General features: G+C 44.2%; 6 protein-coding genes, 3 long non-coding RNA genes and 1 pseudogene across 16 annotated transcripts; 5 read left to right on the top strand and 5 right to left on the bottom strand.

Annotated features, from left to right (window-relative positions):
- Positions 1-16,131: 16,131 nt before the first annotated feature.
- On the top strand, positions 16,132-22,866 carry LOC120655338 (protein LIKE COV 1-like). The gene is made up of 7 exons (XM_039933091.1): positions 16,132-16,491; positions 16,655-16,707; positions 18,292-18,401; positions 19,141-19,308; positions 19,381-19,478; positions 22,168-22,294; positions 22,404-22,866. Exons 1-7 carry the CDS (start codon positions 16,294-16,296, stop codon positions 22,499-22,501), a joined length of 852 nt encoding a protein of 283 aa, XP_039789025.1. The 5' UTR covers positions 16,132-16,293; the 3' UTR covers positions 22,502-22,866.
- A 515-nt stretch (positions 22,867-23,381) lies between these two features.
- Positions 23,382-24,704, bottom strand: LOC120655339 (expansin-A23-like). The gene is made up of 3 exons (XM_039933092.1): positions 24,445-24,704; positions 24,008-24,332; positions 23,382-23,904 (listed from the first exon to the last, which is right to left on the bottom strand). The coding sequence occupies exons 1-3, from the start codon at positions 24,611-24,613 to the stop codon at positions 23,592-23,594; spliced, it is 807 nt and encodes a 268-aa protein (XP_039789026.1). The 5' UTR covers positions 24,614-24,704; the 3' UTR covers positions 23,382-23,591.
- A 3,007-nt stretch (positions 24,705-27,711) lies between these two features.
- LOC120655337 lies at positions 27,712-30,277 on the top strand (annotated as a pseudogene).
- Positions 30,278-30,769: 492 nt separating this feature from the next.
- LOC120653986 (expansin-A24-like) lies at positions 30,770-31,817 on the bottom strand. Its single transcript, XM_039931625.1, has 3 exons — positions 31,646-31,817; positions 31,213-31,519; positions 30,770-31,085 (listed from the first exon to the last, which is right to left on the bottom strand). The coding sequence occupies exons 1-3, from the start codon at positions 31,815-31,817 to the stop codon at positions 30,770-30,772; spliced, it is 795 nt and encodes a 264-aa protein (XP_039787559.1).
- Positions 31,818-35,754: 3,937 nt separating this feature from the next.
- LOC120653363 (expansin-A13-like) lies at positions 35,755-36,852 on the bottom strand. The gene is made up of 3 exons (XM_039931121.1): positions 36,711-36,852; positions 36,281-36,602; positions 35,755-36,199 (listed from the first exon to the last, which is right to left on the bottom strand). Exons 1-3 carry the CDS (start codon positions 36,850-36,852, stop codon positions 35,884-35,886), a joined length of 780 nt encoding a protein of 259 aa, XP_039787055.1. The 3' UTR covers positions 35,755-35,883.
- Positions 36,853-37,577: 725 nt separating this feature from the next.
- On the bottom strand, positions 37,578-42,582 carry LOC120655335 (chloroplast processing peptidase-like). Its single transcript, XM_039933090.1, has 6 exons — positions 41,983-42,582; positions 39,948-40,016; positions 39,797-39,865; positions 38,926-39,012; positions 38,314-38,381; positions 37,578-38,214 (listed from the first exon to the last, which is right to left on the bottom strand). Exons 1-6 carry the CDS (start codon positions 42,451-42,453, stop codon positions 38,061-38,063), a joined length of 918 nt encoding a protein of 305 aa, XP_039789024.1. The 5' UTR covers positions 42,454-42,582; the 3' UTR covers positions 37,578-38,060.
- Positions 42,583-44,654: 2,072 nt separating this feature from the next.
- Positions 44,655-46,248, top strand: LOC120653985. The gene is made up of 3 exons (XR_005666920.1): positions 44,655-44,707; positions 44,871-44,946; positions 46,180-46,248. It is a non-coding gene; the product is annotated as an uncharacterized LOC120653985 (long non-coding RNA).
- Positions 46,249-49,076: 2,828 nt separating this feature from the next.
- On the bottom strand, positions 49,077-50,409 carry LOC120655334. Its single transcript, XR_005667436.1, has 2 exons — positions 50,360-50,409; positions 49,077-49,493 (listed from the first exon to the last, which is right to left on the bottom strand). It is a non-coding gene; the product is annotated as an uncharacterized LOC120655334 (long non-coding RNA).
- A 7,850-nt stretch (positions 50,410-58,259) lies between these two features.
- On the top strand, positions 58,260-60,918 carry LOC120655333. 8 transcript variants are annotated; one of them, XR_005667434.1, is made up of 4 exons: positions 58,260-58,788; positions 58,932-59,005; positions 59,295-59,420; positions 59,522-60,918. It is a non-coding gene; the product is annotated as an uncharacterized LOC120655333 (long non-coding RNA). The 8 variants fall into 8 exon arrangements; XR_005667433.1 differs by having other exon boundaries at positions 59,515-60,918; XR_005667432.1 differs by having other exon boundaries at positions 59,295-60,918.
- Positions 60,919-65,768: 4,850 nt separating this feature from the next.
- Positions 65,769-69,255, top strand: LOC120655330 (protein CbxX, chromosomal-like). Its single transcript, XM_039933085.1, has 7 exons — positions 65,769-66,073; positions 66,924-67,034; positions 67,116-67,214; positions 67,297-67,407; positions 67,505-67,805; positions 68,124-68,263; positions 68,407-69,255. The coding sequence occupies exons 1-7, from the start codon at positions 65,930-65,932 to the stop codon at positions 68,956-68,958; spliced, it is 1,458 nt and encodes a 485-aa protein (XP_039789019.1). The 5' UTR covers positions 65,769-65,929; the 3' UTR covers positions 68,959-69,255.
- Positions 69,256-69,325: the final 70 nt, after the last annotated feature.

Genomic DNA, 69,325 nt, shown 5'->3' with positions numbered 1-69,325 from the left:
GTCATTAATCACCGAAACGTACCTTGAGGGCCTAGATGCTTACAATCTCCCCCTTTTTGGTGATTGATGACAACACAAACATAAATAACGAGAGAGCGAGAAAGATAAAGCAGGATAAACACAAGCAAACTCGAAAAGAAGGACCAAAGAGCTCAACGGCTCAAACGAAATTCATAGATATGTCTCAAAGCACGGCATACTCAAGCGACAAATGTACATATCCATGAACTAACACCAAAAGAGATACAAAGAATCAAAGTCCTGATAACTGCGAGCTCTCTCTAGCTCTACCCTCCCCCTAACTCTGGTGCTCACCCTAACACCTCTCCCCCTTTGGCATCAAAGCACCAAAAGGCGAGCTACGGGTCGTGCTGTCGTGGTACGGCGACGAAGCGGTCCGGGTCGTCGTCATCGGACGGAGAACTCTCACCCTCGGTGACAGACGGAAGCTGCTGGTCTGGGTCTGAGCTCACTGGGGGAGTAACTGTCGTGGAGGCTCTCGTGCTGGCACTGCCTGGTAGAGGATCCGTAGAAGTCGTAACCGGGTCAGCAGAAGAAGTATCAATATCTGAAGAGGTGACTGCTGAGGCTGCCGGCTGCGTCGACTGTGGAAGCAGGGACTCCTCTACTGCTCCTCCCCCTGAAGGTGCTGCCTAAAGTGAGGAAGGGAGGGCGACCGACTGAACCGCTGACGGTGAGTCCTGAAAGAGTGTGGTCGCCGGCAGTGGTGAAAAGAGCGGACGACCGGCAGACCCAAAGAGTGCTGACATCGAGAACGTGGCCTCCGGTGTCGCTGAAGTAGCTGGGGCTGCAGTAGGGGCTGGAGGAGGAGGAGCTGGTGTGACGGCAAGCTGAGGTGCTCCTACACCCTGAAGTCTGGGCTGCTGCTGCTGTGGGGCGAGTCCGGTGTGTGAGTAAAGCTGGGAGATCATCCCGAACATCGCCATCATGCCCTGCTGCATCTGCTGGAACTGAGCGTCTGTCCTCTGTGAAACTCTGTCAATGAGGCCGACAAAACGCTCCTCTGTCGCTGCACGCTCTCGGGCTGCCTCTCTCTGAATAGCAGCAATCTGAGCCTCATGGGCTCGCCTGGCCTCCTCCTGAGCAAGTCTGTCCTCCCTCTGCTGGGTCACGAGCTGCTGTAGTAGTGAAGTGAGCTCGGACGGCTGAGTCACCTGAGACTCAGAGACTGTAGCAGCTGCTGGTGACTCTGGAGCTGGCTCTCTAGACCCCCCTGCCTCGTGGTCGTGACTAGCTGGGGCTGCTGCAGGGAAGTACTCTACGTCCTCGGAGGAGTCTGACTCAAGCTCAGACCAGTGTATCTCATCCTCTCCTCCGGGAAGCTGTGCCTCGGCGGCAAGCAGTGCCTCGTCCTCCTGTGCTACACGGGCCTGTGCCTCTGGTGACAACTGTGCCATGGCAGCTCTCTCTGCCTGTCTGCCCCTCCTCCGGTCCTGTGGAGCTGTCGGTCGGTAAACTGGGAACCGGGGAGCCTCGTCGTGACGGTAGGGAGCGCTGATGGGTGACTCTGCTGGCACAATCATAGAACATATATAGCTGATCCAGTGTGCAAAGGGAAACTGTCGCACCACACCCATCCCGTCTGTGATCACATCCTCTATCTCAGCCAGAATAAAGTCAACTATGTCAAACGGCTCGTGAGTGAGGATGTGTAGAAGCAGAAGCTGCTGCAGTCCTGTAAACCCCTCTGGGTAGCCACTCCTCGGTAGCAAAGTCCTCCGGAGTGCCATGTGTACTGCGTATGCCTCTGGGGTCAGCAGGCTGGGAACTCTGGCGTAGGAGGCAGGGAACGGCTGGCGGAAACACTGAGAGATCGCCTCATGAGAGGGTGCAATCCCGCCAATCATCGCTCTGCGCGGTGGATCTGCATCTCCGTAAACCATCTCGTGCAGGGAGACGTCAACTAAGTCAACTCCGAGAATCCCTGCTATCGTCGCTCTCGACAAACCAAAGACCTGACCTCCATAAACAAAGTGTACTGCTCGACGCTCGGGAGCAATCCAGGCCGTGGCATAGAAGACTCTGACCCAGTCCTCAATATATCTGTTCTGCTCAATCTGGAGTAACCTGGGCAGGCCCCTGAAGTGAGCGAAGTGCTCTCTGACATCTGCTCCCCCTGCGGCTGTCCTCAGAGACACCCAGTCAAGCACTCTGTGCGGGAAGATCCTGTGACCCCGCCTCTGGTAGGTCTCGTAGAAACTGGCCTGAAGAAGCGTCCAGAACCTACGGTCGACCCGGCTGTCACGGGTCACGGGGAACCAGTCCTCCTCCTGAACACTCCACCTGAGCCTCTTGACCTTCGCCGCATTGGCCTTGGTCAAGTTCTGGAGCAGCACACCTGGCTCCAGACGCACAACAGTGTCCATACGGAACACTGCGCGCTCGGCCTCTAGGGCCTCGGCTCTACGAGCTGCTGCTGCTGCAGCTGTGGACCTGCGAGGCTCCTGTGGCTGGTGACCTCCTCGCGTCCTCGGTCCAGTGCGACGCTCGGTCGCTGGTGAAGTCTCTGCTGCTGGGGATGTCTGCCGAGTGCGGCCAGACCGTCGTAGAGTCGGTGACTCCTGTGTGCTCTGCCCCTGAGACTGCTCGGACTGCTCTGCCTCTGTATCTGAATCTGCAGCTGTATCTGACTGATCTGACTCTGCTGCTGCTGCCGTCGCGGCTCTGGTGGCCCTGGCACCTCTGACTCTACCCATGCCTCTGCCTCTGCCTCTGCCTCTGGGGTCCTCCCTGATCTGGAACGGATGAGCGCGGCCTGATGCCTGCTCCTCGGCGGCCTTGGCCACCATCTCGGCCCTCTCGGCCTCCTTCTCTGCACGAGTCCGCTTGCGAGCGGGCTTCTCGACCACAACTTCTTTTCCCTTTCTCTTTTCGCGACCCATCTCGAACAAGCAAATTGTCGAGCACCTGGTGAGCGCTGATCGGGTGCTGCTGCGGCGTGGGACTGCGGCTGCGGCGTGGGGCTGCGGCTGCGGCGTGGAGGCGTGGAGCACGGCGGCGCTTGGCAAGGCGTGATGGCGACGCGGGCGCGGGTGAGGAGCGGCGGCGTTGCGGAGTAGTAGTGGTGGCGGCTCACGGGCGGCGCGGACAGCGCTGACGGCGTTGGCGGAGGCGCACGAGCGGCACGGTTGCGGAGTAGTAGTGGGCTGCGCGCAGCGGCTGTGGGTGAACGCAGAGCGGCGGCGCGGATGGCGCACGGCGGCGCGTGGGCTGTGGCGGAGCGGCGACGGTGGTCTTGCAGGAGAGCAGCGGCGCGGGATCGTGTTAGGGCGCGGCGGCGGTTCGAGATGGAGGGACGCGGGTGAAACAGAGAAGGAAGAGAGGCGGCGGCTCGAGCAAGACTCATATATGACAGACGGGCCCCACGAATTTCCTTAACACCGGTTAATCCGATGACTAGGTTTAGAACACCGGTCGATTTCATCGGTGCAGTTCACCCGACACTCAGCACAAAATCCTTCTGAACGCCGGTTGATCCGACGATATGTAAATTGAACTCGCCGGTTGAACGCTGGTAACACCGGTTGATTGATAGGTTAGATCTGTGTTACGTTCACCGGTTGATCCGATGCTCGGAAATTTGTATACGCCGGTTGAACGCCTGGTTTGACTGAGCTGAGGCTGAAACTTAGTAACGCCGGTTAATCCGATGGGTAAAAATCCTTTGAACGTCGGTTTAACCGGTGAAGGCAAAAACCCCACTCTCAGCTCACTCTTCTATGCTAAGTCCAATAAACTTATAAGATTCAAATAAACTCAAGTCAATGGACTTGCATAGGCGACTTTACCCCTCAAAATAAATAGGATAGCACACTTGCTTAAATAAATTTTTTCAAACACAAGGAAAAGCCGCAAGAGAGACAAAGCGCCAAAAAAAAATGTATGAGCCATGTCATAGGAATATTGAAGATAGAAAGCTTCAAACTCATCATGACATTGCTCACTAGGCAATAACGCACCTAACACTTTGCTCTTTTCACTTTTCATGAATTAAGATCTTGTATATGAAAACAAGTCTCATTTTCATCAAGTGATCTCCTTTGTGACCCTTACGCATGCAATGATGATGCAAACTACAACCACATGCGAAAGTATAGTAAACATGAAGTGCACATCTAGATGACAAGAAATGCATAACAATAAATTAAGATCTACTTGTCAAGTTTGAACCCACGGGAAGCTTCTTCATGATGAGCCTTTCTACAAGCCTAGAGGAAAAACAAGTGGACCACCACCTCTAGCTAAACCCTTGCTCATCACTATCTTACCATGGTTAGACAAGTGTCCTATATGTATGCATTTTTCTATATGACATGGCAACTTACATGACGTTTGCCGCATCTAACACATTGAGCTCATTTCTTAGCCTAACAAAGGTACTCTCGTCTAAAGGTTTTGTGAATATATCCGCCAATTGCTCCTCGGATCTCACACCTTGAAGGGAAATGTCCCCCTTGGCTTCGTGATCATGTAAGAAGTGATGGCGAATATCAATGTGCTTAGTGCGAGAGTGTTGAACCGGATTCTTGGCAATTTTTACGGCACTTTCATTGTCACAAAGGAGTGGGATCCTATCTAGTTTCACACCAAAGTCCAAAAGGGTTTGCTTCATATATAGGATTTGGGCACAACATGCACCGGCCGCTATATATTCCGCTTCCGCGGTGGACAAAGCCACGAAATTTTGCTTCTTACTTGACCAAGAAACTAGAGAACGCCCAAGCAAGTGGCAACCCCCGGAGGTACTCTTGCGATCCACACGGCTTCCGGCAAAATCCGAATCCGAGTATCCCAAGAGATCTAAACTAGCGCCTTTGGGGTACCACAAGCCTATGCTAGGAGTGTGCTTGAGATACCGAAGGATCCTATTCACAGCCGAAAGGTGTGACTCCTTTGGGTTAGCTTGAAAGCGGGCACACAAGCACACACTAAACATTATATCGGGCCTAGATGCGGTAAGGTAAAGCAAAGACCCTATCATAGAACGATAGAGGGATTGATCAATTGGTTTACCATCCACATCCAAGTCGAGATGCCCATTTGTTGCCATGGGTGTCTTGATTGGCTTGCACTCATCCATCTTGAACTTCTTCAAGATATCTTTGGTATACTTTTCTTGATGGATGAATGTCCCTTCCTTCATTTGTTTGACTTGAAAACCAAGGAAGAAGGTCAATTCGCCAATCATGGACATCTCAAATTCCCTAGACATCATGGTAGCAAACTCATGGCTTAGCAAATCATTAGTTGAGCCAAAGATAATATCGTCAACATAAATTTGACAAATAAAAAGATCCCCGTTGACGTCTTTTGTGAACAACGTGGTGTCCACCCTCCCGATCTTGAAACCTTGCATGATTAGGAAGTCACGAAGCCTCTCATACCAAGCCCTTGGAGCTTGTTTGAGCCCATAGAGTGCCTTGTGCAACCTATAAACATGGTTAGGATTCCTCGGATCTTCAAACCCGGGAGGTTGCTCAACATAAACAAGTTCGTTAATAACGCCATTTAAGAATGCACTTTTCACATCCATTTGATACAACTTAATGTTATGATGTGAAGAGTAAGCAAGAAGGATACGGATAGCTTCAAGTCTTGCGACCGGAGCAAAAGTTTCACCAAAATCCAAACCTTCGACTTGAGAAAACCCTTTTGCCACAAGTCTTGCTTTGTTGCGTACCACCACCCCATGTTCATCTTGCTTGTTCCGGAAGACCCACTTGGTGCCGATGATGTTCTTGTCTTTCGGAGGAGCTTCGAGGACCCAAACTTCATTGCGGGTGAAGTTGTTCAACTCATCTTGCATGGCCATCACCCAATCCGAGTCCTCAAGCGCTTCCTCTATGCTAGTGGGTTCAATACAAGAAACAAACGAGTGATATTCGCAAAATGAAGCATGTTTAGAGCGAGTTCTTACTCCCTTGGAAGGACTACCAATGATTTGACCAATTGGATGATCCTTGGAGATCCGACCATGCTTCACTAGCGGTACTTGCGTTGATGCTTGTTGGGGTGGATCATGAGTGACTTGTGCTTGTGGTGGAACACTTTGCTCTTCTTGTTCTTGAACTTGGGGTGTTGGCGTTGGCACATCTTCTTGAGGTTGTGTATCATCTTTTTCTTGATCTTCATCCACTTGGGGCGCCGTGGAGGTGCTTGGTGTAGATGAGGAAGGTCCTCCCCCTTGATCATTGTCTTCATGCACCTCTTCCGGCTTGATATCCCCAATGGACATATTCTTCAAAGCTTCATCAATCTCCTCATCACCTACATTCTCATAGCCAACAACCTCCTCTTGGGAGCCATTAGATTCATCAAACTCCACATCACATGTTTCTTCAACTAACCCGGAGGTTTGATTGAATACTCTATATGCTTTGGAGTTTGATGCATAACCAAGAAAGAAACCTTCATCACATCTACTTTCAAACTTACCGAGCCTTTTCTTCTTATAGATGAAGCATTTGCAACCAAAGACTCGAAAGTATGATATATTTGGTTTCTTCCCGGTGATGAGCTCATATGGAGTTTTCTTGAGGAGTCGGTGAGGATATACTCGGTTGGATGCATGACACGCCGTGTTGATTGCTTCCGCCCAAAACTTCTCGGACGTGCCATAATCATCCAACATTGCTCTAGCTAGGGTGATGAGAGTCTTGTTCTTTCTTTCCACCACTCCATTTTGTTGAGGCGTGTAGGTGGCGGAAAACTCATGCTTGATGCCCTCTTCATCGCACCATTCTTCAATTTTCATGTTCTTGAACTCGGTGCCGTTGTCACTCCGGATCTTCACAATTGGGGAGTTGTACTCCCTTTGAGCTCTTCTTGCAAAGGTCTTGAAGATTTCCGGAGTTTCACCCTTATCGCCTAGAAACATAACCCAAGTGTAACGTGAAAAATCATCAACAATTACTAGGCAATAGAGGTTACCACCAATGCTCTTGTATGTAGTTGGACCAAAGAGGTCCATGTGTAGTAGCTCGAGCGGCTTGGAGGTAGACAACATCGTCTTGATGGGATGATGTGTTGCAACTTGCTTCCCGGCTTGACATGCTTTACATAGCTTGTTCTTGTCAAAGGTGACGTCCTTCAAGCCGGTGATCATCCCTCTCTTGTGGGCTTTCTTGAGGTTGCTCATGCCAATATGAGCAATTCTTCTATGCCAAAGCCACCCAAGAGAAGACTTGGTGAAGAGGCATGTCATGGTGCTTGTTTGCTTTGAAGAGAAATCCACCAAGTAAATGTTGCCATGCCTAAACCCCGTGAATACCAATGACTTGTCTTTTTCATGAGTTACTACAACACCATTCTTGTCAAAGGCACATGTTAGTCCAAGATCACACAATTGAGCAATTGAAATAAGATTAAAACTAAGTGCTTCTACAAACAAAACATTAGAAATAGATAAATCTTTAGAAATTGCTATTCTACCCAAACCTAAAACTTTTCCCCTTGAGTTATCACCATAGGTGACGTGTTCATGATCGCCGGGGTCTTCAAGGGAGGTGAACATGCTATCATTGCCGGTCATGTGTTGAGAGCAACCACTATCAAGTACCCAATGTTTTCCACCGGCTTTGTAGTTCACCTACACACATGAGAATTCACTTTTGAGTTTTAGGAACCCAAACAAGCTTTGGGCCTTGCACATGTGTGACAAGAGCTTTTGGGACCCAAAGTTGCTTGGGGAGCTTCTTCTTTGACTCCTTAGTGAGTTTGCCAATGAATTTGGCCTTCACCTTGCCCTTCACTTTACTCAAGAGAAAATGGTTATTTTCAAACATTGAAGAGTAATTCTTGGGTAATTTAGGAAGAGGACGTGATGGTAAAGTGCACTCCCTAGTGTGGTGCCCGGTGACTTGGCAATGTTGGCAATATGATCCAACTTCCTTGATGAAGCTAATCTTTATCTCCGGAGAAGGAGTAGTAGCTATGTTTGGCTCCGGAAATGAACCAAGACCTCTCTTGCCATAGTCACGGGCATTGTTGAAGAGAATCTCCTTGTGGATGTATTCTCCTCTTGAGAGCTTCTCCACACTACTCTTGAGGCTTGCAACTTGATCCATCAATTCCTTTTCCCTAGAAGGTGCAAGCTCGGACAAAGCATTAGTAGCATTTACATTAATGAGTAGGTCATCACATGAAGTAGAAGCATTGACCTTCTCAATAGTTTCATGAGCAAAGTTCTCAAGACTTGGGTCAATTGCTTCATAGGCAAATTCAAGTTCTTGATACTTGTGAGCCAACTCCCTATGCTCTTGTTTAAGCTTTTTGTGGCTCTCTTCAACTTGCTTAGCAAGTACAAGTGACTCATTGTGCTTTTTGAGCAAGTCATTGTACTTGCCAAGCAAATCGGAGTGGGCAAGCTCTAACTTGGCACGAGTGCTCTCAAGAACCTTGACTTTGCCCTTTTCCCTCTTGATGACGGATGTATACTCATTAATGAGATTAGCAAACTCATTAGGGTCAAGCTCATCATCACTATCATCTTCACTCTCACATACCTTAGAGTTACCTTTGGCCATGAGGCACATTGGAGGTGGAGGTAGTGATGGTTCTTCATTTGTGAGGGCGATGGTGACTATGTCTTCTTCATCACTTGAATCTTCGCTTGATGAGACATCCGTCACCCACTCTTGTTTTTCCACCAAGAAGCTTCTCTTGGTGTGCCCTTTCTTCTTTGGGAAGAGCTTGGTCTTCTTGTCATGGCTCTTTTTCTTCCCAAGTCTCTTGTTTTTGTTCTTCCTTTCTTCTTCTTCATCATCGCTTGAATCATGGCGATGCTTGCTCTTGTGATCCTTGTTTCTTTTGTCCGGCTTGGGGCAATTTGGACGGATGTGACCTTTTTCTCCACAATTGTAGCAAATTTTGTTCTTGACATCCATTGGCCGGAACATTCCCTTTTTAGAGTCAAAGTTGAACCCCTTCTTGTTGATCTTGTCATTCAAGCGGGTGAACTTTCTCATCATAAGAGCGAGCTCTCCATCATCTTCAACATCGGATGAGCTTTCATGATGATCATCTTCTTCATTGCTTGAGCTTGAATCTTGCTTGATCATCTTGAGCTTGCGGGCTTTGTTTGCCTTGGTCTTTAGAGCAATTGATTTGCTTGAAGTTGGCTCTTCGGACATACCAAGGATACTCATCTCATGAGCACGAATTTCGCCCACAAGTTCTCCTACTTCCATTGTGTCAAGATTCTCCTTTTGAAGCATAGCATTGATAATGTTATACTTGGGCTTCGGGAGGAGCATGAGAATCTTGCGATTGATGGAGGCACTGTCAATTTTGGATATTTCAAGTGCATTAATGTCCTTGACAATGACATTCAAGCGAGAGTACATATCATTGCAATTTTCATGAGCTAGCATTTTAAAAGAATCATACTTAGCTCTAAACAAGTGATATTTTTGCTCACGAACTTTAGTGGAGCCTTCATGAATTTCAATGAGCTCCTTCCAAATATCACTTGCTAAGTCCATGCCATTAACTCTAGCAAAGACTTCCTCACTAATGGCTTCGAAAATTGCATTTCTAGCCTTGGCATTCCATTTTAATTGTTCGGCGGTGGGAGTTCCGGTGAATCCGGTCTTAGTGGCCAACCACACTTCGGGGGCAATCGCATCAAGATATGCGGCCATGCGAACTTTCCAATAAGCAAAGTTCTTGCCCTCGAAGTGGGGCGGCGAACCACCCATCTTGGCCATAGCTCTAGGCGGTGAAGCCTAATGATCCAAATGAGCAACGAGGCTCTGATACCAATTGTAAGGATCGATGGACCAAGAGGGGGGGTGAATTGGGCCTTTTTCAAATTCTAAAACAAAGTAAAGCAACCTTAACCTATGCAATGCTAGTAGGGCACCAATTCACCAACCGGATAACTAAGCTTCTAACACAAGCTAAGAGAGCTAAAACAAAGTAAAGCCTATCAAGGTAGAGCTAAGTTATGATCTCTAAGTCAAGCACATGAGTAAATTGCATGAAAGAAAATGCTTGAATAAAAGGAATGGACAAGAGACAACCGGATTTTTTCCCGTGGTATCGATGTGTTGGCACACACCCCTAATCCACGTTGTGACACTCACAAAGAGTATTGTCACCTCCCAAGTCACCGAGACGAGGGCGCTCACTAAGAGTCTCCGTTCACCATCCCGGCGTGGTGGAGATCAAGCCACGTACAATCTTCTTCTCCGGGCTCCCACAATCCTTGGCAAGCTCCGCGAGAAACACCTCGATCACCAAGATCGCCTAGGTGATGCCAATCACCAAGAGTAACAAGCTAAGGCCTTCACTTGAGCAAGAACCGATCACCAAGAACGGATGCACACTAGCTTCTCTCTACTCAAGTCCTTAATCTTGCTTCTTGATTGATTGAATGCACAAGTATGTGAATGATGAAGCTCAAGGTGGCTCTTGACTATGGTATGAGTGTTGGGATGTTGCCTGGTGTCAAGAGTTGGCGAAATGACCCATTGGAGGGGTATATATAGGCAGCTCACACAAATAGAGCCGTTGGAGAAAAGCTGCCAGAAAACTGCGTAGCGCCGGTTAATCCGACGTTCCCCCCATTGTCATCGTCGGTTTAACCGGTGAATGTAAACTGCCTCTTCTGAAAACTAGCCGTTACAACTGGGGCAGATTAACCGACGTTCCATCGGTTTAACCGGTGAGTGTAGTTGTCCACTGAACCATTGAAAAACCAAGTCTCTGGACAACTGCACCGACGTTAACTCAAACCTATCGTCGGTTTAACCGGTGAGTACAACTTTTAAATTCCTCTGAAAAACCATCTCACTGGTCAATTGCACCGACGTCTTGATTCAAACAGCGTCGGTTAATCCGGTGAATAGAACTTGAATTTCCCTGGAAAAACCAACTCTGGACCAATGCACCGACGTTAAATTCAAACACGTCGGTTTAACCAGTGTATTGAATTTGTCCAGACTCTGCTGACTTCGTTTAACCGACGTATAGAAAATTGAGAGCGTCGGTTAAACCGGTGTATAGACTTTTTCTGATTTTGTCTTTTCTGATTTGAGTCTTGAGTGAAATCCAAATATTCTTGAGATATAGTTTGAGAACCACTTATTTGAACTTCTAGAAGCCTGAGTGACCATAGTGTGCATCCATTTTCAAATGACCATGTCCATGCTCAAGTTACTAAGCCTTAACCCCTCTTAATAGTGCGATCACTACAAAACTATAAAACCTATACTAACCTAAGTGTCCTTCTCAACCTTGTGACACTTAGGACTAGAAAGATCCTTAGCCTTGTCATATATATAAGTTGAAAACCGAGATCGCCTTTTAGAATAACCGAAATTGAGGGGCCTCTTTTGACATATGACCAAATGAGCGATAATGATCTATTAAGCTGCACAAACTCATTAGTCACAATAATGGTTGTCATTAATCACCGAAACGTACCTTGAGGGCCTAGATGCTTACAGAAGGGATTCATTATTTCCGAGACTGATATTTCCCTCCCCGATCAAAGGCTAAAATTATTCACAAGAGTAAGGACCGATTGGCGAGTTGAAAACATTGGAGCAAAGGTGAAGAAAACAAAAAGAGAAAAGTTGATTGAAGGAACATCGACATCGGCACGACAAGAAGATTTGGAGGTAAAGCTTCCACCACCAAGTTCCGCTTATTGGAGGAATGAATTTCAAGGTGCATCAAGTGGACAAGGACACCCGCAAGGATGGACGAGTTAATGGGAAGGAAACCAAGATCAAGCATGGGGGCATGGTGCGGCGGCACCCCCACCATTTAGCAACTACGGCTACCCACCCACATCATACCAAGGAGAGATGCCCAACCCGTCATTTGGAGCACAATTTTTTGACCTCCCTCAATCGGAACAAGGAATCAGAATCATGAGTGCCTATGCAAGAAGAAACATGGAAGACATAGACGCCATCCGGAGGCACACAAGCCAACTAGAAGATGGAACTGCGGGAATTGCATATCAAATGGGACTACTAGGCCTAGCGCCACCGGAACAATTTGATGGAGGAGCATTTCAACAATATTATGACCAAGGATACAATGCAAGAGGCAATCAAGGAGAGTGATCGACGACAAGACCATGAATAAAATGCTCGCACGTGTGGTTTGGATTTTTCTATTTCTTTTCATTTATTTTCAACATGTGTGCAAGCTTGTTTGTGCGTAGCAATTTTCTGTTTCATTTTTCAGCATGTGTGTACTTTGTTTTCTTTTGCTTTCATCACCATGATAAATAAATGCATCACCCACGCTTTAATGTTATGGTTAGTAATGATGATAGAAAGTTTGTGCCATGTTAAAATATGATGATCGTTACCGCCTTGTCTACTTTCTTGTGCTTGATTTATGCATGATTAAACTAATGCTCTGTCTAACATGATCTAAAAAATTAATTAATTGCCGGCTAATTCCTTTGTGGAGGTTATGATAAATTAAGACACATATCTTTTTATTCTTACTCTCTTACTTAAGCTTGTCAAGGAAAATTTAATTTGGATTTAATTTTGAACTAACCTTGTCAATAATACCTTTTGCAATTGCTCTACCCTTCTAAAAGCCTAAATGATATATCATGACAAACCATAGTGCAAGATTTATTTTCAGGTGAATTAATTCAAGATTTATCTTCTTTGGTACGTGACTAAGAAGCTGACCATTCCGTATTTTTGTGTACCTCTCTTTTGCTAGCCATTCTATCCATGCATTGTGAGTTTCTACACCAGGAATATCGCAAACCTCGCTGGATATCCACCCTTAACCAAAAACATTTTTTTGAAACACCTCCTTGACCACAACCTATATATTGAGTATGTATTATTATTTTGACGGCAAAACAGTGGAATCAAGAGCAAATTTCAGTAAAACATAAGCTTGGCAAGCATCAAAGAGTTCGCAGCAGAAAAATCCGAAGAAGTGGAGGCCTACAGGCAGTAGGCCGGCCGGCCTGGCCCTTCTCCTCCTCTGTTGGCTTCAATATTTTTACGAGGAGATGCCCCCTTGAATTCCAAAGTTGAGTCCAGAGAATTGATACGAGTTTTGTGCACTCACTCCATCAGGTTATCATCAATTCATTGCTTGAGGACAAGCAAACGTTCAAGCATGGGGGGAGGTGGAGTAAGTGCATTGTGTTGCCAACGGTTCTGAGGAGCAAAAAGAAAGAAAAAAAAATAAATGATGATGAAAAGCTCCTCGGTTCCTTTAGCTTCATTAAACTCCAGGTACTTTGAAGATTATTCTATACTCAATTATTCCAACCATGTACAATCTGATAACAAGGACTTCAGCTGTGCCTTGGGATCAACCGTTGCCATTTGCACATGTCCACCATCTAAAGTGTGTGTTCCATTGTCTCCCTCTCCACAAAGAATTTATTTTCCAATGGTCTTTTTGACGAGTCTCGATAAACCCATAAGAAGTATTTCTTGTTTTGATAATATCTTGATTATAATATCTTTTGTTAAGACTAATCTTTCCATAGCTCCAGATAAAGCCTCACACATACATATGAGAGAAAGAAAGGAGAAAGTTCTAGCAAGATTGAGAGACAAGATGACCTGAGAGTTTCCATGAGCAAATTGCAATGAGGTTTCAATTATTGATCTTGGTTTAGAATTACTTATGGAACTTACTTTCTTAATTCTAAGACTTGTTTAATTTTGAGAGCATGTGCTTAATAATTGTGGGGAAGCATTTAACTTGTATCTACCTTTCACATTGAAAAAGCTGGTTACAACTTGAACTATTAACTGCAAAATATTTTTGGGAGCATTGTGTTTTCTCGTGTATGATCAAGTGCAGGGATTGGACACCGAAAGGCAACACTGATTTTTTTATCAAAGACTTACTCGAGGACGAGAAAGGCTTAAGCATGGGGGGAATGTTGGCACTCCTTAAGTATCGATTTTATCCCCTGTTTAACTTTGATATTGGGATGAATTTAATATCAAAATCACTAACCATCCTAACCTCGGCCCAATTATTGGTCGTTTTCACATTTGCACATATATTTTGGAGGTACTTCATTTTTGCAGTTTTTGGCCAATTTTGGAGCATGAAATGACGAGACCCATGATCACGCAGTAACACGAAGAAAGACGAAGGCCAAAGCCCAAACAAAGGATCAAAGGCCATGATGACTAGAAGCTCGTTCATGCACATCCACCCTCCAATGAAGCCGAAAGGGCAAAGCCCACAAGATGAGATCAAGATAATTCGGAGCTAAGCAAAGCAAATAGAGATTTAAGGAAGGATTCTCCGTCCTATCCTTTCCCTCGAAGATATCTCGAAGATAACGACGTCTAACGGGGTGCAATCGTGAATGGGATAAACTCCATAAGACTCTAGAAAACTTGGGGAGAAAGGAGAATGCGAGGCAGCGAAAGAATGGGCCAGGCCGGCCGGCCTAGGGCCTTTCCAGGGCGCCTCGGCCTCCCCTTTGACCTAGGGTTTCTTGGGGCTATTTAAAGCCCCCTTCCCGAGGCTCATGCATCAAGTCATTCGGGAGACGACGCCAAGGAGCAGAGAAGATAGAGAAACACCTTTCGGAGAGCCAAGGGTCGTGCTAGTTGTCTAGGGGCTTCCCTAGCCGACGTGGGAACCTTGCAAGGAAGACCATGTCGGAGTTCTGTAGCTAGGATCATCAAGATCAAGGTAGGGCCCCGGTTGTGATCTTGTGATGTACAATCATTCATGGTGAAGTTACCTGTGATTCCGAATCTTTAGCGACCATGTTCTCTCTTTCGATTTCGTTCTTTTCTTTGGGTTTGCTTCATCCTAAATCTGTTATCGAAATAGATCGCTTAGCATGATCTTGTAGTCATGGTAGCTAGAGATTCATGGCGGAACTATCAAAGGGGGTTCGACTTGTTTATCATGCTTCGGGGTATCTTAGTCCAAAAGGGGGCGTCGTGACAGGGCGTTACTTTAGTAGACGGGTTATCGAAGGATTGGATTGGATATTTTGGTTTAAAGATGCTTTTCATTGAGATTCACATCTATCTTGCTTCACTACATCTAGCTTTGAACTACAACATGTGCATGATCTAGGTGATCTAGATTGGTTATCTCTAACTTTCTCTTGCTACCTTCGGTGTTTGTCGCTTTTAGTAGATTAGATTCGTTTTACACCATCTCAACACAAAGGATTCTCTATGTCAGTAGATTGTTTCTTGTATCTTTGGTTCCGTGGATTGATAAACCTTGGGGGAATACTCTAAGGGAAAAGCTACACGATCCGTGCGCTTGCGGTATACAAATTGGCGCGCTAAGGAGCATCAACAGCCGGATACTCTTGGCAGACCAGAAGTAAGCCGGTGCCCGAAGTAAGCCAGTGAGAGCTGGTTTATCTCTGTTAAGTATCTCTTCTCTTAGACAACCACACTACCCAAATGGCACATTTCTCTCTCTTCCTCCGGGTAAACTAGTTAGAAGACCGTTACACCTCCGTTCCTCATTGAAATTACGATACCCTGAATACTTCTGGGTGAAGTGCTATAACGGTATTTCCGTGCGCTTGCGGACTTCTCTGTGAGAGTTAAAGAAATACCAACAGGGAGGCACGGAAGAGGGAGGGAGAGAGGCGCTGCCGCTCGAGCTTGGGAGATGGAGGGGAGGTGCTATGCCCCACATGTCGCAGAGATGCAGGCCAGCATCCTACGTGGCAGTCAATGCCAGCGTAGCGTGATCAAAACCGTTCAACGTTGGTCAAAACAGTGTTACCCTATCCATATACTAAAAGTGAACAGTTTTGCTAGTTCGGGTACTACGGTTTTGTAGTTGAGGATTAAAATTAGACCAACGCAATAATTGAGGGGCTAAAAGTGAACTTTTTCCATCTATAAAAGTTATAAACTTTTTGTATATCATGTGGTTAAATGTTTATGTTTGAGCGAGTACAATGCTAAAAGAATTTGAGTTATTTTTTTTAGCAGAATTCATATGCTTAGTAATAAAATATGACGCCGCAGGAAATATAACCCATCTTTTGACGCCACCGAGTCTCGAACGGCCAACGCACGTCTTCTGTCTATGGCTGTATGCGGCCATGACTGTGCTAATCAATGGTCATGTGCCGCTGCTTTGCTGCGCCTCCTCGGATTAATCAGCCTGACAGCCTATTAGACTAATCAAATCCCGTCGGCCTCCTAAGCAAAACAACGAGGCTACCACACCACAATCACCAGGCACCCAGCTAGAAACCAGAGAGGGAAGCAGGAAGCGGCCGGTGCAGCTGGGAGCGAGGGGAAGAAGTGGGATACCCGAATGGCGATGGGCGAGGCGAAGCCGTCGGTGCTTATCCCGATGCCCAGCCGCGACCGTCTGCTCGTGCCGCCCGCCGCCGTCGCCACCCACGCGTCCCCGTCCACCCGCGCCGGCGCCGGCTCCGACGACGACGACGACGACGAGTCCAAGCCCTCGTCCGCCTCCGCCGCCGCCGCCGCCGCGCAGACCGGCCGCGAGGTCGCCGCCCTTCCCTTTCCCCCCTATTTCCCCCTTCCGGCTTGGCTCGCCTCGCATCGGCGGCGGCTTCTCCAGCCAGATTTGATCTGCCCGACAAGTGGCAATGCGCGAATTGCTCTGGGATATTAAATGTGGCTGCTTTTTCTGTGCTTCTTTGCTTCAGGCGTTCCACAAGGTTGTCCACAGCTGGGCGTCCAAGAAGTTCATGACCGGATGGTATGCTTGCTCCCTGGATTCTGAATCTCTCCTCTTCGATTCGCTAGCTTCTTTTGTTGCGCAATCCAATTTATTTGTAGGGATTTTATTTTTGCTACTTTGAACTCGATGGGCTGTCTAGCTGCATAGTGTGGAAGGGGGACAATACCGTTCAATCATGAAAATTGCAGCAGGTTTCGTGGTTCTTCTGTTGGATTTACATCCTTTTGACTGAATACAGATGGTTGCTGAAGCTTCTTTTTTTTGTGTGTGTGAATTGTGATGTCAATGTGTTTTCCTACTTCCAGTTAAAAAATGTTGCGATGAACTATAAACTGAGTGCAGGCTGCACCTGAACCTGCTAATGCAAGGGAATTGATCATTTGCTACTGAAAGATTGACGCTTGAGGATCTACCTATCGACATCTCACTGGCACTTGAGTCCTAGACCACAAGTCATTGAGATTATGGAGCAGTAAACCATCAAGTGTGCCTTAATTTTGACCACAAGCTTAGAGCCTAGTAAAACTTTTGAATATATGTGTCGTGGTTTTCCAATTATTTTACATGTGGACGCTGATTTAAAGTGATCTTCAAAATTCTAATATACAGCACCATATATGCAAACATCACCTATACTTATTTACCTTTACCTTTGCCCTTGTATGATTTTTAATGTGTAGTTGAACTGCTAGCTATGTTTTCCGATCATTTTGTTGAATAATATTGTCAGAAAATATCCTTTTGCTGGGTAAAAATTGATCGATTTAATAATTATATCTTCCTTGAGTGCTTTTGAAGAGACTTAATATCACCAGAGTGGATAGCTGCATTTCTGTATTCAGTATTCACATGTTTATGTTGAAGCTGGTCATATATGACGTGCATAAATTGAATATGATACAGAATCTAATGATTATTAGTTAAGCACAGAATGAACTATAACTTTTTGTATATGGATGGAGTAAGATATGAATGAAACAATTTTTCTTAAAGATGAGTCAAGAATCTTGTCACTGTATCTTCTTTTCTTTTTGTCAAAAACATCTTGTGCAATATACGCGGTTCGTGAACTTGCAGCATTTCTTTTTCAGTTTCATCATTATGTCTCTTGTTATTAATTGTTAGCATACGATTTATATGAATATCGTTGGCTTGGCTAAGGAAAGGACTGGCAGGGAAAGAAATGAAAAGTTGAGCTGTCTTTTGACTTCATTCAATTTTTGGAAAATGTACTAATTTTATTGTAAATGATGAAAAGCGGTACTGGGAAATTGATTCTGCACTAGGCATAGGTGTACATGGATTAGAGTCATACAGAATTATTCTTTTTTTAAAGATTTCTCTTCATCTAGTTGGGCTCAACCATGGTACCGTAGACTTCTTTGTTTCTCTACTTCTGTCAGTAAAGGGGCAGCATAGAATGAAATTTGAGATTGAATAATATTTGGATCATATTATCTTCACTATAGTTTGCCATATTAATAAGCTACTTTAGTGCTGCGTCCTTAAGTAGAGGAACTTAATATTAATATTTGGTTGCATTCTTTTGAGATTGTCCCTTTATTACTCGGTACTGATGGGGTTTCCCCAATTTTGTTGCAGTGTTATCCTCTTCCCAATCGCAGTTACATTCTATGTGACATGGTGGTTCTTTCGCTTTGTGGATGGGTTTTTCTCTCCAATATATGCTCATCTGGGAATCAATATATTTGGTATGTATGGGAGACCAACTGATTGTTGCTGCGGTTTACTTTCTAGATGACTCATCAGAGATCATCAGACTTGTATATATCATGAGATGCATATCCATTTTTTAAAAAAATAATAATTTTGCCTATGTAGCTCACTAAAATATTGCCTCAGTGGAGATTTGTAGATTCAGTAAGACTTACTAATTACATTTGTCTATTTTATGTACAATGAGCATTATTGAAAATATAGAATTGTACTTTGTATTGTAGTAATGATGTGCACTTATTTCCATCGACATGTTGGGCAATCTTGACTCTTGAGACCTAGTCATCCAACCACATTTTGGTATGTGGTAAAATGTAACATATACTGGAGTCTGTAAACACAGCATGTTCTTTAAGCTGTTTGTTTTACAATGTTAATACATGAAACAGTTAATTGACATGTTATCCCATGAGCCTACATTGTCCTATTTTACTTAAGATTCATGCACTGCTGTGCCAGTGCATTTGAGACAGTAGGATGCTGTTATTTTAATCTAGTGATTGTTTCAAGCTTTTTCTTCAATATGGTTCCCAAACTCCATCCTCTTGGTTTACTAGCAGTACCCCTTTCTAGTGTCTTGTTGATCAAATTTGTTGAAGTACATTTTAGCAAATTCATGGGCCTAGGTGGAATGTATACTAAGAAAAATTACCCTATTTTTCTATGAATTTACACTACATTATGAAATTTGATGTCTTTATCATCTTCTTGCAGGACTTGGTTTTGTAACTTCAATAGCTTTCATTTTTGTGGTTGGTGTGTTCATGTCATCTTGGGTTGGGGCGTCTATTCTTGGTCTCGGAGAGTGGTTCATAAAGCGAATGCCTTTTGTTCGCCATATCTACAATGCATCTAAGCAAATCAGTGCTGCCATTTCACCTGGTTAGGTTCATTGTCATTTTATGATTCTTAAACTGTAATTCAAATGGTGCTCACTCATACAATTTTATGCAGATCAAAACAAGCATGCATTCAAAGAAGTGGTCATCATTAGGCACCCAAGAATTGGTGAATATGCATTTGGATTTATCACTTCAGAAGTTCTGCTTCAGGTTTGTTTGGTTTCACTGTTAGATTCGGTTGATGGGCCTTTATTTCATATTATCATGATTATTTTTCATGTATTTATTTTTGCAGCCTCATTTTCTGGTAATATTATTAACATATATTGTTTAAAAATGATGCTACTGAAAAATATGGTGCAGCCAATTTCATCATATACTAATTCCTGTTGTCCTGCAGAATTTTTTGTTACGGATTTCCCCTGTTAAACAAGATAAGAAAACTATGAATTCCTCTAAACCACTTAAAGTGGTACAAGTCATTTTTTTTTTCTCGAACGTGCAGGAGAACTGCGCATCATTATATTAAGAAGAAAAGTGATGGGGCTGAAGCCCCTGGTGTTACAGATATAAAGGGGTTGTAACCCCCCTAGGTACAAAAAAACCGGCTACCTCTCAAACAAGAAAAAGAAAGACCGGACCAGGACCAACCACTAACTAACTGTCACTATTGTCACTAGGCACCAGGGCGAGGAGATATGAAACTCCTCTAGCCCCTGCCATAGACCAAAGATGCAGATCTTCAAGGGTGGTCACAATGACACTGGCGATACTGGGCGAAGTGCCGTCAAAAACGCAGCTATTGCAGTGATTCCACAAGTTCCAGGCTCCCAAAATGATGATGGAGTTCAGTCCCTTTTTAGCCTGACCAGCCACCCTTTCACATGCATTGGCCCACCAATCCTCAAAAAATTCATCATCAAGGCCTGGAGCCAGCACCTGTAGTCCAAATTTCTGCAGCAAGGTGAACCACATCTGGCGGGCAAAGACACATGAGACCAGTAATGATCTATTGTTTCCTGAGTCTGGTCACAAAGTGGGCAGGTAGCAGGGTGCGGTAGCCCTTTCCTTGCCAGCCGGTCTGCTGTCCAACATCTTTTGTGTGCTACTATCCACATGAAAAACTTACATTTTCCAGGTGCCCAACTCTTCCATATTCTCTCCCAGGATTTAAATTGAACAGATCCAATGAAAAGGGCTTTGTAAGCCGATCTTGTGGTGTACTGGCCACAAGTGGAGAATTGCCAAATATGGGAATCTTCTACATCTTGCTGCAGCATCACAGTTGAAAGTAACTCCCACAGATGAATATATTCAGTTAGAACAGTTACTGTGAGTGCTCCTCTTATATCAGAAACCCATTTTCTATTTTCTAATGCATCAGACACCTTCCTCTTCCTTGCTCTAGCAGCCACTGCACCAAACAAATTAGGGAAGGACTGTTTTAGGCTTTGGCCACCCAGCCACCTATCAGTCCAAAAGTATGTATTCTTGCCATTTCCAACTTCTGAAATGATGGCAGTTGCAAAGAAGCTCTTAACCTGTGGAGGAGCTTGGACAGGAAGGAAAGCCCATGCTTTTTCAGGTTCAGTTTTCTCAAGCCATAGCCATCTTAACCGCAGGGCCCATCCCAAATTCTGGAGGTTGGAAATTCCTAGGCCCCCCAAATCAGGTCGTCGTGTGACTTTAGGCCAGGCAATTAAGCAATGTCCACCCCTTACATCTTTTCTCCCTTTCCACAAGAAGCCCCTTCTGATTTTATCAATGGCCTGCAATGATCCAGAGGGAAGATCCAGAGCAAGCAGCAGATACACCACCATGGAAGTGAGTACAGCTTGGACTAAAATGCTTCTACCAGCTTTTGTGAGCTGGTCGGCCTTCCAGCTAGGCAACCTGTCTTTTCAATGATGGGTTGAACCTGAGCTTTAGTAAGTTTGTGTGGTGAAAGCGGAACTCCGAGGTATTTGCAAGGGAATTCAGTTATCTGACAAGGAAGATGTGCCTGCACAAGAGCTCTATGTTCTTCCAAACAATGGATGGGTGAGACAGTACTTTTCTGCACATTTGTTTTAAGGCCAGATGCTTCTCCGAAGAGCTGTAAGATGTCTAGAGTGATGCTGATGTCACTGACTGAAGGCTGAAGGAAAATGACAACGTCATCTGCATATAGGGAGATGCGGTGCTGTAGGTTTCGTCTTGCAAGTGGTTGTAGAAGTCCCTCCTCTGAAGCCGCTGTCGCTGGATGTAAAATGGTGATAGCTTTTGCTCTGATCTGCTTCTCATAGGGATGATAGGAAATTGCACATATACATCGATTCCATGTACACTTGTTCAGAGTTGGTACAAGTCATCAGTTGGTGTTATGGACTGGGAAATTCCAATTCATCTAATTGTTTGCTTTTTGTGCAAAGTATTACATGCTTGAAGCGGGTGTAGGTGTGAGTCAGTGGAACAACTAAAACCTTTGGCCTTTCTAAAAATTGGATAATGATGTTTTAATTTTACTGGGTTTGCTAGCCCTGATGTGTGGTACCCGCTGAATTTTTTTTTCCTATGAACATCACTAAGTTACAGGAAGTTGGACAAGTGTCATGTGTTGTGCTGGTACCATCTATTCATCTAAAGTGCAATCAGGTGCTTTCTGAATCAGGAAATTGACAGTGTCCTTAGCAATCTCTGAGTTAAACATGTAGATTCACTTGATGCTTTTGATTCCTGAAAATGTGCATCTGTATTAGTTTTATATGGATTTGATGTTGTCCATGGATATTGCCATTGTTATCCATATAGCGGTGTCCATTTCACAGGATATATAAAAGTTTGTGTTGTTAATTGCACACGTCTCGACTGTAAGCTCATATAAAAAATATTGCTGATGTATTACTTTGTTTCTACTCAGGATTATTCTAGTGAAGAACATATGTGCTGTGTTTATGTTCCGACCAACCATCTCTATATTGGTGACATATTTCTGGTCAGCTCAAACGACGTGATTAGACCAAACATTTCTGTCCGTGAAGGCATTGGTATGCCCATCCTCTGTTTTCTTTTTTCCGTGTCATATTTATATTCTGTTAAGTATGCTTTGAATGGTTTTGACTTTTGATATAAACAAAACATCTTTTTTTTTTACAGAAATTGTTGTCTCAGGGGGCATGTCAATGCCTCAAGTATTATCAATCCTGGAAAGTGAGCCGAACCAGTTGAGCCGGATCAGATCCACCCGAAGCTGAGATGACTTTACATTTGTAATTCATGTCCAGAGTCATTGCTTGTTTCTGTAAGTACAAGAGTAGGTTGTGATAGAATGTACAGTTTTCCTGGGTGCTATGCAAAATCTGTCTAGAGCACACAAGCAGTTACTCACCTTACTGCACCCACTTTATGATAGTCTCAGCTTCTCAGAAATCTAACTTAGCAGCCCCATTTGAAGTAGAGTTGACCTGTCTTGAGCGGTCAGGTTTGTCCGTGGAAGAATTTTTCTTACTGCTTGGGCGGGAGGATTGGATTCATCCTGTTGTGGCCTGGTTCAAACATTATGAGTCCCAAAAACTTCTATGCATGATCGAATCTAAATGCCCTCAGTTGCCATCTTTTATTTTTGGTTTGTTTCTTATATTAGTTCGTGATGGGCTATTCGTACGTTATACTTGTCAAAGAAAGCATTGCTGCCCGTTCCTTCAATTGTACTGACTGCTGAGAATGCTTTGTCAAACTCAACTGAGTTCGAAGGATCTGATGGAAATTAGGCTTTGAGATTATAATCTCAAGATCTATGGCCTCCATTGGCCAAGCTTGTGATTTGCCTGGAACTTGCAAGATCATGGAGATCTATATCAAGTTTTCAGCAATTATTTGCTTATTGTACCTTCGCTGTTGAAACTGAACTGCTCTTTTGCTACTTCGTTTGTCTACTGTATTCTCAACATCTCCTTGGTATCAATCACTGTGTGAAAATGTTAATCTTTTGGAAGGATATTTTTTAAACAATAGCATATGCTTGATTAATTGTATTTAACACCTCGCAGTGTATCTTTTGGAAGGTCTTACTGCGTCTATAGGTTAGTAACCCAGCAAATTAAGCAGTAGATGAACATTCAACATGGCACCTTATTGAAACCATGAATGCTAATTTAAACATTGAATGTATGTACAGTAAAAGAATGAGTTATACAAGCCATGACTGCTGAATTGGTATCCACATACAAGTATTACACATTTTATACTGTAGAAGCAACTCCAAATATTCTGACCATGTTGAATTCGTAGTTCGTACTAGCTCCCCACAAATCAATCACGGGAAGAAATCCCAGCGCGGAGCTCTCACTTGAACTGTATCTTGCTTGCGAATGTTTGGCCAAACTTCCATCCTTGTGGCACCACGTTTGTGAATTCAAGAGTCTGCCCATCAGTGTCCGTGACTCTAAACGACAGACTTTGCCCCGTAAGGTATGCCAGGGAGTGCCATTGGGCACCCCAGTTGCGCGCCATGGGCATCCAGTTATCCGAACCGGAGCTCTTGACATCCATCGACTTGATGGAGCCGGCTGCCGCAACATTGGCTATGAGCACAAGATTGAAGTAGTCGTGGCCGTTGATCGTGAACCGCACCCCGCCTCGCTTCACGCAAGGAACCCTGCAACCAACAATTCGACCTTCAGATTCTGCATCCAAGAGGTGATGATCTTGGGGTATTGCTGTTGATCATGTAAGATCAAGAGACTAGCTAGCTAGCACACCTCCTGTACATGACGGGGATGATGCCGGCGCGGTAGACGCCGATCTTCTCCCAGGCCGGCTGCGCCATGTCGAAGTGCGGCCGCGGCGGGTTGCACCAGCCGCCGTTGTCGCCGGGCAGCGCGTAGTTGGGCGGGCAGAAGTTGGTGGCGGTGACGGTGACCGTGACGCCGGGCTTGCAGGACGCCGGGTCCGCCCTCTTGCGGTCGCAGGCGATCTTGTAGCACTGCCCGCACGACGCGCCGTCGTTGAAGAGCGCCGTGCTCAGCGCCGCCGTCCGCGTGCCGTAGCCCTGCGAGTACAGGTTGCCGTACCCGCACGCGCCGCCTGCGAAACAGGCCATCGATAGTTGATGCGGACACCACAGTATTAGATAGCAAGAATAAATCTCTTGATCCGCGCCGTTCTGCCTTGTGGCTAAGAAAGAATGGCTGCTCACCCATGGTGCCAGAGGCGTCGGCGCCGCCGTAGAACGTCGCGTGCGCCTTCAGCCACCCGACCGGCCCCGGAGACGATGAGGCGCTGGTGGCAGCGGCATCGGCGGCGGCCGCGGCCAGCAGCCAGGCGACCGCGAGCAACACAACCGCAAGAACTCGTGCTGGAGCCATGCCAAGCAATCACTAAGGAAACTGGTGGTCTCTGAAAAGAAAAAACTGGGCTTCAGGCTACAACAACTGGTTTGTTCTATCTCGTACTGTTGCGGATGGATTTTTCGCTGTGATGGTTTGTGCGATGATCTGGTGAGTATATATAGACGGCCTTACCTTTGTATCATTAGCAATAATCATGGACAAATTGGTAGCTAGAGGATCGGCTATCTGAATGAAGCAAGCCGGACGACGCCATTGCTGCCGTGCACATGGCACGCGTTACTTACGGCGCAATCCGGAGGCAGAAAAATGTACGCGCAGACACGCACGGCGTGGCGCACTGTGCGACTAGGACATTTCGTCGTCGGGTTTTCACTTCGCGTTCTCTTTTGGAGATCGAGCAGAGAATTTATCACTGCCTGACTTTTGCAATGGTGCAGTGAACGGCGGCTTTGCTCTGATTTTGGTTGCAGTTTCACGGAACGTTTACCGTTGTCTAAGAAAGGATGTCGTCGTGTGTTTCTTCAGTGGCACGATAGTGTTCCTGCAACTGGACGGCAGCGTCTGCGGCGCCCGTCGGCGTGCGAGTGAATTAACCATTAGACGGTACGACCTCCAAATTACGGCAGGTCGGCACGGAAATATCAAATATGTAAACATTTGAAAAAACAACGATTGAAAGTTTGTTCTGATGGAAATATGTTTACTGATTTGAATTTAAACTATTCGAATATGTTTCTTGCAAATTTTTTAAAATTTGGATTCCCACAATTTGTTCTATCAAGATATCAAGATCCATCCAGGAAAGATGATACGGTTCCATCCACGCACACCATATATCCCATCCCTGTCCTGATTGGAAAAACAATGTCTGGTAGTTGTGAATGGTCACGAATATGATGGCTCTAAGATTAAAGGGTTGTTGTGAAAAACCATCAAAGATATCGATATGCTTCTTCCATAAAGTTTCTGTCTCCTGCATCAGATGAGAAACATCTATATCAATGCTTGAGGCCTTGTATAAAGACAGCTAGCAAAAGATACTTCCTCTTTCTAGCACAGCCATGTAGGCAGGTTGTACACCATCAATATCACCGGCCATATGTTATGGGTGCAACTTCTTTCACCAAACGGATTCGTTCCATCCGTACTCAACACAAAGTGAACATTCCTCGGGTCCTTTCCAATTCCGAATAGTACTTCTCATCAAATTGCTTCCACTGCCGAGCATCAGCTGGATGTCGGAGCTTTCCATCACCCTTCTTGTGCTTCCCACCATCACATCAGCTCAGCATCCTTTAGATTCGAGAAGAAACGTCTCAAACAATCGAAGACTGGAAGGTATCATATAACTATGGCCGAAATTCTACTCTGTTTCTCAAAATCATGTAGTCAAATAATCCTACGCAATGCCAACCGACTTTGTCGTCACCCATCACTAGCTAGCAAGAGCTAGTCTCATTTAATTCTACAATAATCCTGCAGTCAAATAAAGCGACCTTGGAACATATCCATTTTCATAGATATTGGACTTATATAATTTACTTAGGAACGAGGCTAAAACATTTAGATCTAGTCCAAATAATTACATAATCTTGTTCTCCTACTAAAATAGCACACTTCATCCAAAAATTTGAGGCAAATTGTGCCTCAAATGGCAAATCTACACCATGAATATCTAAAACTAGCTAGAGGTAAAGAGAGCTCCATTTGATTAAAAAAACTAAAAAAAGAGCTTAGAAAAGACAAGAAACAAACATCAACTTACCTCCTAGAGCCTCCACCCTCCTCGCCCCTCCATTTTTTCATATTTTCGAGATGCTCTCCCGAGCAAACAATGGGTGGTCGGAAGAAGAAAGTAGCTGCCCAAATTTTTATAGTGATTTTTAAGGGTGGGTGGGGGTTAACCTTCCCTACAAATGTCATTTGTAGAGGCGGTTAACCCCCTAGCCGACCCTAAAAATGGGCGGTATTTTTAGGGGTGGATGGGGTGAATCGCTCCTAATATTTGTAGGGGCAGGCCCTCCTAGCTGTCTCTATAAATGACGCCCATTTGTATGGGCGGGTGAGGAGGTGATCCACCCCTATAAATATATTTTTAGGAGCGGCTCTATTGCTACCGTGACCGCGCACCATTTGTAGGAATGAGTGAAATTTTCGTCCGCCACTAAAAAATCGAGACGATGCTACAAATCATTTTTATAGTAGTGACAATTTATCGAAAAGAAACATGGAGATCCTCCTTATGCCCATACTTATGATCGATGGTCCCAATAATAGCATGCATGAGTGCTACAATGAATGTTTGTTCTTCCCTCTGAAATAATATTACCAAGGAAGGTCATGCTGGCCGTTTTATTGATGCAATGCAAGATCGATGTTTATAGTGAGTAGTCTCGTGATGTGCTTGTATGTAGTTTGTCGGTCGATTTTATGTAATCCATGACTTGATGCTTGGTGACCATAGCTTTGCTAAACACATTATAATTCCTTTTTTATGTAATCCATGATTTTATGTAAAAAGAATTGGATAAGGTCGTGTTCGGTTAGACATGGATTCATTCCGGGCCGGGAATGATAGAAACAATAAGAAATATAACAAGAGAACGGGATTCATTCTGTGTCAAAATTAATTGCAACAAAATAGACTCATAATAGATACAACAAGAGACCGGGATTAATTTCACACCTCTAGACTCATGAATTGATTCCCGATCATTTAATGTAGCTATCATAAGTCTGTTTTATTGCAATTAATTTTTTACTCGGAATGAATCCCGGTCTGTTGTTATATTTCTTATTTTTTTTCTATCATTCCTGTCCCGGAATGAATCCATATCTAACCGAACAAACCCTAAGTGTGTTTTCTTAAAAAGAAAGAGGAAATCTGAACATATTGGCATATTGCCCTCACTTTGTTGCCTCTCTCTTTTCCCATACTGTAGTAATCATCTCATGTGAAGAGCAAAGCATTTTTTTTTTTTGAAACTGAAGAGCAAAGCATGTGAAAACAAGAGTGAAGCACCAGGGAATGCCAAGCCAAAACAGGAAACGGCATCCTAATAAGTGGTCGATCGGCGGATCAGGGCCGTTCACGCGTCCAGGCAGCACAAGCCCTAAACCCGCAACGGCAGTAGCCGTTGCTGACTGCTGTGCGGCGGCGTTCCCCTCTCCTTCCTCCTCGTCGGCTCGTCCTACAAATAGAAATAGTCACCGGCGGCCGATCCCTTAACCCCATAGCGCAACCGCGCATCTCTCTCTCTCTCTCGATCTCTCGATCTCGACCCACGCCGATCTCCAGCGATAGGGAGACCACGAGACGCGCGCCCTTCCGTTCTCCCGGCCCTACATGCCGCCGCTCAGCTCCGGGTCGCGCAACCCGTCGGCCAAGTGCTACGTGAGTCCGCTCTGCCCGTGCTCCAGCAGTCCAGCTCCCCGTTCCGTGCTCGCGCGTCTAAGGTGTTCGACGTCTTGCCTGACCGAGCTGGTTTGTTCTCCTTCCATCTGTGCGTGCGCTGCAGGGCGACAGGTTCATCCCGGACAGGTCGGCGATGGACATGGACATGGCGCACTACCTGCTCACGGAGCCCAGGAAGGACAATGAGAACGCGGTGGTGTCACCCTCCAAGGAGGCGTACCGGAGGCTGCTCGCCGAGAAGCTGCTCAAAAACCGGACACGCATCCTCGCTTTCAGGAACAAGCCGCCAGAGCCAGAGAACGTTGCAGCTGCCAACCCGGCTTCCTCCCACCACGCCAAGCCGGCCAAGCAGCGGCGCCACATTCCCCGGGTAATTAAGTTCGTGTACTGATTGATGTTCTTACATCTAGGTCGATGAATCAATTGGATGGTGGTCCCTGATGTGGCCTGAAATGATATGCAGTCTGCGGAGAGGACGCTGGACGCACCGGAGCTCGTTGATGACTACTACCTCAACCTGCTCGACTGGGGGAGCAATAACGTGCTGTCCATTGCTCTGGGCGACACGGTCTACCTGTGGGACGCCTCGAGTGGATCCACTTCTGAGCTGGTGACCGTCGACGAGGACAGCGGCCCCATCACCAGTGTCAGCTGGGCTCCAGACGGCCGGCACATTGCTGTTGGGCTCAACTCGTCTGACATCCAGCTCTGGGACACCAGCTCGAACTGACTGGTATGTAGAGTATCTTGCTTCATCAGACAATGTTGTGGTAATCATTATCGTTCTCTGTTCCTGAACTCAGATCGTTCTTTCTCTGCAGTTGAGAACACTCAGAGGTGTGCATGAGGCAAGAGTCGGATCATTGGCATGGAACATCCTGACGACCGGTAGCATGGATGGCAGGATCGTGAACAATGACGTGAGGATTAGGAACCATGTAGTGCAGACATATGAGGGGCACAGCCAGGAGGTGTGCGGGCTCAAGTGGTCTGGATCAGGGCAGCAGCTGACCAGAGGGGGGAATGACAACCTTCTGCATATTTGGGATGTGTCGATGGCATCCTCCATGCCTTCTGCTGGCCGCAACCAGTGGCTGCATAGGCTCGACTATCACATGGCTGCTGTGAAGGCACTGGCATGGTGCCCATTCCAGAGCAATTTGCTGGCAACTGGTGGTGGTGGCAGCGATCAGTGCATCAAGTTCTGGAACACACACACCGGTGCATGTCTGAACTCTGTTGACACTGGTTCACAGGTTTGCTCCCTTCTCTGGAACAAGAATGAGAGAGAGCTGCTGAGTTCACACGGATTCACACATAACCAGCTAACCTTGTGGAAGTACCCATCAATGGTGAAGATGGCCGAACTCACTGGCCATACCTCTCGTGTCCTTTTCATGGCTCAGGTGAATTCCTCAAACCAACTTCTACATATAATATCTGCATTGAGTTATGCATTAGTGTGAACATTGCTAATGGTTCTAGTGTGGTGAAACTGCAGAGCCCTGATGGTTGCACAGTAGCCTCAGCGGCTGCAGATGAGACCCTCCGGTTCTGGAATGTGTTTGGAACCCCTGAAGCGCCCAAGCCTACAGCCAAGGCTTCCCACACTGGGATGTTCAACAGCTTCAACCATATCCGATAGGATTTGTTGGAGAACAAGCTCTTCTATTGGACATGGTCTTGCATCATATGCTAGATCGACTCTTATTGGTATGTTTTAGAAATCGATACTGCGTACTTCCTAGATTCATCAAATTGAGCCCCAACTTTCTTATTGAACGAGAACATTATGAGTTCATTTTGCTTATTATTTTCCTGCTGAATGTTCCAGATGAGATCTACCCACCTTGGCAAAGCAGGCAGCGTGAAGAAACACAATTCTAATCCATCATTATGGTAGTGCCCAATTTCTCAGTTGTTAACACAAAAGTTCAGGTCATCTTGGAGTTTTATTACTGAACCTAGAACTTTTGTTTGGTTATCTTTCAGTAGGAAGGTCAACATCAATGGCAGAGTTGGCTTCATCAACGTCTTCATCATCAGCTAGATGATATCTGCTACGTCACCAAAACATCGAAACCAGAGCCGCTGTGATTGAATTGTACAGGAGAAACCAGAGCCGCAGTGATTGAATTGTACAGGATTATGTGTATACCGGTCATTAGTATTGTTCCTCGTACATCAAAATACAATGTGTTCTTTCCATTTGGATGCCGCATCAAAGCTTGTTTGATGCGGCAGTTTGTAAATTAAGAGATACCCATTCTTTTAGAAGTTATAGTGGAACACTTGTTCTGTTTTTTCATTAAATCGCCTGAAATTTATTCTGGCAGCACCCGCGGTAGTAGGCAAGACCTAAATCCAGTCGGGGCTGCTGCCTGAACAACTGTGGTGATGAAAGCTTGCAAAGTGGTTAAATTTGTAACATTCTGTACTAGTTTTTTTTCTAAGATACAAAAAGGTATTTGCAATTTTGTTGTGAAAAGCTGATTAACTAGCGAACTATTCTCCACATATTGGACAACATCTCTGCTTAGGCATGCAACTTAAAGTATACCATAAATCTGATTAAATTGGGGATATGTACAGGGCATAGATGTTGGGTAGTCCGTATCTGTATATATATACAAACAATGCGCTTGGTGTATGTACATGTAGTGCGCATAGTTGCTAGCCTACAAAGGCATGCAACTTTCAGACATTACGGCAGGGCACAAGCACAAATCTGATGCCCACAAATGAACCACATTTGCTCAGCTGAATTGCAGTTTGCTTGCGAATGTCTGACCAAACTTCCATCCTTGCGGCACCACGTTTGCGAATTCAAGAGTTTGTCCATCGGTGTTGGTCACCCTGAACGAGAGCATCTTGCCGGTGAGGAAGGCCATGGAGTGCCAGTTGGCGCCCCAGTTGCGTGCCATCGGCATCCAATCCGTCGAGTCGGCGGCGGCCTTGACTTCCATGGATCTGATGGAGCCTGCGGCGGCGACGTTGGTCACCGGCACAAGGTTGAAGTAGTCGTGCCCGTTGATCATGAACCTTACGCCGCCCCATCGCGCGCACGGAACCCTGCAAGCAAGAGAGAGGATTTTCTGTTAAGGCTACTACCGTTCCTTCTTTTTCAGTTACTTGCTCAAGAGAGTAGCAAAGACAAGCCAATTCAGTATTCTCTTTTTTTTCTTATGCATGCACACACCTTTTGTACATGACTGGGATGATGCCGGCGCGGTAGGCGCCGATCTTCTCCCACGCCGGCTGCGCCATGTCGAAGTGCGGCCGCGGCGGGTTGCACCAGCCGCCGTTGTCGCCGGGCAGCCCGTAGTTGGGCGGGCAGAAGTTGGTGGCGGTGACGGTGACCGTGGCGCCAGGCTTGCACCACGTCGGGTTCGCCTCGTGGTCGCACGCGATCTCGTAGCACTGGCCGCAGGAGGCGCCGTCGTTGAAGAGCGCCGTGCTCGTTCCGTACCCCTGCGAGTACAGGTCCCCGTACCCGCACGCGCCGCCTGATGCCGCAACACACAGCAAACATGCATCATACATCGTCACGTTTGAACTGCTGCGTGCGCACGCACTTGCATTTTTGGCATGATTCGTGATAACTAATAAGCTAGCTAGCGGTATGTTGTTACCCGTGGTGTCGGAGGCGTCGGCGCCGCCGTAGAACGTGGCATGCGCCTTGAGCCACCCGGTCGTCGGTGCCGGAGCCGACGCGTTGGTGGCGACGCCGTCTGCGGCCACGGCCAGCGCCCAGACAAGTGCGACCAACACAGCTGCGACTGCGAGGACTGGAGCTGGCGCCATTCCGATCATCATCGATCGATTCGCGACAGATGACTTTGGAATCGCTGAAATAAGTTTGAGCTGCAAGATGCGATGCGCCCTGTACAATGCAAGTGAGTATCCTTGTGTTTCTGTAAATCTGGTTCTGATGACTGTGTAAGTACTGAATGTGATGTGTATATATAGGCTACCATTACAGCCTTAACCTTGCCATCGATTGATCGGGCGGCTGCAGGATTAAACTTTAGTTTTGAGCAACTAATAAAGGGAGGCGTCAGATGAGGCAGAAGCAGCAGCAGCAGCCAGGTGAAGGACGAAGCGATCGAGCCAGCAAGGACATGTGCATGGTCATCATGTCATCCACCGCACTGTGCATGGCTTACGGGGTAATCCAGAGTGGAAAATTGACACGTGTTGGCACGGTACAAATCCCGTCCATCCAACTCTGCTTCAGTTTCCCTCTTTCTTGCAGAGGTGAAATGAACCGTTTCGTCATTCCTGTGCTTGTTGTGTCCAGGGTACTCCTCTCATCATCTGTCCAAGAATTCAGGGATATCTGATCGTGTGTTCCTTAATGGGACTCGTAAGTTGAGAGCGATTCTGCACCTGGACCGCGACATCAGCGCCGCCCATCTATCAGCCAGTTTGGGGGTGTTTAGTTGGTGAAAAAGTTTGAATTTAAGTACTGTAGCACGTTTTGTTGTTACTTGATAATTAATGTCCAATTATGGATTAATTAGCATCATTATATTCATCTCGTATGAATTAGTTAAACTATGTAATTAATTATTTTTTCAACTGCATTTAATGTTCTATGCATATTTTGAAAACTTGATTTGACGGTTACTGTAAAAAAAATTTGAGAACTAACGCTGCCTTAGATTGATTTTCTTAAGAAACGTCAAGTTAAAATAAATCCAACTAATCAATACAACGTTGAGCATAAGGCCTTCCGCAGTGTGCAAGACTGCAAGTGAATCTCAAAAAATATTGGACTCCATCATAAAAAACAGGCACCATGCTTCACACGCTGCAGCGTGCAGGCATCGCTGTAGGGCCCGCTTGGTAAATAAACGAAAAGTATACACAAGCAAAATCATCAGCTCATCTCCCTTGCATGCAGCCTCGCAGACGCATGGCCTCTGACGATGACAGACACAAAAGTACGATGATAGACGCATGGGCGCTGTTTGGTTTTTTAGCACTAGCAAACTTTGACCATTAATTAGAAATATTAAATAAATGCAGATTATAAAATTAATTTCATAATCCCGGCGTTACTTCGTGAGATGAATCTAATGAGACATTTGACCGCATGATTAGAGTATGGTTACTATAGCATTACTGAAGCTAAATCATCGATTAATTACTATCATTAGATTCCTCGCGAAAAGTTCCACTCATCCATAAAGAGGTTTTGCAAATAGACTTCATTTAGTACTACATGCATACAAAATTATCTTGTAGTCGTTCCCAGTTTTTCAAGCATCACTTCGAATTGGCATCGTATGCCACAATGGGAGGAGTAATGCCCAAACTTTCTCTCTCTTTTGAGCATCACTCAAGACACACATTGTGGAGGGTTTAACAAATTATTTTATGCCAAATGCGTCTCCATAAATATTTGCTTCAAGTCTCCAATATGTAACTGAAGCCCCTGATTAGGCCTGCTAGTGGGGTCGATTGAAATGGGTATTATGGAGTGGGTTTCGACGTGGAGTATGTTTGGATGTGACAAAATGAGTTGTATTAAGTAATGGGGCGAGATGGAGCGGATTGGAATGAGTGTATTTTTTGTGGAGTGCCCACATTAATCAAAAGCCGGATCCTAAAAATTAAAATCTCACGTTCTAATAATTGGTTGGAATTCATTAGACTCAGTATGACTTACAGATATTTCGGGCAAAACAATATGACTATATATAAAATTTATCGAAATTGATTAAAATTAGTTGGAGATGACTCAATATGACTGGAAGCTACTCACTGCAAAGCAATAGGGCTAGAAATATACGTGGACCCCCACGTCATGAGCCGGACCTTGAAAATAAAACCTCACGTTCACACTATAAAGTTTATCAAAATTGACTGAAATTTGTTGAAGATGACTCAGTATGACGATATCTACTATGTACAAAACAATGTGGCTAGACCTACATGTGGGACCCATGTCAAGAGTGGAGCCACTAAATTTCTATATATATAGTTAAATATGAGTTGGGGTTTTTTAATTAGTAGATCTAGCCATACCCATGGGTTTAAGCATCAAATTGGGCGGGCGCAGTGAGTTATTTAGTTGAGCTTTTAGATTGAGGTGGTTTGCTATTTGATTTCCATAAGCATTGGCGTGAGGTGGCTAAGGGGTAGGTTTAGCCCCATTAGCAGGATAGATCTCGCAAACAAAGGACAACACAATTCATGTACCCTTGGTCAGTCATACCACCAGTAGGATATAGAGGCTGATCGATTGGATTTCAGAATTTGCCTTACCAAATCATAGGCAGGCTAAAATACGGGCATCCCAAATTAATTTGTCAAAACGTGGGCTAGAATAGCAATTGGTTGGGTGCCAAAATGTGATGGTCAAAATTAAAATATGGGCATGCCAAATTAATTTGTCAAAACGTGGGCTAGAATAGCAATTGGTTGGGTGTCAAAATGTGATAGCCAAAATTTTGACCATCAATTGGTTTGATGCCAATATACAAGTACCATAAGAGGGGATTGTCACAAACAACCAAAATGTGGGCTAGCTGAATGTTGCTGACTTGAGTCATGCTAATTTTTAGAATTCAACCAAACCAATGCCAAAATACAATACACACGCAGAGGCTCACATGCATGCATGCACACCTACCCTAATAAGCACCTCCGAGCGACTGAGCTGGCAAATCCTCGAGATTGACAAAGTTACCACATGTGCATCACTATCGATGCATGGGCATGTCGTCTACCACTAAAAGAATAGCGCTAGTTAAATTACGGAATAAAAATAGATTTACAATATGACTCCACAATTAGTGTAATCTGGATGATTGGTACAGAATTAATATTATTTTATTTTTAAAACTACATATTAAAATAATACATTTATACAACAATATTGTTGTGGGACATGTAAAGATGCGAACTTGCTGGATGAGATGATGTTGGTATGAGGCTATGAGAGCCATCCATGGCGAGCGAAACGGAAGAAAAAGGGGGGAAAAGTACAGAAGTGGAGGGGCGACCAAAAGGAACTTTTCTTTTTTTTGTTGTTGGAGGGGACCCACGGGATTCTAGCAGCGCGCGCCATGTATCGAAGTGAAACAGCGCTAACCCGGGTCAAGAAAAAAAAGAACTTGTATAGTACGTAAAGGTGTCATAGCCTTTGGAATTAAGTCCTCAACGACGTAGGGTTGCTTGACTATTTGCTATGCAAGCTAGGTCAAGAAGTCAGAGCCTCAGAGGCACATAGCTTGTGTACGTGTCAGTTCAAGTCCATTGACTTCACTTCGCACAAGTTAATTAGCAGGTCTCGTTTGGATCAAATGAAATATATTCCTCTTAAAAGTTTCTCACGCCTTGGAACACAGGAAACATGAAATTTATAGAAATTTCAAAGGAATTACAACAGTAGTCTTTTTTCTTTTCGAAAAAGGACAGTATATACTGTACTGATCCATTTTGCTATCTAGCATCTACAACAACCACCTGTTCTCACCATGTATTCTGCTTCTTTTGTGAGGCACCACATAAACCCATCTCTTTGCTAATTTCATAAGAAAACAATGACCTTTTTTTAACATAATTTTCCTATGGAGTGACCATTTCCGCGTTTCTCATTTTTGCACTTTTGTCTACCAACAAGATCATTTTTATCTTTTTGTTCTGCGATTATGATCACAAATAATCGGAGTAATTAATTTGAGCATAGCTACATGAAATGAGTAATAAATTAAAATCTCTTTATGTACATCACACAGCATGCATGCATGCTCTACAAGCGCAAGCAATCAACAAAAATATCTTTTGATTGAATTCCAAGCAGGTAATAATAAGTTTAGTTTCCTATAGAAATGGCAACCAGCTAGTACGCTTTGCTTTCTCAGAGCTTGAACTGCAGGTTGCTGGCGAAGGACTGGCCGAACCTCCAGTTGGGCGGCACGACGTTGGCGAAGACGATGGTCTGGCCGTCGGTGACGGTGACCCTGAAGGACAGCCCCTGGCCGTTGAGGTAGGTGAGGGAGTGCCAGTTGGCTCCCCAGTTGCGCGCCATGGACATCCAGTCCGGCGACCGGGACCCCCTGACGTCCATGGCCCTGATGGACCCCGGCCCGGCGACGTTGGTCACCAGCACCAGGTTGAAGTAGTCGTGCCCGTTGATGGCGAAGCGCACCCCTCCCTTCTTCACGCACGACACCCTGCAAACCATGCATCCAGTTGCAGTTTGGTTTATTTACTTGGAGATCGATCGATCGATCGATGTTGCGGATTGTAATTACCTTCGGTAAATGACGGGGATGATGCCGCCGCGGTAGACGCCGATCTTCTCCCACGCCGGCTGCGCCATGTCGAAGTGCGGCCGCGGCGGGTTGCACCAGCCGCCGCGGTCGCTGGGGATGCTCCAGTTGGGCGGGCAGAAGTTGGTGGCCGTGACGGTGACCGACACCCCGGGCTTGCACCACGTCGGGTCCGTCTTGCGGTCGCACACCAGCTTGTAGCACTGCCCGCAGGCGGCGCCGTCGGCGAAGAGCGCCGTGCTCAGCGCCGCCGTGCGCGTGCCGTAGCCCTGCGCGTACAGGTTGCCGTACCCGCACGCGCCTCCTGCAATGCAAGGATAGGTCGGTCTCGTCGCATCGCATCAGCCGTTACTAGAATCAATAGCACGCCGCGTGCGTTGTGATCGAGCGGCAGGTAGTAGGTGGGGCTTACCCATGGTGCCGGAGGCGTCGGCGCCGCCGTAGAACGTGGCGTGTGCTCTCAGCCACTTGCCGGTCTGCCCGGCCGCCGCGGCCGCCAGCGCGCACCAGAGCGCGAGCGCGAGCGCCGCCCGGGCGTAGGCGGCTCCGGCCATGTCCGTCTCGCTAGACAAGGATCGGTCGATCGCACGTACGGCTGCGGATCGGAGGAGGAGGCTGCTGCTACTATCTTGTTCGTAGACGAATGGCTTCCGAACTGAATGGCCGAGGTAGCAGCCGGTACAAATGGCGACTGATACATATACACATGCACGGCGGCCGGGCAGGCATCGCACATGCGAGCGCGTGGCGTGCGGGGGTGTCGCGGGATGAAGATGAGGAGGAGACGCGTGCGCGCTGACACGGAGCAGCCCAGAGTCTCCAGACTCCAGGTGCGGGTGCTGTGTCGCCGAAGCGAGGACGAGCGTGACCTCGCGCCGAGAAGACGGCGACGAGGCGTGCCGAGGCGCAAAAGGGGACGGACGGGACGGGGGCACGGGGCCGGGGTGCCTTCCTTATCGTGTCCATGTCCGCTTCCGCACTCTAGTCAGCAGAGTCAGTGCCGCGGTGGCGTCAAGGATCGGGATCGCCGGCGTTCCGGGAGGGAATCTGGCTGGAAGTGGATCCTGGGCTCGTCGCCGCCGGAAGCAAAGCCGGTGGTAGGCAGTGGCAGATGCGGCGGCAGGTCGTTGAGCCGAGCGTCCACACGCACGTCACCGGCCGGATCACCGGGTTGGGACTACGCCGTCATGAATATCCAGCCAGCTCCACCTTGGCTAGAGGAGATTTCAGAAACAAGTGATGCTCTGCACAATGATACTCTTCGAAACCTTGTGCAACATTTAGTTTCATGATGAATTTCTGGTTGAGACTACAAGCTCAAATGTATAACCTGAACATTTAATTTACAGACGAATCAATGGCGCGTGCACATTGAACACACGTGTTGTTATCCATTTACAAGATCAACATGCTTGTCATGATCATGCACAAGTGCTACATTACATGACGATGCTCCAGGCTCTAGATTTCGGCAATGAAATCATATGTTCCTGCTTGATTAGGTCATCCACCTTCCCACTGATGGAAGATGAATATCAAAGTTTCCTAGGAGTATACAATTCAACAAGGCTGAAAGGGAGGTGAAACCTTGCGACAAAATGGCTTCCGTGCCTTTCGCCCTTCGACCCCAATCGCAGGGAGAACGGAATGTGTTCCCCTCTCTGATTTCTAGTAGAGCTAGATGCCAGAATAAATTATTCCTCTATTAGATTCTACAAAAAAGAGGAATAACCTAACGGCACAATAACTAATTGATCGACTTCTACTTGGTCAATTTGACATCAATAAGGGATCCTGGCTTTGTTTCAGGGCTCAGTTCAGGGTTGAGGCAACCCTTGGTTGTGCCACCTATGCGACCAGGAGGCCAATACCGGAAAACCGATCTCCCCAATATGTTCTTTGCTGGAAGAGGGCCCCTGAAAAAGGATGTGCAATTGTGCCCGTTAATTTAGTTGAACTCTTGAGGTGAAATATTTGGCAACATGAGAAATATCAGCAGAAATTTGGCATATTACCACACATGGGAATCATAACTGTTGTTCCGGTTATCTCCCATTACAAAAACCGAGTTTTCAGGTACTTGCTGCAAGTAAAGATAGCATAAACATGATTAAGTAAGTTAAGAATACATTCTTATACGTATTGATTGAAACAAAAATCTAGGATGAATACAACAAAATGGTTAAATAGGTTAAACAAATAACAAATGAATATATTCTTATACATATTGGAACAAAAATCTAGCACATAGACAATTTTCATGCATAGACAAAAGAAAGTGTTCAAGAAACAATATTATGAGTATGCTGGTAGGCACTTGCTGCAGTTGAGTATTCTATTGTGTAAAAAAATGCAACTATAAATTCTCGTTGGTTTTTTATAGCATTGAGCAACTGACAAATGCGAATCTTCTATAGAATTTTTTCAAGATATATTGTCAACTAGGGTCTTATGACAGAAATTCTTGTAACAAACAACAGCAGATACACAGCAACTGCAGGGGGGTCCATAGTCCAACAAAACATCCGTGTGCCATTTATATTACATGCATAAATCCCACTGGGAAAAACATATAAAATGTATGCAATGAGTTCAAGTGTCATTGATTAGCTTCTAAAAAAAATTACCACTGGGTTCATGTCATAAGAAGGTGGCTCAAGAATAAATTCTTCCTTTCTAGCCTCACCATTCACAACAAGTTTTCCTTCATGAACCTGCAATGTACCAAACAATTAAACATCAGTAAATTGCACAGTATCTTCTAATGTACACTAGTACTTGAACTTCTCCAAAACAAACTTACATTAAAACTAATACATACACACGATTTTGGCCAATTGAATTAACCCATAGGATTGTTTTTTGTCCCATTGCTTTCACTGTTATTTCTATGTCCTTCAAAACTAGAGCACTTCACGACTTCTGGGCATTCTAGTATGACACAGAAATTAATTAGCTGTTGCGAGCACATCATGGAAATCAGCAGACAGTAGCCGCGGACACAACCTAGGGAGAATGAGACCTCAGATTTGACATCTACACCAACATAGGCAATGGTATCACAATCCGTCGTAGCCTAGTCACTTCCATTGTGCCTGGTATGCACAGTTATGATGGGGCAAAGGCTCGTGTGCATTTGAATTCAACATCCACAAAATGGTGATAGCGAAGTGATGATTTCTTTAGGATAATGCCATATGGGATCTATTGAAACAGGGTCTCAGTCCCTTTTAACATGATATTTGGGATTGGTTTACAGTAATAAAAACAACCGATTGCATAATAAAAGCAATAGACAAACCAGACAACCAAACAATGTTAAGAATATGTTGCTAGTTGCTACATCCTAACCTTTCAGGTGGAAAATACTTGTTCGGCTTTAGGAGAGTAGTGCTACAAATTAGGAGTTCGTGGCCAAAAATAAAATTATGCAGTACTAACACTCAAGGGAGATAGCAGCACACATAAAAAGAACAGGCTCTGTTCTAAAACCCAAACCTCAACAACATCGCCCCCCTTCGCAACTACTCTTTTGATGAAAACATCATTATCAGTATATCCAACCTCCTGAAAAAGAATACTCAAAGATTTCAAATCAACATAATATACCATCAAGAAACATTGTACAAAATACTTAACATGTAAGTACCTGTAGCACTGGAGGGCTTTTGAAAATTACTATGTCATTTACACATGGCTTTCTGAAGTAGTAAGTAACCTGATAAATTTTCACATGGTCAATTATGGAATGAATGGAACAACTTCTTTTCTTACTTAGCAAATAGAATATTTCAAATCCAGAATGAATGAGAACCAATAAACATCTGTAGGTAAACAGTAATAGCATTGCATAGTGTCATCATGAAAAAATCAAGTGGACTAGACAAACCACCCTACTTACAAAATACTGAAAACTAAAGCGAACTGGTCTACAAACAAGAAAAAAAAAGTTAATAAAGCCAAGCAATATTATCTTCGAACTGCATTAGCCATTAATTAAGTGCTGCTTGACAGACGCATAACACCCCGTTCATGATAACTATCACATACTTGTGTCTTAAGGATCATATAACCTAAAGAAAATAAAAAATGAAGCTCTATAATATGGTAAAAAATGGCTTCTGAACTTTGGAGCTGCTAACAGGAGATATACAGTATTTTTGTGTACTCAATTTTTGCAGTTTAAATTGGTCCCAAATTGAAGAAGCAGTATAATGTGCAATTATTCACCCTTAATTGTTGGTCTTTTCCCAAAAATAAAAGTTTGCATATTCTTAAATATGAAACCATTATTCAGATCTCATATAAACATATTTCCTTCAAATACGTCACAGGCCGCTTTCGATACAAAAATACATCACAGGCTTAATTCAATGAAATAGATCCCCAGGCATACTGCTCTGTGTTATGAACTGAACCAAAACATGTAATTCAAGCTTGGTTACAGGTAACTAAAATCTAAAAGGTTAAATTGACTGCTTGGTACGATGGTTGAGCAAAACATAATACAAGAAACCATCCATTGCTCACAACGTCAACTTTCTGATGCGTATATATGTCTAGCCATAGGTGTTCCATATGATGTAAGGAGAACAAGTAACCTTGTACACAAGAGATTCCTGTTCTACTATGGAAGTGAAAGTGTGGAAAACTCTCTTGACATTTCAGTCACTGCATATTTACCACTATAGCGGAAAATATTTTGCCTTTATATTTTTGAAACTACAGAGCATCAGTTTTGAGGCTGCAATAAGATAATGAGAAGTATGGATGAACATAGGATATAGGATCACATCCTTTCTGGTTGCAGTTGATATCAAGATTTATCTGAACACATGGAGAAAGTATTTTCTTGCTGCAGACTAACATGCTCTTTTCAATGAAAGATACTATTAACGAATTAGAAGTCATATTTCAGAATGAAGGTACTGATACACTCCAGGAGCTTCTACAAAAGTAAGCCAGCCCAGTTTAAACCTTTAAGTAATTAAATGAGCTCATATCAGGTATACAAAATACACTGAAATGGAAAATTTTGGTCTTGTTTGTGTCACAGCCCAAGGAAAAAAAGAAATAAATAATTTTTTCCTCGCCGGGCCCACCCGTCAGCCTCTCCATCTCCTCCTCTCTCTGTTCTGCTCGGCGCCGCACCGCACGCGTTGTCCCACCGCCGGCCAACCTCGGGACACGTGCCGACCATCCTCGGCAGCCGTGCCGCGCGCGCCCTCCCTCCCGCGTCCTTATCTGCAACGAGGGCGTCGTGCTAACCCGTTCCCCATTCCCCTCCTCTTCCTCCTCGAGCTCGAGCAGAGCACGTGTTAACTCACATCTGGATGATAATGACCGACGGTTCATTTAAAATAGTTTCAAATTGGGCGGTTCTCACAGTTTGTATATCAATTCGCAGACCTACATGAGCCTATGACAACAATAGATAAAGCAACCAGATAGTAACTCAGATTGGACCAACTGAACTGATTATCAAAGAGCAAAATGTGTTTGCAATGAACTTGCACCGCTGATTAATAACAACATGAATGTGTCAGAAAACATAAAATCATTCGAAATACTTAACAATTTTATCAACCGTAGTTCCAAGCAGCAACCGGAACTCAGCGCACGACCAAAATTACGAATGAAAGGCGGGCACAGGACTGGGAAGAGGGAGAGGGAGAAAAACGCACCTTCTCGGCAACGATGCGGTCGCCGACGTCAAAGGTGGGGAACATGGAGAGCGAAGGGATGAAGCGCGGCTCGGCGATGAAGGAGCGGAAGGCGAGCGAGATAGCCACCGCGGCCAGCACCGTCTTGGCGTCCTCCGTGGTCACGCTCATCCACTCGGGCAACAGGCCCTTCTCCTTCCTCACCCCCTCCTCCTCCTCGTCCTCCCCGCCGCCGCCTCCTCCCGCGCCGCCGCCGCCGCTCCCGCCGTCGGGGCCCACGGGCGGCGCTTCGGCGGGAGCCGCGGGGGCGCGGACCCCCCGCCGCAGCCGGAGGTGCGGGCGGCGCCACGCGTGTGCATTGCCGCCGCCGTGGTGGAAGGCAGTGGTGGACACGGCGCGGGGGCACGGGAACGGTGGCTTTGCGGAGGGCTTGAGGAGGCGGGCCGGGACCCGGGTCTGGGAGGCGGCGGGGAAGAAGTGGACGGAGGACATGGCTTCGGAGGCCGGCGGTGTGCTGGGCAGGAGTCGGGGGTCCTCCGGCCGCGCGGCTCGCCGGCGTCCGTGTCAGCCGCTGACTTTGGTTGGGGATGGAGTGGAAGAAGGAGAGGAAGGATAAGCTAGTGGCGGGCGGCCGGGCGGGGAAGATGGTGTTTGGTCAATGTGGTGGCACGGGTCTATGGATCCGTGGGGCTCTCATTTCTTCATTTCTTTTTTTTCCTTTCTTAAAAAGTACTCCCAAGTAGGGTTGAAAACAAAAACGAAAATTTTCGATTACCGGGAACCGTTTTCGAGGTTTTACCGAGATTCTGGTATAAATGAAAATGAAAACGGCTACCGAAAATATAGAAACGAAAATGGTATTTTTATCCGAAACTGAAAGCGAAAATAATTTCAGCCTCTATCGACCGTTTTCGAAAATTACCGTATTTATGCGGTAATTTACCGTCGGTATTACCGTATTTTAGAGATCCTATCGTATTTGAAGCCCAGCACAACACATATTTTCTCGGCACAATAGCTCGCGGGCTTTCCTACTGGCCCAGCCTTTCAGGTTAACCCTAGCCTCAAAATCCCCCACTCTCACTCCCTGACCCAGTGAGGCAGTGATCCCCGTGAGGTTGGTTCTTCTCATTCCATTATTAGCTATTGGTTTTGTATTTTGGTATGATAATATGAGTACTAATATATTTTTATATTTGTAGGATGAATTTTCAGAACCGGTCAATAATGATTATGTGGCAGGTGATGATGATGACATGCCTGAGGTTCAGCTGTAGGCATAGGCAGCTTGCGGCCTTGTACTAGTACTATTCTTAATGGCATGCTTTAAGTCTCTATTTGAATTTGGTTAATGATCATGTATGACTATGTCACGTATCTTGTGTGTAACTTTGTGCCATACTATCGTGCATACTATTATATGTCAGTTATCATGGATTGGTTCGATATTTGGATTAATATCTTAATCGAATCTTCACTACTTGCATATGAGATGTGTCAAGTCATATTGTTAATGTTATGCTCTATTGTTTGATATGTTTATTGTTTTTTAAATACCGTTTTGATGGGTTTCGACCGTTATCGATGTGTTCTCGACCGTATATTTTTGTTTTCGAAATTACTGGAATACCGGCGCCATTTTCGTTTCCGAAAATATCGTACCGCTTTCGTTTCCGATAAAAAAATGTGAAAGTAAAAGTGGTGGAGTCTTTCACCGACCGTTTCCGACCGTTTTCATCCCTACTCCCAAGTTTACTATGTTATTCTGCCGGATTGGCAACGGTCAAAAAGTTGGTAGACTACAAACCAACCGGTCGTATGTTTGGGCTTCTGAACGGCCAGTCCATCAGGCATCCATCCACCGTCCGGGCCATCATTTCAGTATTTCTCACCTCCTTCCATTTTTCTCTCCCCTCTCTCTACGCGGGTGAAAGCGTCATCACCTCCTTCCTCGACCCCGCCGCCCCATCTGCGGCGCCGAGGCCCTCTCCTCGTCCGGCGGCGGGCAGGCCGCAGCTAAGACGGCCCGGGAGGCCACGGGGACGGCAGCTGACTACATCAAGCAGGCGGCCACGAGGGCCAAGGACGCCACTGCCGGGGCGGCCGGAATGACCGCGGAGTACTCGAAGCAGGCGGCGGCGAAGGCTAGGGACGCGATGCTGAGCACCGGCGAGGCGGCGGCCGAGTACGTGAAGCAGGCAGCGGCAAAGGGCACGGGCGGGACGGGGAGCCCCTCGTGCTCTCGCCCACGCAGGAGGCGCCCATCCTCTTCCTCCCTCCACCGCCCTCCCTCAAGCCATCGACCTCCCGCCCTTCTCCTCCCTCCACCATCCTCCCTCAAGCCAGTGACCCCCCACCCTCCTCCCTCACACCAGCGACTCCCCGCCCTCCTCCATGGATTTGTTTGATGCTCACCCGTTTTCTCATTGCAGCGATTTGAATTTGGGAATTTTTTTTCCTAGGGATTTTTCAGCAGAGATGTGGTGAGATTCAGTTGGTGGCGGAGGAGCAGATTCACAAGAAGGCGGAAAATGGTTTGTACATGATTTGTTTTTGGGTCGGAATCTATTTCATCTGGGTGGTTTATTTTTCTAATTTTTTGGTAGAGGGGAAACTCAAATCGAATGGGACGAAGAGGAGTCCTCTGTGAACAAAGACAAGTCTCGATTCCGTCATCCTGCTATCAGGGGTGCCAATGATCCATGGCGGGTCGAGAAGATCTCAAGGAGTGTCGATCTGCTTCCCAGTAAGCACTCATCGAGAGATATCCCCTCCCTTAGTCTTGTAAAGCTATAGCGTAAGGTCACTTTCTAGCACACACCACATAGCAGTCATTATGTGTGTTTTAGCCGTATTTGCATTTTTATCAGCACTAAGATTCCTCCCCACACCTCGTTTAAAATGTGCAGTTCTTTTTTCGGCTCAATTGTTACAATGCCAAGGGGCCAAAATCAGCAACAAGGGCGCCCTCAACCATCCAATGAGGTACGCTTATGTGATTTTTTTGTTCAGTTTATTTTTTACGCATTAGTATTTTCAGGCAATAATGTGGTTTACTGTTAGCAAATTCATATTGTCCATTAGGTAAATACATAAGGAACATTAGGCAACCCCATCCATTGTTCAGTTTGTTTTTTACACATTGGTATTTTTAGGCAATAACATGGTTTACTGTTGGCAAATTCATGTTGTCCATTAGGCAAATACACAAGGAACATTAGGCAACCCCATCTATGCAGCTAATTTTTAACTGCTTTGTGCATCAGCTTTTTTCTTTGTGTCTATCATCCACTAGTTTTCTCTCGGGCAATTTTCTCCCAGGCAGCTTTAGGGGCTAGTCTATGAACCTGCTTTTTTTAATGATGATCCCGCCCTCTCCCCTGTCCTAGGAATTTTCAGTATGATGTCAAGAGCACAGAACCAGCATCAAAGCCAAGCGGGGTGGGTTGTTCCCTACTCATCTAATTTTTGTAGCCTTTGTAACTGTAAGTGGAAAGTATATAGTTATATTGTTTTCGTTTGCAATTTTTTGTAAACTAGCTTGGTGGCTTGACTAAGCAAGTGCAAAACTACAAACCGGATGTTTGCAACCCACAAACCTTTCTACTAGCATTATCAGAAGCATTTTAATGAATTTCAATAGGCATTTAAATACTATTCAAATAGAATTTTAAATGTTCAGTTCAAGCACTTTCATAAGTCTCATGTGATAGACTCTCTTTTTGTCTGGAATGAAATCTTTTACCTTACGATCATAGGCCAAATAGATTAGGTTTCAATAGATGAACAAACACAAGCCTTTTCTAAATCAAAAGTCTCTTGCTTATTGCTCTATACATTTTTGGAGTAGTGGGACTGGTTGACTTGCAAATCCTGCACTTATTTCCTGCTTACTTGTGCATTCATCCCCTCAGCTATAGCATATTTTCTCTTTTTTATACCGTTCAACTTTTGATCTTGGTAGGTTGTTTATGTTTGGCGATGTAGTTGCACAACCCGCGGCAGCTAGATTAGTTTGGGTATCAGGGTTTATAGTTGGGATGCCACCAACATCATTAAGCAGTTAGAAAATAATGATAATAGCTATGAGAATAGGCAAATAAATGTACTATAATCAAGCAATATTGTGGCAAGGTCAAGGCAAAACAATGCAAATGTTGGACAATTTTTACAGCATTCTTTCTTCTCTAATTTCTCTTTTCTATTCTTACATTGCAGGTTCCAAAATTATTCAGCAAGGGGTATCAAGTACAAAGCATGAAGCAGATATGATGTGCAATATGAACCAGGTCAAGTAAATAATTACATATGTAGTGAGAGCAAGTACATTATTTTCTGTTAGTTAGTGATGTTGCTTATAGTTAGGCAAAAGTACTCTCAATCACTGGCAGAACCAGATATAATAAACTGAGATCTGCACCATTATATGATTCGGATCTACAGGCACATATATTTAACCAGAATAATAGATCATGTTTTCACCCCACAATTATAGGCTTTTCCTTTCCTCTTGTTGTGGCATTATTTGTGCTAGATCCTACATTTTTTATGATACAAGCACCATTGGTTCTTGATTAGGCAATAATATATATGAATTAGGCAATAATATTATTTCAAATAGGCAATAATATGTGTTACAATCTAGCAATGTTTCAGATGTCGGGAACATGGAAGGCCTTTTCTCATGCTATAGCATTGCAACTGCTAGTTTCATTGTTTGAGTCATGGCTTGCTTTCTTGGCCAGTAAATTGAATTCTAGGTCAATGTGTTTTTCTTCATGTAGTTAGACCTATCCAATAGCTTTGCTGGTATTTTTGTCGGATGCTGGCAGCTGCAGCTTGACTTTGTTTAGAGCAATTGAATAGTGATGTATATCTTTTCTTTTCCTTTTTTCATTAGGCAATAACTTGGCTCTAAATTAGGTAATAATGTAGAAGGAATTAGACAATTTTGGTTTCCAATAAGCAATGATGTTGTTCTACCTAGGAAAAACAATACACTTAATTAAGCAATTTTGTTTCAATATCTTACAATTCATTTTTTATTGGTTGTATTTAGTGCATAGTTAACATACAACTACCAACAATGCTGATACAAGCAATATTTCTTCGGCCTACTAATTAGGGAATTTTTTCCCTCCATTACTTACATAGTTGCATATCCTCTTTGGTTTTTATGTTTTGTTTCAATATATTTGCATGTCACTAGAGTACTGAACATGAATGCAAATCGGAAGGCATTTTGAGCAGTTGGGAGCACATATTGAGTACATTTTAGAATTTTTATTCACATAGTGCAGCAATGAAAATTGTAGGTAAATTAATAGGTAACTTTGTAGGTCTGAATGTGTTCTAAGATGCATGATGATGCATGACATTTGTACGTTCTTTTGTTTACATGAGGGGGCTGATGTTGTTGTGCCTTATGAAGTGCCTGCCAATTTGTCTATTATTTGGTATTTTTCTGTTCTATATGATGCTTGATATTTGCCTAAACTACATACCTGATGATGGAACTGTTTGAGGGAAAACAAATTTGTTGGGCAGTGAATTGAATGATATTTTTATGTCTGGGCTGCTGATGGTATGGGAGAAAGGATGTGGCCGGGGAAGAAAAAAATATGAAAAAAGCAAATTTGCCAGAATAGGAAAGTACAAGTATGTCACCGGTAGATTAGCTTTTCTAATTACGGGCAGCCGTACGGCCGGTCTAATTTACGGCCGGCCATACGTTAGCCAGGTCCCAAAAAGTTTAGGACGGTTAGAGCATCTCCAGCAGTTTGCTATATTTTACTTGACATATCTTGTGTTTTACCAACTTCTAAAAAGATATGCCAAGTAAAAAAAGATTATCTCCAACAGTTTGGCATAATTCACTTGTCAAATCCAGATCTAACTTACATCAGGAACCCAGAGAGAGAAACAAAATTATATTTATGCCCTTCCACCTCTTGAAAACTTAAATCAGGAACCTTTCTCTGTTATTTATTTCTTTTTTCACCCTCCCACCTGACTAGAAACCACGATACCAACCGCACACGTATATTTGCGCGCTGGAGGCTGGTTTTTCCCAAGTTGCCAAAAATTGCCAAGTCTTTTACCAAACTGTTGGAGTAGTATTTTTAACGTTTTTACCAAAAATCAAAAATGACAAGTCGATTTGCCAAACTACTGGAGATGCTCTTACTTGTTGTTGTTCCAGCTCTATTTGCATCATCTAGGACTAAATTTTAGTAAACAATAATTCATTAAACTTTTTATCATGTCTGTTTGGATTCTTGACCAAACTTTAAATGAAACATATATAGAAATATAGAATATCCATTTTGCTCTTGAAATATGTTGTTGATGTGTCTGCATGCACTAAGTAAGCGGTTGTTTAGTCTTTTCGTATTTCGCCGATTGGTTTGGTCCAAATTTGGTGGGTAAAGACTAAAGATCTAAACTTTAGTTAGAGTAAAACTAAAATTTAATTTATATTTTAATCCACTTATTTGAATCACCTAGTGAACTTAACTTTAAACTGAAGTTGTTTAATTCGTGGATGCCAACGGAACCTAGTAAGATCTATACAAAATATTTCAGATCTGAAAAATTTTCAAGCCTATGAAATTGATATGTTAAGTTTTACCACGCGGCTTATCATGCTAATGAAATGTGCTTCGGAAGGTGTCTCAAGCATCTTAGAATATGTGCTGTGTTGTGTGCGTGCTGGGGCTAGGCATGTGCCACGCCTGGCTATGGCCGGCCTAGCCAAGCCTGGATGGTTAGGATTGGCAGGTCTCTCCCTGATTGGTATGTTTTTATAAACTTAGATCAGAGTTGTCTATATTTATAGTATTGGACTCGGCTAATTTACGGCTGGCCGTAATTTAGACCACCTGTACGGTCGGCCCGTTTTTGGAAAGACTGCAATACATAGCTAAACAAATTTTCTCTTCTGGCAAAACGCCTGTGTTGCTGCTACTTTTCCCGCACGTAGTGTCCCTATGCATTTTTTGTTAGAACCATCTGCCAAATCTTCCGATATAAAGTGCCACCTTCCCTGAAAAAGACAAAACTGTCAGCTCCATAACACCACCGCTTACTGGACAAAGATGATGGCACACATATTGTAACACTAAAGGAAGCAACAAATTGCATACATAATATATTGATATGCCAAATCTCCAAACTGTAACATTACCCCAGAGAGTATATTGAGTAGCATCAATACTACATTACTAGTGATCACACCTAGTGATGAGGGAGGGGCATGCAGACCCAGACTTTACCAGTCTTTGACTCTTTATAGTGAAACTTAAACATTCCGAAGTTAGATTATCGCTAGGCAAAAGTGACAAACATCCCAACGAAATTTCAGGCGCCTATTTGGAGGGTGTTGTACCCACAAAACACACTGGTAGATAAGCATTGGGTAGCTGCTTCAATCCTCGTAGCCTGTCAGCTGCATCTTGCCCTCTCTGTCAGGTGCAGAGGTTGAGAAATAGTGACTTCTTTCTTGCTCCACTTCAGACAAAAGGCAGGAGCAACTGTAAAGAAGAGCAACAAACTTAGAAAGAAATAAAAAAAATTGTCAAGAACACTGGAGCTCATGCTAATGGCAAGATAGGCAGGATCAAAGTGTTTCAAACGAAACCAAACCAATAATCATTATCCACTACATGGCAGATGTTGTTGGCTAGTTGCATTGCAGGTTGTTGAAAGCTGAATGCACGTTGTGATAGGGAGGGGTGATATCTAGTACAAGTTAAGGTAACAAATCAAAAAAGGAATTAAGAAGTGCTTACTATAAAAATTGCCTGCTGAAGTATAGTGTTTTGCCTACCAAGAACCATATTATTGCTTAGTACAAAACATATTGTTTCCTACCAAAATGTAATATTTTGCATAATCCGAAATCATATTATTGCCTGCATGCAAAAGCTTGTGTACTAACCAACACAAAGCTTAAACTTTTCTAAATTGTTTCATGTGAACATTTTAAATGCTAGCTGGATAGTATTTAAATGCCTATTGAAATGCTAGACGCCTAGACTAAATTATTTACTACATATCTTTAGTGATAATATTTTCCATACCAAATAATGCTAGACTAAAATGCACAATCTGCTTGTTGATTTAGCATAGGAAACCTACAAATGAATTCTAGTAAACCAAATGGTTAATCAATAAACTATGTTATTGCCTAATAAAATACAATATTACTGCCTACACCAGATTTCTAAATTACTATTGAATAATCAATAAACTACTTGGCTTCAACTTAAATGCAAGAAATGATATAATGAACACGAACAATCAGCAAGGAGTGATGTGGTTTAATATGTGATCTCAATCCTAATAATGTCTAATATCTGAAACTTCTTTCATAACTTCTAACAAGAAAACTACTTACCAAAATGGCAAGATCCCCTAAATGGTTGTGCTTAATCAACTACACTACCTTATTGCTGATCCTGAAAAATTCCGAACAAGCAAATGTAAGGACAAAACAAGATAAAGAAACTCAGTATGATTTGCTAATAAGTTTGTTGAGCTGCTGAAACAATTATGGACTGTGTAAACTGTGGATGATATTTTCCTAGCAGGAAGTCAACTTCAAACAATATCATGCCCATCAATGGACAAATTCAATAAGCTTAACTATGATTTAAATTATTTTCTTCACAATTTGTGGAAACAAGTAGATAGCCAGGCCAGATAATGTGCATGTGTACAGTGCACTAAAAGGCTCAAGCTTTGGCACTTTTGATTTCTGTATAACATTTTACCAATTCATACATGTCACATGCCCTTTTGCTGTTTAAATCATAACTGATACAGATTGTCAATTTCGCCTAAAAATATTCGCTTTGTCAGTTCTCAACGAGATAACTGAAACAAAACAGACACGTATTGCTTCGTCAGTTTCTAATGAGGTTGTAAAAATCAAACGAACAAATAAACTAGGAAGCTAATAAGCATGCTGACAAGCTGAAAATAACTCAAAGTTTAGTATCTTACTGCTTCATGCTAAAATCATGAGATGAAAAATCATATTGGATATAACATTGCTTGTAAATTTGATATAAAATGCTTCGCATGCATACACTAAATTGCCTAGCCCCTAGATCCCCTAGCCTCTCACCTCGATGATGATGGAGATTGGAGAGCATCCATGGGGACTCCAGCGGGGAGTGCGAAGCAGGGCCAGTGGATGAAGAGGAGAGGCCCCCTTCGTAAGGACTGGTGGTGTGGAGACCTCATCGGTGGGCTTGTTACCCGCACCAAAATAATTTCACAAAGATCAAAAACACACTAACAGAACTTCAATGATTAGGTTCAGCTGCACTTTATGCAGAGTTAGTTTTTTTCACAAAATATTTACTAAATATCTCTAGTGATGATGTTTTCCATACAGAACAATGCTAGACTAAAAATGCTCAATTTGCTTGTTGATTTATTTAGCATAGGCAACCTACAAATGAATTCTAGTAAACCTAATATTTAATCAATAAATTATGTTATTGCCTAATAAATACAATATTACTGTCTATACCGAATTTCTAAATTGGTATATATATATATATATATATATATATATATATATATATATATATATATGAACAATCAGCAAGGAGCAATGTGGTCTAATATGTGATCCCAAACCTAAGTAATGTCTAACATCTGATATTCTTTCACAATTTAAAATAAGAAAACTCGACTTACTAAAATCAGCAAGATCTCGTGAATGGTTGTGCTTAATCAACTACACTACCTTTTTGTTGATCCTGAAAAATTCCAAATAAGCAAATATGAGGTCAAAACAAGACAAAGAAACTCAGTATCGTTTGCTAATAAGTTTGTTTTGAGGACAAAACAAGAGAAAGATTTTACTCTCATTAAAATGACTTATACTAAAATGTATTATTGCCCACTTACATAACTAACAGAGATATACTGAGAAAACAAGAAGCAGAAAACAAGAGAAGCTGATTTACCACATTAGATGAGGCAGCACGACCATGTTGCTACTTCTGCTTTCTTGTCATTATAACCAGGGTGTGATTATTTGAACCCAAGCAATTCGGTTAGGCTATGTGGTTCTGCATAGCCAATATATCCAAGCGATTAAAAAAAAAAGACAGTTGCCAAATCTCTGCTAGAACCCAGCAAAAAACTGCATTGGTAAAAAAAGCTAAAGAAAAGAAACAAAAGAGCATTCAATTATCTAGCTCTTGCTCTAGCTATCATTCAGTTAAGCTACCTATTTCTTCGATGAAAAAAGGGATGTCTAAGAATTAACACACTAGGTTTAAGCTCCTAATCTTAGTTATATGGCAATATATTAGGTGCAAACCAACCTTTCCGTGCAAACTATACAAACTTCAATCTGGGCCACCGGATCAACATCCAAGGATGGGGGGCAGGAGAGGTGGAAGGGGGAGTTTGCAAATCTCCACCTGCTCTTGGATTGGGTAATCACACTTTTGCAAATCCCCCCTCCCACCTCCCCTCCGCCCCTCCCTTGAATGTTGATCCGGTGGCCCAGATTGAAGTTTGCATAGTTTGCACGATGAGGTTGGTTTGCACCTGATATGTTCCCTAGTTATATATCCTCTACTGTATTTAAAATCTGACCCTGGGAACTGAGATATATAATGGTAGTATAAATAGAAACCCCTTTCCTTTGCAGTCATCTAGGAACAGTTCAAAAAAGCTCTACGCACTGTACTTGTGCTTCTGGACTGGACTTGACAAAAAAATGATTTGAGAAGCTTCCAGCATGTTGATTGTCCAATCGAAGCTAAAAAAACCTAGTAACTAGGTATGCTGTTCCTTTTACTGAATCTAGCAACTAGGCATGAACTCTCCCCACCCCCTACTGCCATTTGCAAAATACATGGGTCCTATTGTAGGATCATGCATACAACACAGAAAAAATAAGGTCATCCTAGAAACAGTATGCAAGATTCTACAAACCAAACAACAAACACTAGAAACTGAAGCCGAGCATGAGTCCTATTGCACATATCATGCATGCAACACCCAAAATTCAGTCAATAAACCATGTACCAATTAGATGGAATCTAGTGTGTAGGAGTTTACTTGTCCATTTAGGCAAGTCCAAATATCAAATCAGTATAAGCATTTCAATAATATTCAATAGTCAGTACCATGTACCATCTCGGATTTATTTTGTTGGCAAGTTTCACTAAATCATCATGCAATTTATTCATTTTACTTTAGCATTTTCCATTCTGATTATAGCATTTTCAGGTGTTCCTACTGATAGTTTTTTAAATTTCATGTATGCAACTTATGCTAAACCAACATGCAAATTAATCATACTAGCAATTCAGTAGCATATTTTTTTTCTGGTTGCACTAATACACATATTGCCTAGTGAACAACATGTCGCTAGGGAGTCACTCACCTAATTCAGACCTGAGATTCCGCTGAACCCCCAGGATGATTCACAGACCCCTGCAGATGTGCTTGCCGATGAGCTCCAACAAACCAAAAACAAACAAAAAGGATTAGATGCAGGGGAGGGGGCGCATGGATTTATTTGGGAGGGGTGTGTGCCTGTGTGGGGCTGAAACAAACATGGCACCATTTATGCCATTTCGAGTGATTTTGGTGATCGAATGACAACACAATCAATGGGACTAAATATGATTGTTAAGATGACCATTCTCAGGCTTTTAGGTTCAAATGATGACAAAGAGAAGATAGGCGTAGCTAGGCCCGAAGGGCCGCCCCTACGGTGGTTCTCAGGGCCCCCCTCGTGAACGGGGGTCGAGGGGGAGCCGCCCCTCGCGGGTCTCTGGGCAGCGCCCTGAAAGCTCTTCGGTCCAACGGACAAGAATTGAAGAGACCGTGAAGAAATCCAAGTCAAAGAAATCAAGACAGAGATACTTCAGTAGCACCGGAAGAACCGATGCTATAGGCATCGGTGCATCCGATGGTTGTCGGATGATCCGATGGCCTGGCTTTTGATGCAAGTCTGTGAGGCACCGGTTGAACCGACGGATCCACGAAAGGCATCGGTGCATTGGGCATACTATGTTCCAGAGACGATGTCAAGCGCCCAGGAGAAGATCCTTCAGCACCGGTTGAACCGGTGATGCATCGGAGCAAAGCACTGGTGTAATGACGTCAGCAAAAAGTGTGTCAGAAGCTCAACGGCTTCTTCGGGTCTGAGAGTGACCGGATGAACCGACACTACCCCAGGCAGAGGCATCGGTTCATCCGATGATACGCAGATTTCTGCTGACCGTTGGAGCAACGGCTACAAGACTTGGTGGCCTATATATATGGCATCCCCCGATCATTTGAAGATTGCTGGAGTTGCTTGACATCCCACACACACCCAAGAACATCTCCAAGTCATACAAGAGCTCATTGATCATATCCTTAGCTTTTAGCACTAGCTTTGTAAAGTGTGAGTGCTAGATTAGCTCTTAGTGAGTGTGATTGCAAGGCCTTGAGCCTTTGTGTTGTGGTTCTCTAGTGAACCAAAACAAGAGCTTGGTGCGGCGGCACCTTGGAGCTTTGAAGCTCGCCGGCAACGTCATTGACCCTCCGACTTGGTGTGGAGCAGTGACGACACTTTGTGCGGGGGACGTGGAGACCCCCATCCTTTGTGGAGAAGCTCCTTAGTGGAACCCAGGGCCAAGGTGACCGTGATTGTGTTCACGGAAGAGACTTGGTGGCCGAGTAGCAATACTCTTAGTGAGTGCTACAACAACGTGGATGTAGGTGTGCCTTTGTGGCTAACCGAACCACGGGATAAACACCCGCGTCAAGAGTTTGCTATTTCCTATCCCGTTCATTAAGTTTCCGCATTTCATACTAGCATTTTGTGTGACTTTACTTTCATAGAATAGTTTCTTGATAGGAAAGGCTATAGGTTGCTAAACTCTTTTGGGATAGGGGTTTCACACTAGAACTACCTAGTTGCACATCTAGATAGCATGTTTTAGTTTAAGTTTTGTGCAAACTAGTTAGAGCCATAGATCTAAGCTTTTATTAGTGCCTAATTCACCCCCTCCCCCTCTTAGGCTAGAGCACCCGATCCTTTCAGGGGCATGAACTCACCTAAACTGAACTGCAAATTCCTGCCCGTCCCCCCTCGATTCCAAATGACATCGATGATAACCTTCACCAAAAAACAACCACAAAATCAAAATCGCTGCATGCGCAATGGAGAATCAGATACTGCGAAATGGGGCATAGAAAATCAAAATTCCGTTCGTCTTCCTCCCCTCTCTCCCCCATCTCTTCTGACCTCTCTCTCCGTCCCTCCTCACCTTGCTTTGCCGTCCCTCATCTCCCCTGCCGGCCCTCCCGGCCATCCGCGGCCGCACTGCCCCGCACTCAACCCATCGCGGCACCCCTCCCTGCCACCCTTCCCCTGCAGCGCGGGGCCGCGGCGGTGCTGCACGGAGCCATAACAGGCGTGCGCCGCGAGGGGGCCGCGGTGGCGCCATGCCGCGCGAGAGGCCTCGTGCAGGTGTGCGGTGCAAGGGGGCCGCGGCGTCCTTGCTGCGCCGCCCTTCCCTCACCCTGTCAAGCCTCCACTCCCACCGCCCTTCCCTGTGGCGCGCGCGGCCACGGCGCGGAGCCGCAGCCCCTCACCCCATCGCGCCTCCGCTCCCAGCCGCCCTTCCCCTGTGCGCGCGGTGCCGCAACAGTAGCCGCAGCCCCTCCCTCACCTCGTCGCGCCGCGCCTCTGTGAGCAAATGCCTCCAATGGAGGAGAGAGAGGAACCCTAGAGAGAGGGGACGGGGAGATGAAATGAAGGAGGCGGAGGAACCATAGAGAGAGGGGTGAGAAAATGAACGGGCGCAATTCGATGTTTTGAATAAAAATACCAACTGTTGGCTGATACGTGGGCCTATAGGGTCAGAAGCGCGTGGGCGCTGCGCCGGCACCAGCGGATGCAGCCGGCCGTGCTTGCGGACTAGAATACGGCTGGTTGTACTGAAGTCTTTACCATATTTATATGTATGGTTTCACTGACTTTAGGGGGGTGTTTAGTTACCAATTTTTTTTCTACAGTACCTGTCACATCGAATCTTTAGACACATGCATGGAGCATTAAATGTTATTGAAAGAATAACTAATTGCATAGTTTAACTGATTAGGACAAGACGAATCTTTTAAATCTAATTAATCCATAATTGAATATTAATTACCAAATAACAACGAAATATACTACAATATCAAAACTCAAACTTTTTCACCAACTAAAACCCCCCCCCCAGGTTCAAATCCAAGTTGTTCCACACCCCCAGGAACATGCCCACGTCTACCTCCACACACACGATCTCCGTTGCGCACCCCACCGGCTCCCTACCTCCTCCTTCCGCCGACGGCGGCTCAGGCTCAGCCAAGCGCGCTGAGTGCAGGGCTGCACGTGAGGCCGCTCTTGCCCGCGGTCCTAGCTAAGAGGGAGGCCGCCACCGCAAGCCAGGAGTTCAATGCTGCAATGCGTCTATGATGCTCTGGCTCGCACGGTTGAGGAGGGCAAGGCCACCCCCTCCCAAATCCAATGAAGAGAACGACGGCGACAACAAATTTGCCACCTCCGAGCCTCTCCCCTGTCGACGTCAACGCCACCATGCTTTCCATGAAGCAGCCGCCGTTCTGAACCTGCACGCACAGATTGTCGCTATGCAAAACATCCGGAGCCTCGTCCCCACGTGATCCTCAACATCAACTCCGGCACCACACACGGGGCAGCATAGCAAAAGAAGACTTGCTCCGACTGGGAGAAGGAAAAACACTAGGAGATAAAATCACATACACTGCATTCTGCACTCAACACCATTTCACACTAGAGGCTACAACGACATATGAATCCATCCCAAACAAAGAAAACAAATAGACAGCGCACCTGTTTGCCGTGTAAAATTTTAAAATTCATCCATCCGATCCAAATGCATCGATCCTCACCCGTCCAAGGTGACTAATGCTAACCACAGCAAGGGAAGATCACTTTCCATGGTTGTTGTGAGTAACAGAGTAAAGTTCGTTTTACTCCTAAACTTATCACCAAGGATTTTGAAAGCAAAGTATTACCCAAATGTTGATGTGCTGAAGGCACGGGCTGGAAATAATCCCTCGTATACATGGAGAAGTATTGTGAAAGGAATTGAAGTGCTGAATCGGGGCATTATATGGAGAGTGGGGGACGGAAGCAGTATCAATATTTGGAGTGACCCGTGGCTGCCACGGCTCTGGTCGAGGTTGCCTATAACACCAATTCAAGGGGGCAGACTGTTCTGACGAAGGTGGAGGAATTGATAAACCCAATCACTGAATGGTGGGATGAAGAATTAATCAGAGATGTGTTTTGGCCAGATGATGTGGAGGTGATTCTGTCTACTCCGGTTCATATTAGCCTGGAGGACACGCTAGCCTGGCACTTTGATAACAAGGGCATCTTCTCAGTCCGCTCTGCTTACAGAGTTCAGCGCGATCATGAGAGGAGGTCCTGCTGTCGAGGTGCTGCATCTTCCTCAGGGGGCAGTAGGGCTGGTTCTGTGCAGTGGAAGTCGCTATGGAAGATGGGATGCCCAGGGAAAATACGGCACTTCTTATGGAGATTCACACACGATACTCTAGCTCTGCGGATGAACTTGCAACGCAGGGGTATGGACATCGATACAAGGTGTGTGATGTGCGACCGTCATGATGAGAATGGGGGACATCTGTTTTTCCAGTGTAAATTGGCCAAGAAAGTTTGGGAGGCTGTGGGACTCAGGGATGAAAGAATGTTGCTGGAGAAATGCATGTCGGCTGAAGCGGTCATGCAACACATCCTTGCGATGAGTGCTGATCTGCAGGTCAAGTTTGCTGTGCTGTTGTGGCAATGGTGGAATGAAAGAAACAGGGTCAGGGAGGGTGATAAGGGGAGGACAGACCAAGATCTTGCTTTTGTGATAATTAAGTAGGCAGAAGAATTCCTAAAGCAAAACAAACAGCACGAGAAGGGAGAAGGGAGGAATCTGAAAAAGAGGAGCAAGCCACCTATTGGTATTCTCTTCTCTACTCCTAAAAAGTTGCAATTGGCGACTCGTACGTCGCCCCCCAGCCCGCCTCCCTTCGTCAGTCTGCCTCGCGTGATTTTGCATCCATCCGATCCCATCAGTCTGCCTCGCGTGGTTTTGCATCCGTCCGATCCCTTCAGTCTACCTCGCGTGATTTTGCAGACGTCCAATCCCACCCGTCGTGCGATCCTGACGCCTCCCCGTCGTCGGTCTGCCGTGAGCGATCGATCAGCAGCCATCCGTTCCTGGTTTCCTCGCAACGAACGGTAGACTGCAATAGTCGTCTCGCACCGCCCCCGCCCTCCCCCAAACCCTAGACAACATCGCTCGTCTGCCGCCGGCGGTCGAGCACGCGCTAAAGCGGCAGCTCTGGGATGGTGAGGTGATCCCGTACGCGACCTGCTGCGTGTGTGCTAGGAGGTGGGCACGGCAAGGACGCACGACGCCGTTCCTGCTGCTACCGTTGGTACATCACCGCCGGCGTTCCACCCGTCGCCTCCCAGTTCTCCTCCTCAAATCCGGCTGCGTTCCGAGGCGGAGCGCCGCTCCGCCGCTGATCAGCACCAAAATGGAACCCCCTCAATGTCCTCTCTCTTTTCCTCCGCTCAACGCACTCTCCCGTACCCTAAATTTTCTGGATTTTAGGCTGTAGGTGCCGCTGGCCACCATGCAGATTACTGAATGTACATCAGTACATCACATTTGATGCTACAATTCCTATGCAGTTGCCAGCTACAATCCACTGGAGCATGATGCCAATCTTACCGTCGGTGGCATCCTCTAGGTATACAATACTGTCCGCCCACCAGGTGTTTGATAGAATGTTTAAGAGAGATGGAAACTGTTCTCCCCTAACATTTCTTTTTCTATTTTACATAACTATAGAAAATATATTAAATAATTTCCATTGCTATTGTGGAATTCCAGGGATGAGACTAAAAGGTCATAAACAGGCATGGAAAGCGTCTGATATCAGAGAGATATCAACGGCTGATCTGGAAGTTTGTGCTCTAACACTAACCAAATCTCAGTTGATTTGTTGTCTTATTGACATTAGTCTTAGGCACTTTTATTAATAATTTTGCCTAGAGATTTATCAAGAAGCTTACTATCCAATCAACAACATATAGCTAATGTTCAGAAACAATACAATACTTATTGATTGACTACGGCGTGGTGGAAGAAAGAAAAAAATAATCCCACTTTTGTTTCAGTATTGGCTTTAGCAAGATAATAGTCTTGGACTATTGGTTGGTTGTGGACTTGTGTCTGATTCTTGCTCCTGTGCAGTGCTGCAGACGGAGAGGATACACACATGTGCAGGCGTGCAGCTACGACACACACGTGGGGTCGAGGCTGACTCAAATGACATGGAGTGTAGTTTAGCAGTTTGAGAAAATGCCCAAGTAGTAGTCGGTATAATTGTTGATTTGATATTGTCTTACTTATTGAAAGTTTCAACTAGCATTGATATCGACTACTAATTTTGACAGATGATTGTTTTGACAAGCTTGCAGTTGATACTGATGAGTGATGACAAACGTACAATCCCATGCTTTCATTGCTTGCAGAGGATGTCAAGCACTTGCATTCGGTAAGTCAATACCTCTTTAAATGGAATTCTCAAGGAATGCAAACCCTTCACTGTTATCTACACCCTTCTATAGTATGTCTCTGCACACATTATCTGCCTATAAAATATGACTGGAAAAGCCTAAAAAATAATGATACCTACTTGACAACATTTTTCTAGCTTGGGGTTCATGATCTATGTGATTTCAATAATCACTTTTCATGGCTAAATCTGCACGGCAACTGACCAAGTGTTCTACGCATTTTAATGGTACTAGCATGTAATGGATGTATGTGCACCAAATTGAATATTTATGCTGCTTCTAATTTTGTCACCATTTGTTGTGTGCAGAAATATATGAGGGATTTATGAAGCTGGCTCATCAAACATTTGCCAAGTGGGGGGGGGGGTAATAATTTCAGAATATAACAAAAGGTCTAACCTGTGCAAAGGTCTATTAGCTCTCTATCAGTACTTCAGTAGTAGTGCTTTTACAAAGAGATGATGCAATCATGCTCTAATGCCATAATGTGCCTTAAATATTGTGAGCAGAGGAGAACTTGTTCTTCTGAATTAGGAAACCCTGAACATATTGTTATAATAATGTTTGCACAAGTTACTGTTCTAAAGCAGCCCAACCATATTAATGACATCAAATAGAAAATTGCAAAATTCTTGTTCTTCTGAATTAGGAAGCACTGTGATGCAATGATTTTGATGGAAATTACTGCTATATGTTTGCCAGCACTAACAACTGTAATTTTTCTTTTTGACTGTGTACTAGAGAAATGGAATTGGATTACCATGGAAAGTCATTGTGTTTCGAGTTTGATAATCAGTGTTGATCCAAAAAAAATAAAATGAATTTGAATGTTCTATTGTTCTTGTCATCTTTATTTGCAGCAAAACAATAGAAAGCAGCATCTCCCATATTCAAGAATGTTGCAAGACATTGCTCCTGCAATCAATATGCTTGAGTCACATATGTTTACCTTTGCTCATATTTCAGGAAAACACTCCATCAAATGGTACACAATTTGTCTCCTACAGATTGGTATGTACTCTTTTTAGTTTTTTTTTCAAGTGTGGCATTGAAGTGTTTGTTGTACAATCCACCGCAAGAACCATGTCAATATGGAGTGCTCAATCTCCCAGATAAATGGTGCTGATAAGATTTGGGCAATTATAGAGTGCTTCGTCTCCCAGATTGTGATTTGGTTTTTGTTTATAACTCCTTGAATTGTATAATAGAATAACATGTGTTGTCTGTAACATGTCCTCTTTTACTACAATACATAGTACAAATCTTAGCAACCACTAACATGAGTCTAGGCTTTCACATAGACTTATAGTATCAACTCGTTGCTACGAGCAATTTTCTTTGTGTCTACCAAATTGATTTCTCGCCATTAAAATTATAGTGACATTTATATGATATGTATTGCCCGTAGCAACGCACGGGCACGAACCGAAAATCAATTCGGACGGGTCCTATATTGCACAAACGAAAGGAGGAGGTTGGGGTTTTGTAATCAGGGATGACGAGGGCTCCGGATCAACAGGATGAATTACAAGCAGAAGTGCAAGCTTGCCATGAGGGCGTCAAGGCTGCTGTGCAGCTGGGAATCGGCAGGGTCATCCTGGAAACTGACTCTCTTATCCTGAAGCAGGCTCTAACAGACAACTCTTATAGATTGTCGCCGGTGGGAGGAGCTCTCTGTGAGCTAAAGCAGTTGATGGTAGGAAGTTTTCTATCATGTGTTGTTGAGTATGCTCCTAGAGTCTGTAACAAAGTTGCTCATACGCTAGCTGCTGTTGGGAGGTCATGTGTAGATGAGTCTGTCCTATCCTGGGATAGTACTCCGAGTTGTATCGTGGACTTGGTGGCCAGCGATCATGCTGAGCCTCTAAGTTAATGGAAAACTCTTTTTCCGTGCAAAAATAAAGTTTGAAAAAATCAGACAACTACATGTCTACATCCTCTAACTCTGAAAAACTAGATAAATTACCCCTACAATAATTTAAAGTGGTTTATGATAAGGTGGTTTTTACTGGTGTGGCACATTTATTTTCTCTCTTTCTCTCCCTTCACCATGACGTCGTTGAGCAAGCCATCCATGGTGGGACTGTTCTTTTCATCCTGATCAACCAGGCACATGATTTTGAATCTCGTACTAGTTTCTTGTTGTTGTCGGAACTTCCTTTCGCAGGGCCGGAACTTCCTTTCACAGGGTCAAAAGTTCCGACAGATTTAACTTGTGCGAAGAATTTTTCAAATTTTGTAGGTTCGCCTATTTACCCCCTCTAGGCATCACCAAGATCATTTCAATAGGAACTAATCCAGAAAATAAACATCATGTCGTACCGTCCAGTACAGAAGTGAGGATGCGAGTCTCCATAATGTTCTGGGTAAATCTATAAAAAAATATTTATTTTGTGCAAAATTAAAATTGGTAGCATCATTCCAAAAAATAGAAAAATGACAAAAATGATGAAAAAAATAATGGTAGTGCTCTTGGCATGAGCGAACGATTCTACCCACTAAGGCTTTCTCCAACCATTCCCCCCATCCAACTCCCCTCAAACGTACTATTTACTATATTTTACTACCTCCCTTCAAAAGATTCCTCCACCTATAACTCATTCTCTCCAACCATTCCCCCCATATCTATTCCCTCTATATACTATCACTCATTAACTAACTATTTATTTATCGTTTTTGAATTTTAAAAAAATCATACAATATTTGTACTGTCATAATACGCATTATCATCATATTATGGAGCTCAAACGAGATTAATATCATGAAGAAACAGTGTGATTAGAGATATAGGGGGAGTTGAAACTCACTCTATATATGGAGGGAGTTTCAACTCCCCCCGTATATAGGGGGAGCTATGGGGGGAGCCGTTGGACCGCTCGCTCCCCCCAAAGCCCCCCTACGTAGGGTGGGGGGCCTTATACGGTGCCCCGTTGGAGAACGCCTAAGGCTTAAATCCAACATTCATGATGCGTACACAGTACACACATGTGTGTGTGCTTTCAATGGGTTTATTTGTAGACTGTGGCGGAGCCAGGGGAGCCAGCAGGGGCCATGCCCCTCCCAAGATCAGCGGCAGTTTTTCTCGTTTGCTAATCTGAAAGAGCATCTAGGCTAGATATGGAAAAACAAGGAAGAGTCTGAAGCGAAAACTCCTTGGTTAGGATTTAGGAGAGGCAAAAAACGATAGCTATAGCTAGGATTTCAGTATATTGATACATTGATAGATTATCTTCTTTAGCAGCCAGTTGAGCTCACAAAAACGCATTACACGTGCTTACAAAGCCATCACCTCACGCACAATGTTTTCAAGGCGTCACCTAGGCGACAAGGCGATGGTGGCTCGCTTTGCCTGTCGCCTTAGTCCGCCTTAACCTGCCTAGGCATCGTCTATGCAATAAGGCGGTGGTGGCTTGTCTTGCCTCACCTTAACGCTTTAAAAACACTGTCATGCACAGTAGGACCAAATAGCTTATGCAAGTGCCTAAGATCCTTTCTAGTTCAAAATCTACTCTTATATTAAGTACTCTGCCTCCTAAAATAAAAAGAAAAATTTTAGATATATTACTAGCTGTGAGAAAAACCTTATTGTCCCTACAAGCAGGAAAAAAAATCAAAATCTACTCTTATTAATTAGGTACCTCTTCCTAAAATAAGAAGAAAAATTTCAGACATATTACTAGTTGTGAGAAATAATCTTATTATCCCTACCCACAAAAAATTCTTATTGTTCTCTAGTTATTTTTATAGCACTTGAGATTGAAAAAATCACGTTGTTTATTTGATTTTCTAGATGCACAATAAATACATATGCATTGGAAAAAGCATCCACTAAGAATTTTGTTGGCTTCATACGTTTTATACAATGTTGTCTTAGCTTTTGGTATTATTTTAATTACATAAATCTTACTAAAAGCTAAAAGAAAACCTTTTATGTTATAGAGTTTGAATGGTAAGCTAAGATTATTTTAAAGCGTAGGGAGCAATTTATTTGAAAAAAAATAAGTAGAAGAAAACTATTTCGTATCGTGAAGTAGGATTTGCGAGTACTCGGTAGCCTACCGTCTCCCCGTCTCCTTCGCTCAGTTCCCTTCGAGCATGAACACGCGCAGCCCGCGCTCGTCGTGGTGGCCACTACTGGGCTACTGGCCACCGCCGGCCATGAATTCCGGTGGGCCGGCTGTGCGGCCAGGACTGGCAGCCGCGTCCGTCCATCATAGACAGGCTGTGCGACGAGGCTCCCCACGTGCTCGCCCACCGAACCAATCCATCCATCGCATCCTGTTCTGGTCTCACCGGACAGGGTAAAGCCAAGGTCCTCCCCAGTCAAAAGTTCCTTATCGCAGCAGATCTAGACTAATTTTCATTTTAACAATATATATATGTATAATCATTGGCAACCTATATTCTTGGCTTCCCTGGCTGAACAAGGATCTATAAAGACCAAATGTATGCACCACGTGGTGGAGTGGCTGCCCTACAAAACAATTTTTTAGCATTTCAATATGCCACATAGGAGGATTTCTTGCTTCAAAGGGGGTTTAGTTGCAGGGTGAAAAGTTTTTGCATGTTTACATCAAAATAGATTTTACTATTTGGAAGTATTAAACATAGATTAATAATAAAACTAATTACAGAACTTGCCTGTAAACCGCAACATGAATCTAATAAAGGTAATTAATCCACGACCGTTGCAAATTATGAACTATCTAGACTTACTAGATTCGTCTCGCGAATTACAACCCATTTGTGCAAAAAATTTATAAATATATTTTATTTAATATTTCTAGTTGGTAAGATTCTTCTTGATGTGATGGGTGAAAAGTTTCGAGAGGAAACAACGTTGCTCTGTTGCAATCAGCCCGGCCCCCCCTCTGAGCATTTTTTAAGTGTCTCGCTTAATTCTGAATTGTAATAGTGTAAAAGACCAGTTTATGGTATCAGAGTTTATGGTCTTGTCTTGTAAAATCCTCTTTTGCCAACCAGAAATACTCTTTTAGAATGTAAAGAAAATTTTTCAAGGTGAACAATGACAAAGACCAATTGCCAACCTAAAGAAATTTTTAGCAAAATATTAATGATTTAAAAATAGGTCGAGCAACCTATCCTGATGTTTTCTCTCTTTTAATGAAATATGTGCTCAAGCATGATCACGAGAAAAAACTATCTTGTGTTTCCGAAACAAACCAAATTAACTTGAAAAAATTGTAACATGATTGCTGGGTTATCTCTGTCGGACCCGGGACAGCGGGACTGCTTATAGATATAGAATGTTCTAGAGTAAGGGATAGCTTATGGATGTACCTTACCTCTTTTGTAACTATTCGAATAGGCATAGAACTAACTGTAGTATAAAAAAAACTACCCGATTATGTTGTAGTAGGATTCCAACTATACTCGACTAGGACTTTCCATGTAACCATGTCCCCCCGGATATATAAGGGCGGACAGGGATCCCCTCCAAACAATCATCAACACCTAAGGCAATACAAACCACACAGGACGTAGGGTATTACGCAAATTTTTAGCAAAATATTAATGATTTAAAAATAGGTTGAGCAACCTATCTTGATGTTTTCTCTCTTTTAATGAAATATGTGCTCAAGCATGATCACGAGAAAAAAACTATCTTGTGTTTCCGAAACAAACCAAATTAACTTGAAAAAATTCTAACATGATTGCTGGGTTATCTCCGTATCCAAAGAAAATAATACTTAGAAAGACAGTTTCAAATATTTAAAAAACTACAGTTTGAAATATTTTGCTAAGATAGAGAACAACCGAAAGTGGCAAGGGAAAAGAGCATTCACTTTATATATATATATATATATAGATATATATATATATAGATATATATATATATATATATATAGATATATATATATATATATATATATATATATATATATATATATATATATATATATATATATATATATAGATATATAGAGAGAGAGAGCATTCACTTTTGCATGTGAAAAAGGAGAAGAAACGAGGAAACGGTTTTCTTCCGTAACAAATGGAAAGCAGATAATCCGGGATACATGCCAAAAATAAAAGCAAGAAAATCTAAAATTAAACCAAAATAATAAACAAAAATCAATGCGAAAAACGCGACTATTTTTAAAAGACGAATAACAGCGAAAGGACCGGTCCCCGTCGGCCCATCCTCTTCGCGGCCTCGCCGTCGCCTCCCTTTCTTCTTCCTCCTCCTCGACGGCTCCTCCTCACTCACACACACGGAGAGCGCTCACGCGGGCGCACACACACGGAGGTGGAGCCGTGGAGGTCCACAAGAGGGGGAGGGAGGAGATGCCGGGGAGCCAGAACGGGGGCCCGAGGCCGCGCCCGGCCAAGGTCGAGACCATTCACGGCGTCGCGCGCTCCGGCGACCTCGCCGGCGTCCAGAGGATGCTGCGGGAGAACCCTGCCCTCCTCAACGATAAGAATCCCGTCGTACGTGAGGCGCCCCCTGCTTCTTTGCTTTGCTTGAAGGGAAAAAATGCGATCTCTGGTCGGTGTCATGGTTCTTGATGTTTGCTGTGAGGGTTGAGCGTATTAGATTCGTGATGAGGAAGTGATCTTGCTGGGTGTAGAAATGTGAGGTTGCTCGGGATTGTGTAATCATAGCTTGGTTTTCTTGAGCCGGTTCTTGGATTTCGTCCCGGCTGCTTTGGCTAATCCGCCCTTTGGTATTGTGTTTTCTAGTCCTTTTCTTGGAACTGATTTCTGGGACTTGGTTTGCTCCTGTGCTTAGCTTGCGTTCCCTCCTGATAGCTTAATTGTTCATTTGCTCCGTCCTATAGCCGATGTGTTTCTCCTTTCTCTGCTGGTTCCTTTTGTTTCTGCCCATTTTGAAGCTTTCTGGGGCAAGAAGATGATACTAGATAGATTGGGATGGGTATCTTTGTTGTGTTGTCTTGATTTCTGTGGTCTTGTTTAAAAAATTCCTCTATTTCGGTAATCGGTAAGCCCCCACTCGCTTTCAAGATTTGTCATGATTTAAAGTTGTCTGGTATGCTTTGCTTTGATTCTCCATTTAAAATTCTCTGCGGTCGTTTCAGGGGTTGCTTTCATATCCCCTTTTATCGCGTTGCATTGTTGATTTGACGTTTCTGTTTAGTGACCTGATTAAATTGGATATCCTGTGCTGCCAACCAGCCGTGATGCACGAGCATGATTTTATTTGCTAGCAATCACTGTTTTAATTGCCTTCTCAATACAACTAGTTGTTTACAGCAGAAAAGATGGGTATGATAAGTGTGCCATCTTGATCTTACTTATCTTCTCTTTGAAATATTTCTAGATGTGTCAAACACCACTTCATGTTGCTGCTGGCTACAACAATACAGAAATAGTCAAGTTCTTGCTTAACTGGCAAGGTACTGAAATGGTTGATCTGGAGGCAAAGAACATGGTACTCAAATGTGTCCTCTTCCACACTTCTTTCATGCAATGAGCTTGTATTTCCTAATCTAAGTATTCCATTGTTTGACAGTATGGTGAGACTCCTCTTCATATGGCAGTGAAAAATAGTTCTTGTGAGTCAACAAATCTACTTCTTGAACGTGGTGCACACATAGAAGCCAAAGCCAATGTATGATATGTCTGTTTCATTTCATTTTTTTAATTTGATAATGCATGCAGAATTTTGTTATGCTCAAATCATGCTGATGCAGAACGGCATGACACCATTGCATTTGGCTGTCTGGCACGCACTTCAAGCTGGAGATTGCAGCACCGTCAGTGTGTTGCTCAGCTACAATGCGGATTGCTTTGCAAAAGATGATGTACTACTTGATTCACTGTAATGGTTTTTAGTTACTTATTTAAAATCATATTAAAATTAACAATCTGGTGACCTCTGTTATCATGTCTTGCCAACAGGAAGGCAAAATGCCCTTAAATCATATTCCAGGAGGAGCGGGTTGTGAGAAGTTGCTGAATCTCCTCAGTCGTCATATGGAGGAGCAAAGAAAACGGAAAGCCCTCATGTCATGCCGCGAAGGGAAAGCAATGGCAGAGTTTGAAGAGGCGATATCACAAATTGTTGGCCTGCAAGAGCTAAAAATGCAATTACGTCGATGGGCAAGGGGAATGCTTTTTGATGAGAAACGACGGGCTATGGGCTTAGGGATTGCTAGCAGAAGAGCTCCCCATATGGCATTTCTTGGCAATCCAGGAACTGGTAAATTTTTTCAAAAGAAGCCACCTTTTTTCTGTTACCATAGTCTGTTTAATTTGATCAATGATCAAAAGCAATGCTATGGTCTATCATTATGGTAATACTGTTATATTGTTAGTATGGTACAATTAGAATCAGCTATGTGTTACTGAACATCTGATACGGAGCTCTTGCTTCAGATGTGAACTGGGAGCATGCCTTGAAGTTTGGCTAAACATGTTTGTAAAGTCTGGGAACATTTTCACTAGAATGCAAGCTTAGGTAGATATAGTTGCCGGAAACATCAATCCTCTGTTTATAATGTTTCAATCTCTATTGCAGGTAAAACTATGGTTGCTCGAATTCTTGGAAAGCTGCTTCATATGGTTGGAGTTCTCCCCACCGACAAAGTTACCGAAGTTCAGAGAACTGATCTTGTTGGAGAATTCGTGGGGCATACTGGACCGAAGACTAGGAGGAAGGTATCTCTCCTCTCTCTCCTGTCAGAAAGGTTCTCAATTGCACGTTTTCAGTTTAAGGGAAACCATGAAACAAATTTAGAACTTGATTTTTTTACGTGTCATATCATACCTAATTCATTGTTACCATGATCACATCTCAACAGATACAGGATGCTGAGGGAGGTATTCTTTTCGTGGACGAAGCTTACAGGTTGATACCAATGCAAAAATCTGATGACAAGGATTATGGTTTAGAAGCCTTGGAGGAGATAATGTCGGTAATGGACAGTGGCAAGGTAGTTGTCATATTTGCTGGGTACTGTGAGCCAATGAAACGTGTCATTGCCTCAAATGATGGCTTCTGTAGGAGAGTCACGAAATTCTTCTATTTCGAGGATTTCAGCACGACAGAACTAGCAGAGATCCTACATATGAAGATGAAGAACCCAAGTGAGAGCAGCTTACTTTATGGGTTCAAACTGCACCCAAGCTGCAGCATTGAGGTCATTGGAGAGCTGATTGGCAGAGAGACCACCGAAGAGCGGCGGAAACAGATGAATGGAGGCCTTGTAGACACGCTGCTCATCAATGCCCGCGAGAACCTGGACCTACGCCTTGATTTCAACTGCATCGATGTTGATACAATGATCACAATCACGTTGGAAGACCTGGAAGCAGGGCTTCAGCAGATCTCCCGACAACGGCAGTTGCAGTGACTTGCAAATTCGATATGTTTCTATTGAAGATCTCAGGCTATTATCCAAAAGATTGTGTTATTGTCTCCAAAATTCTTCAACATTTTTGGCTATTCTTTCTGTTGTATCTATAATCTATTCATTGCTAGATTGGTGGCCTCCAGTAGCTGTGTAGCACTAAAATGCATGTAGTTCTCTTAGTTCCTATATTATTTCCTAGTGAGGATAACCTGTGTACATACATTCGTTGCCAAATTGTCCTGTCTAGAGATGTCAAGATTTCTTCAGTACTATTAGTTCATTCAATCCGTCGATTTATTTCCAGATCTTCTAAAAAGGTTTGGCATCTGTACATACCAGTACCGCATTTTGGTGAACCAAACATTCA

Source organism: Panicum virgatum, chromosome 1N, assembly GCF_016808335.1.
Source record: "Panicum virgatum strain AP13 chromosome 1N, P.virgatum_v5, whole genome shotgun sequence".
NCBI classification, from domain to species: Eukaryota; Viridiplantae; Streptophyta; class Magnoliopsida; order Poales; family Poaceae; genus Panicum; species Panicum virgatum.
The sequence above is the reverse complement of the archived record's forward strand: the minus strand, read 5'-3'. Positions and strand labels throughout refer to the sequence as shown.

Bases quoted from the DNA above. Each gene is read 5' to 3' on its own strand.
- LOC120655330 (XM_039933085.1), top strand. From the start codon at position 65,930: ATGCCGGGGAGCCAGAACGGGGGCCCGAGGCCGCGCCCGGCCAAGGTC. The intron at 67,035-67,115 runs GTACTCAAATGT...ATTGTTTGACAG, and splicing joins ATCTGGAGGCAAAGAACATG to TATGGTGAGACTCCTCTTCA. The intron at 67,215-67,296 runs GTATGATATGTC...ATGCTGATGCAG, and splicing joins ACATAGAAGCCAAAGCCAAT to AACGGCATGACACCATTGCA.
- LOC120655335 (XM_039933090.1), bottom strand. From the start codon at position 42,453: ATGTCCTCCGTCCACTTCTTCCCCGCCGCCTCCCAGACCCGGGTCCCG. The intron at 39,013-39,796 runs GTTTGGGTTTTA...GGTACATTGCAG, and splicing joins AGGGGGGCGATGTTGTTGAG to GTTCATGAAGGAAAACTTGT. The intron at 38,382-38,925 runs GTAATTTTTTTT...CTTTACTTGCAG, and splicing joins CTTATGACATGAACCCAGTG to CAAGTACCTGAAAACTCGGT.
- LOC120653986 (XM_039931625.1), bottom strand. From the start codon at position 31,817: ATGGCGCCAGCTCCAGTCCTCGCAGTCGCAGCTGTGTTGGTCGCACTT. The intron at 31,520-31,645 runs GTAACAACATAC...TTGCGGCATCAG, and splicing joins CGACGCCTCCGACACCACGG to GCGGCGCGTGCGGGTACGGG. The intron at 31,086-31,212 runs GTGTGTGCATGC...TCTTGCTTGCAG, and splicing joins ATCCCAGTCATGTACAAAAG to GGTTCCGTGCGCGCGATGGG.
- LOC120653363 (XM_039931121.1), bottom strand. From the start codon at position 36,852: ATGGCCGGAGCCGCCTACGCCCGGGCGGCGCTCGCGCTCGCGCTCTGG. The intron at 36,603-36,710 runs GTAAGCCCCACC...CTTGCATTGCAG, and splicing joins CGACGCCTCCGGCACCATGG to GAGGCGCGTGCGGGTACGGC. The intron at 36,200-36,280 runs GTAATTACAATC...CATGGTTTGCAG, and splicing joins ATCCCCGTCATTTACCGAAG to GGTGTCGTGCGTGAAGAAGG.
- LOC120655339 (XM_039933092.1), bottom strand. From the start codon at position 24,613: ATGGCTCCAGCACGAGTTCTTGCGGTTGTGTTGCTCGCGGTCGCCTGG. The intron at 24,333-24,444 runs GTGAGCAGCCAT...CCTGTTTCGCAG, and splicing joins CGACGCCTCTGGCACCATGG to GCGGCGCGTGCGGGTACGGC. The intron at 23,905-24,007 runs GTGTGCTAGCTA...TGTTGGTTGCAG, and splicing joins ATCCCCGTCATGTACAGGAG to GGTTCCTTGCGTGAAGCGAG.
- LOC120655338 (XM_039933091.1), top strand. From the start codon at position 16,294: ATGGCGATGGGCGAGGCGAAGCCGTCGGTGCTTATCCCGATGCCCAGC. The intron at 19,309-19,380 runs GTTAGGTTCATT...AATTTTATGCAG, and splicing joins CAGTGCTGCCATTTCACCTG to ATCAAAACAAGCATGCATTC. The intron at 19,479-22,167 runs GTTTGTTTGGTT...GTTTCTACTCAG, and splicing joins CTTCAGAAGTTCTGCTTCAG to GATTATTCTAGTGAAGAACA.